Source organism: Polyodon spathula, chromosome 1, assembly GCF_017654505.1.
Source record: "Polyodon spathula isolate WHYD16114869_AA chromosome 1, ASM1765450v1, whole genome shotgun sequence".
NCBI lineage: Eukaryota > Metazoa > Chordata > Actinopteri > Acipenseriformes > Polyodontidae > Polyodon > Polyodon spathula.
In genome coordinates, this window is record NC_054534.1 from 92,054,651 (window position 1) to 92,115,598 (window position 60,948).

Sequence of the window (60,948 nt, forward strand, 5' to 3'; positions counted from 1 at the left end):
AGCGCTGACGCGCACTTTTAGTAAACATAAAACAAAACAGAAATAAACACCTAACTCCATTTTGGAGCTCTGACTATACACCAACAGGAACCTAACTAACACGCAGGACGGTTAAACCGTTTACCTGCTACACAAACACAATACACAACCAAAGGTTTTCACACAACACCTTACTCTGCATACAACTGCTCGCTCACAGGCGTGCTCTCTCTCTCTCACACACACACACACACACACACACACACACACACTGTATATTAGGCTCCCAAGACAAAATATGAGCTTGTCAGCATGGGGTGTTAGGATCCGAGGTACAAATGTCACCCGATCATCTTGGGGTTCATTCTGAATAATTAAAATATGACCTCATATGGCTGGTGTTAAGTTTAGGCTGAGGTTTCTATATACCTTAGACATATAGAAGACTCACCCTACATACCCTAAAAGTGCATATATTTAAACACAAGGGAGTATAGAACAGATGACAAATATCTACTATGAATCAAAACATTTCAGACAAACAAGAACAACAGCATACAATCTGTGTCATGTGATATATGGGTCTGATCTGTCCCTTCAAAGTTTCCCAGTATTTAGAATTGTGATTTTATAGCTCATCAGTAGCCTTAATATACATTTACTGACCCCCCATAACACACACTCATTATCCTTACACCCAACTGATTTAAGATGACTTTCCTATTAAATATATGCTTCCCCCCCCCAAAAAAAAAATACTATATATACAGTATTAGCTGATTATTTGCTCTTAACCATGATGCAAAATTATAAAATAAATAAATATATTACACATATGTTGGACAGTTGATTAATTGATCAGAAATGGAATGGTAGGTTTTATGTACTCAGTTGCCATTTTCACTGCCTTTTCTCTAGATGCACACACTTATCTAATACTTCATCTGACTTGTTTCAGTCTCACTGACTGCTTTAACACATACGTTCTGGCCAGTGCCCAGACTATTCTCACATCCTTTCTGAGAGATACTTCATGTCAGAATACACATATGCATTGTGCATATAATTCAGCAAAGTGGTAACACATTTTTACAGGAAATTAAATCTCTTACGTACTTCCTTCAAAGCTTTTTGTTGGGCAGCCAACAGTGTGTCATCTAATTACAACACTACAGTGGATGACTGCAAAAAAAAGTATTTATAATAAATTATACAAAAAATGTGTCTAACCAAAGATGGCTTTCTTAGTTTACATATTCTTCAAAACATTCATAACACCGTGTAACAATTTTCAGGAATGCCATCACTGCAGCCTCTTGATGCCATCTCAGAAAAATGCAGATATGTATCCACTTAGGCAGCTGGAACTAAACTGAACTGGTGGGCTTAAGGCCCCTGTATTTATACTACTATTTATATTACTGGAAAGTTCTGGAAAGTTCTAGAAGTTACTTCAAGTTTACTCAGCACTGAATCTATCTAGAATGTTCTGGAAAATAGGTAAATTTCAAAATATCACTGTCCTGGTCACAAAAGCAAAGTTTGTGGGGAATAATAGCCATTTGCTATACTTTTGAGGCATAAGCAATTAGGAAATAACACTTACTACCCAGGAACAAAAATTGTGTTACATAGTGTAATAAATCAACATCCTTGTGTTTTTTTTTTTTTTTTTTTTTTTTAAAGATCTTTATACTATTATGTAAACTAGTGTACTTACAGGTCAAAAGAGTAATTGTTGATGTGCTTGCATATAATCAAGAAATGCATACTCCTGTTTTACTGATGATTGCAAAATGAAACGACCGACATGGGCACAGGGAAGCTGAGGTGTCTGAAAGAATATGCCTCAGCTCACTCACAGCAACTTGCAGACTTGAATCAGACACCTCTGTTAAAAGAGGTAAGCAGAATGCTGGCTGCTAGTAAGAGAAAGAACTAGAGAGAGACTTTCAGTTTTTAGTCTTCTCATATTTTTAGTCACACCTATTGGACTTAAAAATGAGGAAAAATACTATTAACCGCCACACTTGAATTTTCAGTAATTACTTTGTTAATATAAAAGAATTTTAATATAAAATCTGCAATTACATTGTTGTTACTGTTTAGTTTTAACTATAGCAGCATGCAACCAAAGGGTTCTTTACTTCTGTGTATGTCTGTAACAGGACAAAGTTACATATGTGAGTCGTAACTGACTAATACTGAGGCAGACACAGAGCATTGGGTGTTGACACACCGCACAAGCACGCAGATTTAATAAATACTGGTGTTGCCACTAGGGTACCAGCAATGGTAGCCCTAGTGTCACATTTAATAAAGAAAACCAGACAAAACAAAGTTAAAAGTAAAAGATTGCCACACAAGGTGAGTGCTAGTCCCACTCAAAGAAACATCCTGCTCCAGGAAACTACACTACGCAAACACTCTCTATACTGTTTAGGATCAGCATCCCCTAAACTGGCTTACTTCTGGGCTCCCAGAGTCCCAGCATCCTCACAGCCTTTTCAAATGGCTTCGAGTGGGCAATGCCTTCACAAGCTTCATCTTGCGGCTGAAGGGTTCCGTAGTAATTATCCTGCGGAACAGACACTGTCTTCCTTGATGTACAAAGTAAGCTTTGTGTAGCATTACGGTACAATCGCCTCGAGCTGTGCTTAGCCTTCCTGAGCATGCCCCCCACCCAATCTGGACCTCACAATCAGCTTCACGCAGGGCAAGCCTAACTGCTCAATTGGCTACCTAGCAACGCATCTTCTCTTCCACGTCTTCCAATCTGCGGTTGGCACGTCGCTTCCCTTCTGGGGCAATGACTTGGTGTACCATAGCTCCACCCGCTTTCTAGATGGCCAACTTACACTTTTTCTTTGGAATGAATTGTCAGACCATCCAGTCTGGGGCGCTATGTTCCCTTTACGCAGCGCCCTCACAGGTCAGGAGGGAGATTTATAACCAAGATTCATTCTTTCTCACAGCACATGATCAAGTATACCTGGAAGTTGAATTTTTGGTGAACAAAAACAAAGCATAACAGTGCTTTAAAGATAAGTGTAAAAAGTTGTCAGGATATTAACAATGAAATTAAAAATTAAAGGTATGTTATTTAAACAGTTGTAGCAACATGTGGGGACCTGTAACACTATTTTCGGAACCCTGCTACTTTTTAAGATGCATAGAATACAGCTGTGTATCAAATATTAAGAGATTAACTCGGCATGCTGTCTCTACACAGGACACTTTGTTATGTCATATTAGGTCAGAGGTCAATAAATGGCTTTCAATACATTTGGAGTGCAATGTTTATATAAAATATGAAGTGACTTCCTGAAATGGTATTTGCAGCATCAGGCTGTGGCAGAAATACAATAATTCTTGGTTTTAAATCTCTCAGTTCTTTCCTAGGGTCGGGAAGCTGGTCAGTCTGGAAGGCGGCGAGACTCTGTTGCAAGACAGTGTGCTGCCTTCCGGGAGCCTCGGTCAAGCACATCACTGAAAACGTGGACAGGATCCTAGAACGAACAGGAGACGACCCGGTAGTAGTCGTCCACATCGGTACAAACAACATTGGAAGAGACAGACCAAAATCCCTGCAAAACAAATTCAGAGAGCTAGGAAGGAAATTAAAAGAGAAAACCAAAACTGTGGTATTTTCTGGTATACTTCCCACACCTTGCAAAGGACCATATGGACAGCTGGAAATAATTAATCAAAACGAATGGCTGAAGACGTGGTGCACACGGGAAGGCTTCACCTATCTTGATCATTGGACCACATTCTACAACGAGGACTATCTGTATAGACGGGATGGACTGCATTTAAATAACAATGGAACTAGTCTACTCGGAGAAAAGATCCTCGAGCAGGTTCGGAAGCATTTAAACTAGAAAGGAAGGGGGGAGAAATCAACAAAAAAAACAGAAGGGAGACCACATCAAAACAAGAACAACAATTCAGGTAAGACAACCATTAAATGTATTTATCTAAATGCTAGAAGTATCAGAAACAAAATTCTAGAACTTGAAGCTACTGCACTAACAGGTAACTATGATGTGATAGGTGTTACAGAAACGTGGTTATCTGAGAGTGATGGGGACGAATATAATATTTGTGGGTATACACTGTATAGGAAAGACAGGCAGGACAGAAGAGGAGGAGGGGTAGCGCTATACATAAGAAACAGTCTTGAAGCCCAGGTGTTAAACCTGGACAAAGAAAAATAAAACCGAATCAATATGGGTCAGAATAACAGACAAAAATTCAAAGGGCATAATAATAGGAGCATGCTATAGACCGCCAGATTCAGACGGTGAGCACAATAATCTGTTATACAATGACATTAGAAATGTGTGTAGCAAAGGAGAAGCCATACTAATGGGGGATTTCAACTTCCCCCAAATAAAATGGGAAAACCCGGTGGGTAGCACGAAGGATGAAATAGAAATGGTGGAAATGACAAATGACTGCTTCCTAACACAATTTGTCAAGGCACCCACTAGAGGGGAGGCATGCCTTGATTTAGTCTTTTCAAATAACGAAGATAGAATAACTAAAACAGAGGTCAGAGAACCACTGGCAAACTCAGACCACAACATGGTCTCATTTGAAGTGTTTTTTAAATCCCCAAAAGTAATGACTAAAGCTAAGGTTTACAATTTTAGAAAAGCAAACTATGAAGGTATGAAACAGAGACTAACAGAAGTAGATTGGAGTAAAATAGAGAAAACACCCACAGAAGAAGGATGGTTGTTCTTCAAAAATGTAGTACTAGAGGCGCAAAACAATTATATCCCTAAAGTAGACAAATCTAAATGTAAAACTAAATTGCCAAAATGGTTTAATAGATCAATTAAAAAAAATATTCAGCGAAAAAAGGCACTTTACAGAGCATTAAAAAAGGACCAAAAAGAAAGTACGCAGAAAGAGTACACAGAACTGCAAACGCAAGTCAAAAAGGAAGTTAGAAAGGCCAAGAGAGAAATAGAAATAAACATTGCTAAGGGAGCTAAAACCAATTCCAAAATGTTTTTCCAATATTACAACAGCAAGAGAACATTCAAAGAGGAGATTAAATGTTTAAGAGATACAAATGGCAAAATCGTAGATGAAGAAAAAAAAATAGCAAATATATTAAATGATTACTTTTCACAAGTTTTTACAAAGGAAGATACTGACAACATGCCCCACATGTCATCCAGTTCCTGTCCAGTTTTAAATAACTTCAGCATAACTGAGGCAGAAGTGTTAAAGGGACTAGGAGCTCTTAAAATAAACAAATCCCCTGGGCCGGATGAGATCCTCCCAATAGTACTCAAATAAATAAAAGAAGTAATTTACAAACCGCTAACCAAAATCATGCAGCAGTCTCTTGACACAGGGGTGGTACCAACAGACTGGAAAATTGCAAACGTAATACCGATCCACAAAAAGGGAAACAAAACTGAACCAGGTAACTACAGACCAGTAAGCCTGACTTCTATTATATGCAAACTTATGGAAACTATAATAAGATCCAAAATGGAAAATTACCTATATGGTAACAGGGTACTGGGAGACAGTCAACATGGTTTTAGGAAAGGGAGATCGTGCCTAACTAACTTGCTTGATTTTTTTGAGGATGCAACATCCATAATGGATAATTGCAAAGCATATGACATGGTTTATTTAGATTTCCAGAAAGCTTTTGACAAAGTCCCGCACAAAAGATTAATTCTCAAACTGAACGCAGTTGGGATTCAAGGAAACACATGTACATGGATTAGGGAGTGGTTAACATGTAGAAAACAGAAAGTACTTATTAGAGGAAAAACCTCAGAATGGAGTGTGGTAACCAGTGGTGTACCACAGGGATCAGTATTAGGTCCTCTGCTATTCCTAATCTACATTAATGATTTAGATTCTGGTATAGTAAGCAAACTTGTTAAATTTGCAGACGACACAAAAGTAGGAGGAGTGGCAAACACTGTTGCAGCAGCAAAGGTCATTCAAAATGATCTAGACAAGATTCAGAACTGGGCAGACACATGGAAAATGACATTTAATAGAGAAAAGTGTAAGGTACTGCACGCAGGAAATAAAAATGTACATTATAAATATCATATGGGAGATATTGAAATTGGAGAAGGAATCTATGAAAAAGACCTAGGAGTTTTTGTTGACTCAGAAATGTCTTCATCTAGACAATGTGGGGAAGCTATAAAAAAGGCTAACAAGATGCTCGGATACATTGTGAAAAGTGTTGAATTTAAATCAAGGGAAGTAATGTTAAAACTGTACAATGCACTAGTAAGACCTCATCTTGAATATTGTGTTCAGTTCTGGTCACCTCGCTATAAAAAAGATATTGCTGCTCTAGAAAGAGTGCAAAGAAGAGCGACCAGAATTATTCCGGGCTTAAAAGGCATGTCATATGCAGACAGGCTAAAAGAATTGAATCTGTTCAGTCTTGAACAAAGAAGACTACGTGGCGACCTAATTCAAGCATTCAAAATTCTAAAAGGTATTGACAGTGTCGACCCAAGGGACTTTTTCAGCCTGAAAAAAGAAACAAGGACCAGGGGTCACAAATGGAGTTTAGAAAAAGGGGCATTCAGAACAGAAAATAGGAGACACTTTTTTACACAGAGAATTGTGAGGGTCTGGAATCAACTCCCCAGTAATGTTGTTGAAGCTGACACCCTGGGATCCTTCAAGAAGCTGCTTGATGAGATTTTGGGATCAATAAGCGACTAACAACCAAACGAGCAAGATGGGCCGAATGGCCTCCTCTCGTTTGTAAACTTTCTTATGTTCTTATGTTCTTATGTTCTTAGTCGTCCACCTTGGTACAAACAACATTGGAAGAGACAGACCAAAATCCCTGCAAAACAAATTCAGAGAGCTAGGAAGGAAATTAAAAGAGAAAACCAAAACTGTGGTATTTTCTGGTATACTACCGGCACCTTGCAAAGGACCATATGGACAGCTGGAAATAATTAATCAAAACGCATGGCTGAAGATGTGGTGCGCACAGGAAGGCTTCACCTGTCTTGATCATTGGACCACATTCTACAACAAGGACTATCTGTATAGACGGGATGGACTGCACTTAAATAAGAAGGGAACCAGTCTACTTGGAGAAAAGATCCTCGAGCAGGTTCAGAAGCATTTAAATTAGAAAGGAAGGGGAGAGAAATCAACAAAAAAACAGAAGGGAGATGGCATCAAAACAAGAACAACAACTCAGGTAAGACAACCATTAAATGTATTTATCTAAATGCTAGAAGGATCCACCCCTTCTGCTTATACTGACCGCTAGAATTGATTCTTCCCTTCTCGCTCACGTGTTGAACCTCGTTTCTAGGACATGGCAATGCTCTTAGTAACGAACAAATTTAATCTTTCCTTCCCCTAATCTAGTTCGTAACTTCTGTCGTCCCTCTACCGTAGGTTTGTTCTAGGTGTTGACAGTCAGTGGGGTATCTGAGAGTAAATGGATTACGATGCTAGAAGTGTTAAAATTCTAGAACTTGAAGCTACTGCACTAACAGGTAACTATGATGTGATAGGTGTTACAGAAACGTGGTTATCTGAGAGTGATGGGGACTGTGGCAAAGTGGCTAGTGGAGGGGAACAGGTATAACGGTGATGCGATGCAGGAGTGACAGGCAGACAACAGTTTCCAGTGAAAAGGTGCTTTTATTTATAATCCAGGTCTGGTGACCGTTAAATAATAAATCCCCGGCTATACACAACAATGTGTAAAGCACGGGGATAGCAATAACACAGACACAGTCCCGAACAAAACGAACACACGGTCACCAGTCCTGGGTGAGTGCAGACGTGCTTGTGGTGGGTGAAGACACTGTATTTCGTGACGGTTCCGTGCAGTGGTGATCCGGATTGTGCTGACCCTGGTCGACAGCTCCGGATAGGTGAGTTAACTGTCTGGTGGTGCAAAACGCAGACAATTACAAACAAACACAACAAAACACAACACGTAATTCTCTGTAACAACGAGAGCTCCTCTCTCGCTCCTTCTCTCTCCGAACATTTACCCAAACGAAGGAAAAGATCAGCGTTACCCTGGCCCCTATATGTAATCCTGCATGATATCTAGGTAAACGGTTGCAGCTGCTTTATTACTTGCAGCTGCCTCTCGTTTACCTTTCAAATCAATACGGTCTTACAACAGAGTCGCGCTTCCCTCCAGGCTGACCCACTTCCCTGACCCGGAAACGAACTGTCAGGCCAGCCCTTCCAGATGCTTCTCCTCCCGTTCTTTAGCGCCCTCACAGGTTGGGAGGAAGATTCATCACCAGAACTCATCTTTCCGTCACATATCCCACCGCTCAGAGTGGAGCCGAAGGAACACTCGGCTAAATCTACCTTCCCCATTACTCCCCCCTCCCGGGAAAAATAATCCGCATTTTGGTGGTCTTTCCCCGCACGGTGTACCATGTGGTACATGAAGGGCTGCAATGCCAGATACCACCGAGTTATCCGGGCATTGCTGTCCTTCATTGTGCTTAACCACTTGAGTGGGGCGTGGTCTGTGACAAGATCAAATGAGTGTCCCAGCAGGTAGTATCGTAAAGAGTGAGTAGCCCATTTAATGGCCAAACACTCTTTTTCGACTACGGAGTAGTTGCGTTCCCGAGGTAACATTTTTTTACTGAGGTATAATATCGGGTGCTCTACTCCAGCTACTTTTTGGGACAAGACTGCACCCAAACCTACATCCGATGCGTCGGTGTGGAGGATGAATCTCTTGGTGAAATCTGGAGTAATAAGAGTGGGGGCCTGGCAAAGTGTACGCTTAATAGTATCAAACGCTCCCTGACACTCAGCTGACCATTTAATTAAATTTGGAGCACTCTTTTTGGTGAGGTCGACTAACGGGTTAACCACTGTGGCGTACTCGGGGATGAAGCGGCGGTAATAACCGGCTAAGCCCAGTAGTGACCTCACCTGAGTCTTGGTTTTGGGGATCGCTGCATCAACCAAAGCCTGGATTTTGGTGACTACAGGTCTCACCCTTCCATTCCCCATTAAAAATCCCAAATATTGAGTCTCTGTTTTGGCAAACGCACATTTCCTCAAGTTAGCTGTCAGCCGGGCTGCCCTTAGAGACTGAAGAACGGCTGCAACCCTAGCCAAATGCTCTCGCCAGGTGGAGCTGTATATCACCACGTCATCAATATACGCTGCTGCATATTCATGATGTGGGCGTAAAACCTGGTCCATCAGTCTCTGAAAGGCAGCGGGCGCACCATGTAGCCCAAACGGCATGGTTTTAAAGTGGAACAGCCCTTCTGGTGTTGAAAATGCGGTTTTCTCTCTGGAGCTGCGGGTTAAAGGGATTTGCCAATATCCCTTCGTCAGGTCCAGAGTGGAAATAAACCTCGCTTTTCCCAGTCTGTCTAAAAGTTCGTCGACCCGAGGCATGGGATATGCATCGAACTTAGCAATAGCGTTCACCTTTCTGAAATCCACACAGAAGCGGTTGGTGCCGTCTTTCTTAGCCACTATGACGATCGGACTGCACCACTCGCTCCTGGAAGGCTCAATCACCCCAAGCTCGAGCATATCCCATACCTCTTTGCGAACGCCACTTCGTCGACTTTCCGGGATCCGGTACGGTCTCTCTCGCACTGTGACACCTGGTGGAGAGATAATGTCATATTCAACTAAGTTTGTCCTGCCGGGCACGTCAGAAAAAACATCGCTGAACTCCTCAATAAGCTTACGCAGCTCTCTTTGCTGATCCGGAACCAATTGTTCCCCCATAGAAATCGCTCTTGTGCTCGGGGTCTCTGAACAGGGACCTAAATCATCCTCCATATTGCCTGGGGCTATAAATAAGACCTCCCTTGCCTGCCAGGGCTTTAATAAATTGACATGATAAATTTCACGTTCATTTCGGCGATCGGGCTGTCTAATTTCATAATTTACTTTCCCTATAGCCCGAATCACCTCATACGGCCCCTGCCATTTAGCACACAGTTTCGATTCAGATGAGGGAAGTAGCAGCATTACCTTGTCCCCTGGTCGAAAGGTTCGAATCCGTGCATTTTTGTTGTAATGCTGCTGTTGTCGGTGCTGAGCCGATCTGAGGTTGTCTTGGGCCAAACGACCGACCAAATCCAGCCGATCTCGTAGTAGGAGCACATACTTCACTACATTTTTAGACGAGCCTTTGTGCTCCTCCCACCCCTCCCTCAGCAGGTCGAGAATGCCGCGAGGCTGCCGGCCGTACAGGAGCTCAAAGGGGGAGAACCCCGTTGAACTCTGCGGCACTTCTCTCACCGCAAAAAGGAGGTAGGGAAGAAGCGATGCCCAATGTTTCTGCTCCTGTGTTACAAATCGCCTCAGCATCGACTTTAAGGTCTGATTAAAACGTTCAACCAAACCGTCCGATTGTGGATGATAAACGGACGTCCTGATGGGACGTATTTTTAATATTTTGTACACCTGCTGTAACGTATTGGACAAAAAATTGGTTCCGTGATCCGTCAAAATCTCCTTGGGGATCCCTACTCTAGCCATAATCTGCGCTAACTCGGTGGCTATTGCAGCTGCACTAGTGGACCTCAATGGAACTGCCTCTGGGTATCGCGTTGCATAATCCACCACTACTAATATATGCGTATACCCAGAGTCAGAAGGTAGCAACGGGCCCATTATGTCCATTGCAATGCGCTCAAAAGGAGTGGAAATAATCGGCAGTGGGACCAAAGGAGCGGGGCGCACTCGACCTGGCGCTACTCGCTGGCAGTCTGGGCATGTGGCTACATATTTCGACACATCAGTATGAAGACCGAGCCAATAGAATCGAGCCAATATTCGCTCCCTCGTCTTCTCGGCTCCGAGGTGCCCCGCAAAAGGGATATCATGCGCCAGCCTCATGACCTCGGTCCGACAAGACGGGGGAACCAATAATTGTGTTACAGGCTGTCCTGTGCCCGCGGCTAGGTTTACCCTATATAGTAATTGCCCCTTTATACTGAAATGTGGATATACTAGCGGCCCAGCGCCATCAACATCCTTACCTTCAATGGACCGGACCTGCCCCCAAGCGTGCACCAGTGACGGGTCGTTCTTTTGGCCCCACACTAGGTCCGCGCTTGAGTACCACGGGTCCGGTATATTGAGAGGGGCTGGAATAACCTCTGCCCTAGTCGGCCCAGTAACCTCGCTCTCTCGGTCACACTGCGTTCCCACTCCCTTCGACTGGCGTTTGTTACCATTACAGCACTCTCCCACCAGACCCCAGCCTTGTCTCAAAGACGCTCCCTCCCATTTCGCGGTCCGTCTCTCCTTATTTGTTTTTCTAGGACGGAACAGAGGGGAAAACATTTCAGGATGAAAAGGAAACACATCACCAATCCGTTCCTTTTTCCCTTTTTCTGCCACGTTTACGTGTGTGGCTGAGACTGCCATTATTTGCACCAATTCTTTGAATTTTGGCCAGTCTCGGCCCAGAATAACTGGGTGCGGCAACCTTTCCGCCACCCCGACTACAAGGTGACGTTTTATCGGTCCTACCGATAAATATACTTTTAGGGTGGGGTATGCCGCCGTGTCTCCATGGATACAGGAGATGGCCACCTGACCTTGTGGCCGCCACGACATACCGCCCAAGAGAGCTGTCCTGATCAAGGTCTGCTCACACCCTGTGTCCACTAACGCGTGGGTTTTCACATTCCCTAAAACCACGTCAATCAGACAGGGCCCCTCCCAACCGTTTTCCCCCTGCTTACCCGTTCCAGGTGTCCAGTTGCATGCAGCCACGTCACACTCCATAGCAGCGGGGCATGACCTGGCCCTATGTCCTGGCTGGTTACACCTAAAACAGAGTGGAGGGACAGAGGGGGCATAGGTTAAATATCTGTCCCGCTGCTGGTAGGGCAACGGGGCAGGGGCAACACCTCTACCCCAGCTGGGGGCCATCCTCGGTCTCCATGGGGGGGAGGCAAGGGGGCCCAACGGGGTCGGCGGTCTGGGAGGTCTGGGTGCCGGGACCGAGGGTGATGGTGGTGGTGTTGGAGGAGAGGGAGGGAGAGGTTGGTTCCTGAGCAGGGCAGGGGCTGACAGGATCCCGACCCGGGCTGACGTCAAAGAGTCCTCAAAATCTTCGGCCAATTTGACCGCCTCCTCCAGGGTGTCAGGGTTGTGGCGCCGTACCCACGCCTGAGTTTCGGCGCCGACCACATGGCAGAATTGTTCCACCACAATGGCTTCCCCCATTTGTTGAGCGGTCTTCTTCTCTGGGGTCAGCCAATGGACCATGTGGTCGCACAACCGCTGTGCCACCACCCTGGGGCGTGTCTCCGGGGCTCTCCGGTACTCGCGGAACCGCGTCCGGTGGGTCTCCGCGGTGATGTTGAGACGACGGAGGATAGCCTGCTTGACTAGGTCATAGTCAGTGGCGTACTGGTCGCTCAGGGCTTGGTAAGCTGCCTGCGCTTCCCCGATCAGGCAAGGTCCTAGCTGGCTTGCCCAGAACTCCCGAGGCCATCCCGCCGCGGTTGCCAGCCGCTCGAACGCCACCAAAAATGCCTCCGGATCATCCTCCGCCGTCATTTTCATGGCCCGTGCCTTCGGGGCCGACATCAATGATGTTCCGGTAGGGGTCGCTCCTGCAGCAACGATCAGCCCTACCCGTTCAATGAGCGCCGTATAGCGCTCCTCCCTCCGTCTCTCCTCTGCATCCCGTCTGGTCTCCAGTGCCTGCAGCAACTCCGCCAGCGCGTTGCGGTCCATAGTCCCGTGTTCTGACACCACGTGTGGCAAAGTGGCTAGTGGAGGGGAACAGGTATAACGGTGATGCGATGCAGGAGTGACAGGCAGACAACAGTTTCCAGTGAAAAGGTGCTTTTATTTATAATCCAGGTCTGGTGACCGTTAAATAATAAATCCCCGGCTATACACAACAATGTGTAAAGCACGGGGATAGCAATAACACAGACACAGTCCCGAACAAAACGAACACACGGTCACCAGTCCTGGGTGAGTGCAGACGTGCTTGTGGTGGGTGAAGACACTGTATTTCGTGACGGTTCCGTGCAGTGGTGATCCGGATTGTGCTGACCCTGGTCGACAGCTCCGGATAGGTGAGTTAACTGTCTGGTGGTGCAAAACGCAGACAATTACAAACAAACACAACAAAACACAACACGTAATTCTCTGTAACAACGAGAGCTCCTCTCTCGCTCCTTCTCTCTCCGAACATTTACCCAAACGAAGGAGAAGACCAGCGTTACCCTGGCCCCTATATGTAATCCCGCATGATATCGAGATAAACGGTTGCAGCTGCCCCTCGTTTATCTCTCAAATCAATACGGTCTTACAACAGAGTCGCGCTTCCCTCCAGGCTGACCCACTTCCCTGACCCGGAAACGAACTGTCAGGCCAGCCCTTCCAGATGCTTCTCCTCCCGTTCTTTAGCGCCCTCACAGGTTGGGAGGAAGATTCATCACCAGAACTCATCTTTCCGTCACAGGGACGAATATAATATTTGTGGGTATACACTGTATAGGAAAGACAGGCAGGACAGAAGAGGAGGAGGGGTAGCGCTATACATAAGAAACAGTCTTGAAGCCCAGGTGTTAAACCTGGACAAAGAAAATAAAACCGAATCAATATGGGTCAGAATAACAGACAAAAATTCAAAAGGCATAATAATAGGAGCATGCTATAGACCGCCAGATTCAGACGGTGAGCACAATAATCTGTTATACAATGACATTAGAAATGTGTGTGGCAAAGGAGAAGCCATACTAATGGGGGATTTCAACTTCCCCCAAATAAAATGGGAAAACCCGGTGGGTAGCGCGAAGGATGAAATAGAAATGGTGGAAATGACAAATGACTGCTTCCTAACACAATTTGTGAAGGCACCCACTAGAGGGGAGGCATGCCTTGATTTAGTCTTTTCAAATAACGAAGATAGAATAACTAAAACAGAGGTCAGAGAACCACTGGCAAACTCAGACCACAACATGGTCTCATTTGAAGTGTTTTTTAAATCCCCAAAAGTAATGACTAAAGCTAAGGTTTACAATTTTAGAAAAGCAAACTATGAAGGTATGAAACAGAGACTAACAGAAGTAGATTGGAGTAAAATAGTAGTTTCAAAAATGTAGTACTAGAGGCGCAAAACAATTACATCCCTAAAGTAGACAAATCTAAATGTAAAACTAAATTGCCAAAATGGTTTAATAGATCAATTAAAAAAAAATATTAAGTGAAAAAAGGCACTTTACAGAGCATTAAAAAGGGACCAAAAAGAAAGTACGCAGAAAGAGTACACAGAACTGCAAACGCAAGTCAAAAAGGAAGTTAGAAAGGCCAAGAGAGAAATAGAAATGAACATTGCTAAGGGAGCTAAAACCAATTCCAAAATGTTTTTCCAATATTACAACAGCAAGCGAACATTCAAAGAGGAGATTAAATGTTTAAGAGATACAAATGGCAAAATCGTAGATGAAGAAAAAAAATAGCAAATATATTAAATGATTACTTTTCACAAGTTTTTACAAAGGAAGATACTGACAACATGCCCCACATGTCATCCAGTTCCTATCCAGTTTTAAATAACTTTAGCATAACTGAGGCAGAAGTGTTAAAGGGACTAGGAGTTCTTAAAATAAACAAACCCCCTGGGCTGGATGAGATCATCCCAGTAGTACTCAAAGAAATGAAAGAGGTAACTTACAAACCGCTAACCAAGATCATGCAGCAGTCTCTTGACACAGGGGTGGTACCGACAGACTGGAAAATTGCAAACATAATACCAATCCACAAAAAGGGAAACAAAACTGAACCAGGTAACAACAGATCAGTAAGCCTGACTTCTATTATATGCAAACTTATGGAAACTATAATAAGATCCAAAATGGAAAATTACCTATATGGTAACAGGGTCCTGGGAGACAGTCAACATGGTTTTAGGAAAGGGAGATCGTGTCTAACTAACTTGCTTGATTTTTTTGAGGATGCAACATCGATAATGGATAATTGCAAAGCATATGACATGGTTTATTTAGAGTTCCAGAAAGCTTTTGACAAAGTCCCGCACAAAAGATTAATTCTCAAATTGAACGCAGTTGGGATTCAAGGAAACACATGTACATGGATTAGGGAGTGGTTAACATGTAGAAAACAGAAAGTACTGATTAGAGGAAAAACCTCAGAATGGAGTGTGGTAACCAGCGGTGTACCACAGGGATCAGTATTAGGTCCTCTGCTATTCCTAATCTACATTAATGATTTAGATTCTGGTATAGTAAGCAAACTTGTTAAATTTGCAGACGACACAAAAGTAGGAGGAGTGGCAAACACTGTTGCAGCAGCAAAAGGTCATTCAAAATGATCTAGACATGATTCAGAACTGGGCAGACACATGGCAAATGACATTTAATAGAGAAAAGTGTAAGGTACTGCACGCAGGAAATAAAAATGTACATTATAAATATCATATGGGAGATACTGAAATTGGAGAAGGAATCTATGAAAAAGACCTAGGAGTTTTTGTTGACTCAGAAATGTCTTCATCTAGACAATGTGGGGAAGCTATAAAAAAGGCTAACAAGATGCTCGGATACATTGTGAAAAGTGTTGAATTTAAATCAAGGGAAGTAATGTTAAAACTGTACAATGCACTAGTAAGACCTCATCTTGAATATTGTGTGCAGTTCTGGTCACCTCGCTATAAAAAAGATATTGCTGCTGTAAAAAGAGTGCAGAGAAGAGCGACCAGAATTATTCCGGGCTTAAAAGGCATGTCATATGCAGACAGGCTAAAAGAATTGAATCTGTTCAGTCTTGAGCAAAGAAGACTACGTGGCGACCTAATTCAAGCATTCAAAACTCTAAATGGTATTGACAGTGTCGACCCAAGGGACTTTTTCAGCCTGAAAAAAGAAACAAGGACCAGGGGTCACAAATGGAGATTAGACAAAGGGGCATTCAGAACAGAAAATAGGAGGCACTTTTTTACACAGAGAATTGTGAGGGTCTGGAATCAACTCCCCAGTAATGTTGTTGAAGCTGATACCCTGGGATCCTTCAAGAAGCTGCTTGATGAGATTCTGGGATCAATAAGCTACTAACAACCAAACGAGCAAGATGGGTCGAATGGCCTCCTCTCGTTTGTAAACTTTCTTATGTTCTTATAAGGAGACGTGTATATTTATGGTAAATCGTGAGACACAGGTGCTTAACAGATGGACTACCAAAAGTGCAGTAATATGAATCTATGTCTTAGTATAACTTTCTGTTGCATGAAATTGCACATATTCAATGGCATAATAGTCTTTTGCAAAGGAGGAAGGGGTGATGGGCTGGCATCAGCATTTATAGTAACATGGATAGGGGGAATGAAACTGTGTTTACATGGGCGAGTGGAATGTGCTGTGTCATGTCAGTTTCAAAGGGCAGCACCAATAACATAGATCAACCAGGAATTTTTCAGTGTCATACTGGATGAGCAACACTCTTAAACTCAGGGGAGATGTTTAAGGAAGACAGAGAGGTTTTGGACTCCTGTAGTGGATTGTTCATGCACTGGGCTTGCAACGTATCCAGACAACTTTTAATAATCAAGAAAACCACACAGACTAATTTAATTTGAGGTTTTAATGAATCAGAGCACTAATAGTGCTCCTAATGTTTATTAAATGCTTAATAATGGATTGAGTGGTTGCAAGCCACTTTGGATCCCTGCTAATAGGCAACCTGGGCATTTCCAGTGCCTTTACAGGTTTAAGAGTATTAATACTTCAGCACAATAATACAGGTACGGTTATCACATACTCAGTCCTTAGGCTAGAGATGCAAATCGCTAAGGCACCCACTGCTAAATCCTAAAACATCCAATATATCACTCTCCAAAGCTGAAATCTAATTCCTATACCTTATAGCAATGCATCAATATACATGAGATATCAATTCAGAATTGTTTTTGCCTTCCACTATATGGAAGTGTAGTTGTAGAATACAACGTAAAATCATGAGCTGACTTCAAAGGCAGGCTTCTGAATATGACCAAACAGCAACCAGCTTTTCAGATCTTCAGAGCATGGACCACACAACTTGTTTTTCCATTTAATACCTTAGAAGACCCAATTGAATCTAATTATTTGTTCTGTTTTGACAGCTCTTATCTTTGTGTGAATAATGTATTTCAAAAAGTACCAATGACCGCCTTTTCAAAATTATTTTAATGTGAGCTCATAGATCACTATCTTCCACCCCTCCTTTCCCTGAATATTAGGTGAACAGGAATTCACAGGATCCTTGCTACCAAGTACAATTATATATAAACACACACACACACACACACACACATAGTGCCTATAGAAAGTCTACACCCCCTTTCAACATTTTTACCTTTAGTTGCCTTATAGCCTGGAATTAAAATGCATTAAAATAGTTGGTGTTTTTTTCATTTCGTTTTTATTTATCTACACATCAACTTCCAAGTGAAAAAAAAAATTATTGAAATTTGTGGAAAATTAATTAAAAATAAAAACTGAAATAGCTTGGTTGGCTAAGTGTCCACCCCCCTTGTAATAGCAATCCTAAAATTAACTCAGGTGTAACCAATCACCTGAAAATCACACACCAAGTTAAGTGGCCTCCACCTGTGTTAACTTGTAGTGATTTACATGATTTCAGGACAAATTCAGCAGTTCCTGTAGGTTCCCTCTGCTGGGTAGTGCATTTCAAAGCAAAGACTCAACCATGAACACCAAGGCGCTTTCAAAAGGACTCTGGGACAAAGTTGTCAGGGGATGGGTATAAAAAAATATCAAAGGCCTTAAATATCCCTTGGAGCAGAGTCAAGATGATTATTAAGAAGCGGAAGGTATATGGTACCACCAAGACCCTACCCAGATCAGGCCGTCCCTCCAAACTTGATGACCGAGCAAGAAGGAGACTGATCAGAGAGGCTACCAAGAGGCCAATGGCAACTTTGCAAGAGGTACATGCTTTTACGGCCAAGACTGGTCACAGTGTGCATGTGACAACAATATCTCAAACACTCCACAAATCTGGCCTGTATGGTAGGGGGCAAGAAGGAAGCCATTACTCAAGAAATCCCACCTTGAATCCTGTTTGAAGTATGCAAAAAAAAAAAATCTGTAGCTATGTGGCAAAAAGTTTAGTGTTCTGACAAAACTTAAATTTAACTTTTTGGCCTAAATGCAAAGCGTTATGTTTGGCGCAAACCCAACACAGTGCATCACCCAAAGAACACCATACCTACTGTGAAGCATGGTGGTGGCAGCAACATGCTATGGGGATGTTTCTCATCAGCAGGGACTGGGGCACATGTCAGGATAGAAGGGAAAGTGAATGGCGCAAAGTACAGAGAAGTCCTTGAGGAAAACCTGCTGCCCTCTGCATGAAAGCTGAAACTGGGATGGAAGTTCACCTTTCAACATGACAATGACCCAAAGCACACAGCCAAAGCTACACTAGAGTGGCTAAGGAACAAAAAGGTCCTTGAGTGGCCCAGTCAGAGCCCCAACCTAAATCCAATCGAAAATTTGTGGCATGACTTGTAGATTGCTGCCCATCAACACTTGTCAAGGAATTTGACAGAGCTTGAACAATTTTGTAAAGAAGAATGGTCAAATATTGCCAAATCTAGCTGTGCAAAGTTGGTAGAGACCTATCCCAACAGACTCACAGCTGTAATTGCTTCCAAAGGTGCTTCCACCAAATATTAACTCGGGGTGGGGGGGGGGGGGGGGGGGATTATGATCTTTCAGTTTTGTATTTTTAATGTAGAATTTTTTTCTCAATAAAAACTTTTTTCCCCCTTAAAAGTGTGGAGTATGGTGTGTAGATAAGTGGAAAAAACATCCTCATTTAAATGCATGAAACCGAGGCACTGACACAACAAAATGTTAGTAGTCTTAAATAACAAACAGTTTTACTAAACAAACACAACACAACACAAGACAAGACTTATGTTTTATCACTGGTTTCCCCTTCTAGGTTGTTCTAACCATTTACAAAGAACCAGATCACGTTTACTATGTCCCCTATTTATACCCTCCCTCATGACCCCTTGGCTAACATGCGCATCCACTCCTCCAATCCACGGATGCCACGCCGTTTCCCATCCTGGTCATTGAGTTTGGATACCATAGCCCGCCTTTTTTCTAGATGGCTGACTTCCACCTGACCCTGGGAATAAATTACTCCTTAGCATGACATCTTTCATGAGGTGAAATAACAATTATTTGCAAGTTTTTATGTAGGAGCTATGAACAATGATATTATGTAACCTACTGTACAATGTAAAGTGAATATGAATGCTTATTTTTCATGTTCATAAGTAGAGATAGCTAATCAACGAGACATGGTTTACATTACTTACATATTAGTGTTTTGTGCTTTTAAAGGGATGCAAGTGTGCGGTTTATTAATTTTTTTCTTTTAAGAAATTTTAACCTTCCAGCTGCTTATCCGGCGATTTTGACATGCTGCACAGGCTAGTCACAATTTGTGCAGTACTCACTGTTGTCTTTTCCATGACAAAAATGCTAATGTTTTCACGGCCAAAATAATTCAGTGTAATTCATGTGTTAAAAGAACACAACTGTCTCTTGGCGGTTTCGGCAGTACAATGTCATCATGGAAAAAAATACAGTGCATCATGGGATCGTATACAGCACTGTCTATTATTTCAATGCATTTTGCATTGAGAAAGCAACAAGTTTGGAATCAGAATAAAGGAAATGATTATGTAATACAGTTCACGTTCAAGTTGCATTTTCCGAATCATATTATTATGTACAGTATTACAGCACTGTATGTTAAAATATTGCCATTAATGCACAAAACTAACTAAATACAGCCTGTATTTGACATTTTATTTGTTGTGTTCTCTGGAACATGGGCAATCATTTATCGAGGAAAAAATTAATGCAGTACCTGAAAGCAGATATACGCGTTTATCTTGTTTCCCACACAGCACTACTTGTGGTCTGCTCTATTTATATTGCGATTTAGACAGACACCGAATGTTTTCAATAAGCAGTAAACTTAACACACGCCGAGACACTTAAAGTTAGCACCTTCAAGTAAATATAGTTTTGATATCAAGTCCCTCCCTCGCGATATTAGGGGACAGGATTTGAATACATTTCCATGGATTACCATTATTAATTATATGTAAATGACTTGCACGCAGTATCTTTTTCCATGCTAGTCATTTTGCATGCAAAGTCATTTGCCGCTCATTAGTGAATATAGCAGGTGTACAAAGCATGTAGTAACAGGCTTACTGTGTGATAAACTGGTTACTGCTGTTTACTGCATGAGGCCCTATGTTGGCAGGTAGCACACACATGTGTTCTGTAAATATCTATCTTTAGCAGTGCAAATGGATGTCTCTTGTGTTATCTGCAGAGTTGTATGTTGTTCATTTTAACAGATGATGGCTGTCTTTGGTTGTTTATGTTGACTTGCCCTTTCCTATGACTATGTAATTACTTCAAAAAACGTTATATATATATATATATATATATATATATATATAGTGCCTTGCAAAAGTATTCAGACCCCTGACAAATTCTCTCATAATACTGAATTACAAATGGTACATTGAAATTTCGTTCTGTTTGATATTTTATTTTAAAACACTTAAACTCAAAATCAATTATTGTAAGGTGACATTGGTTTTATGTTGGGAAATATTTTTAAGAAAAATAAAAAACTGAAATATCTTCCTTGCATAAGTATTCAACCCCTGTGCTGTGGAAGCTCACAGTTTGCGCCGATGAAAGAAATTGCCCTAACCAGGACACAATTACCTTACCATTGGCCTCCACCTGTGAACCATTAAAGTTGCTGTCACATTTTCTGGATACAAACCCTACTGTTGAAGGATCATTGGTAAGGCTGTGAATCTGAAGGAAAATGAAGACCAAAAAGCATTCTACAGAAGTTAGAGATAAAGTAATACAAATGCATAGATTAGGGAAAGGGTACAAAATAATATTTTGGATATATATATATATATATATATATATATATATATATATATATATATATAGTATTTGGATATCCCAGTGAGCACAGTTGGATCAATAATCAGGAAGTGGAAGCTGCATCACACCACCCAGGCACTGCCAAGAAAAGGCCGTTCCCTCAAAACTCAGTGCTCAAACAAGAGGGAGACTTGTGAGAGAAGCCACAGAGAGGCCAACAATCACTTTGAAGGAGCTACAGAGTTCAGTGGCTGGGAGTGGAGTAATGGTGCACCAGTCAACCATATCAAGAGCTCTGCATAACACTGGCCTGTATGGGAGGGTGGCAAGAAAGAAGCCATTACTCAAAAAGTACCATCTGAAAACACGTCTGGAGTTTGCCAGAAAACATGAGAGTGAACCAGCTGCGATGTGGGAAAAGGTTTTGTGGTCAGGTGAGACCAAGATAGAGCTTTTTGTCTAAAACTCAAAGCGCTATGTGTGGCGCAAACCTAACACTGCCCATGCCTCAAGACACACCATCCCTACAGTGAAGTATGGTGGTGGCAGCATCATGCTGTGGGGATGCTTCTCATCAGCGGGGACTGGGCATCTTGTTACAGTTGAAGCAAGAATGGATGGAGCAAAATACAGGAAAATACTGTAAGAGAATATGCTTCAGTCTGCTAAAAAACTGAAGCTTGGGAGGAAATGAACCTTTCAGCAGGACAATGATCCCAAGCACAAGGCCAAAGCAACATTGGAGTGGCTCAAGAACAAAAAAGTGAATGTCCTACAGTGGCCCAGTCAAAGTCCTGATCTCAATCCCATTGAGAATCTTTGGCACTATTTGAAAATTGCGGTACACAAGTGTCGTCCAACCAACCTGAACAACCTGGAGCAAATCTGCCAAGAAGAATGGGCCAAAATCACTCCGACACTGTGTGCAAAGCTGGTACATACTTACCCCAAAAGACTTAAAGCTGTTATTGCAGCGAAAGGTGGCTCTACCAAATATTAATGTGTGGGGGTTGAATACTTATGCAAGCAAGATATTTCAGTTTTTTATTTTTCTTAAATATTTCCCAACATAAAACCAATGTCACCTTACAATAATTGATTTTGAGTTTAAGTGTTTTAAAATAAAATATCGAACAGAACGAAATTTCAATGTACCATTTGTAATTCAGTAATATGAGAGAATTTGTCAGGAGTCTGAATACTTTTGCAAAGCACTGATATATATATATATATATATATATATATATATATATATATATATATATATATATATATATACAATATATCGCTGCACAGTTATGTCATAGCCCTTGCCTTGTTCAGGAGTTTTTCCTATGTTGCAGACTGGAGGAACTGGCCCAGATGTGTGCTAAGTACGAAATTCCGCTCATCGTCAACAATTACTATGGAGTTCAGTCCTCTAAATGCATGCACTTAATTTAGCAAAAATCAGTATTTTTTCCCCCCTAATTTATGTAAATATTTCGGACAAAAATCACGAATCCCGAAAAATATCGAACAGAACGAAATTTCAGTGTACCATTTGTAATTCAGTAATATGAGAGAATTTGTCAGGGGTCTGAATACTTTTGCAAGGCACTGTGTGTATATATATATATATATATATATATATATATATATATAGATAGAGAGAGAGAGAGAGAGAGAGAGAGAGAGAGAGAGAGAGAGAGAGAGAGAGAGAGAGAGAGAGAGAGAGAGAGAGAGAGTGCTTGGAAATTCTGGTTGGTTAGAATCTCATAAGTATTCGTTATAGAGGGAGACTGTCCCTCTGACCAAGTGTAGTTCACAGTCGTCGGCTTCCGAAGTTGAAGGTGCCCACTTGAAAACCCCAGAGATGTACTCTACTTAACTCAATCCAGATGGTTGTCATGCTGATGCGCTGGGGAGACCACACTGTGGTTGATCCCCGGAGCCAGTATCACAGCCGTTGTGTGTGCTGATGCGCTTGGGAGGTAAAATGAGCTGATCCCTGGAGCCAGCATTACACTTCAGCAATCAACACCAGACAGAAGGATATCTCCATCATCAGATGGAAAGAAGCACAAATGGATCGCATTAGTTTACTGTAAAGCTACGTCTTAGTTGGTGCTTATCTTGCCGAGAGCCAAGTTCAAATCAGCATGAAGTTTTAACATCTACTCTCATGTAATGGAAATTAAAAGAAAGAAAGAAACTTGTGATATGACTTTTTATTTCTGTTATTTACTTATGCTGTATCAGCTATATTTACATTTTTTTTTATATATATGCGAAAACATACTAAAAGGCTTGCAAATATTTATGGCTTTCCAGTATATAGTCATATTTACTATCCAGCCTTGCCTCTTATTTTGACGTATTCATATATTAAATATGTACTGCAGACTCAGCTCATAGTGGAAAATGAAATGCTCCTTGGGAAAACTATTGTTACCTGTGGCTTCAGGCAGTGTAGCTCCCTGTCAGTGACAATAGTCTTCCCTCAGGGCAATAATTTCCCACTATAGCCCTCCTCTGTAGTCCATATTTATTATATATACACACCCTATAGAATAAACTAATGTTGCTTCATAAAGTCGAATGAAACCTGCTGAATAATGTTACATTAACATATTGAAACTTTATGAATTGAATGAATATATATATATATAATATATATATATATATATATATATATATATATATATATATATATATATATATATATATATATATATATATAGTAAACGCACTCACACCGTTCGTTGCCCCTTTAAGACCAGACCCAGGACACGGAAATTGATTTTGAAGCGCTTACGCGCTATTTTTAATAAACACAAATGTATGCAAACAAAAGAAACAAAACAGAAACAAACACCTAGCTCTCTCTTGGAGCTCTAACTAACATTAACGGGAACCTAACTAAACATTCAGGACGGCTAAGCCGTTTACCTGACACCAACAACAAACCACAACAAGGCCGGGCTTCACTCAGTACTTCACCTTCGATACGACTGCACGCCACACACCGCACACACACACACACACACACACACACACACACACACACACACACACACACACACACACACACACACACACACACACACACACACAGTCGGGCTCTTCACTCAGCAGCCCCGATCAGTCTGGCTGCCTCTCTTAAATACCCTGCACCTGGCTCCAATTTACAATTAGCACCAGGTGCAGGGGATTAACTAAACAATAAAAACAATTAACACAATTAGCCCGTTCTCCCAACAGTGCATTTTCACATGTTTTTAGCAAGGAGGAATTTTAACCCCCTCCCTGCTATCTCACAATATATATATATATATATATATATATATATATATATATATATATATATATATATATATATATATATATATATATATATATATATATACAGTGCCATGAAAAAGTATTTTCCCTGTCTGATTTTCTGCATTTTTGCATATTTTTGACACTGAATGTTATCAGATCTTCAACCAAAATCTAATATTAGATAAAAGGGACCCTGAGTGAACAAATAACACAAAATGTTGATACTTATTTAATTTATTTATTAAAGAAAGTTACGCAACACCCAATGCCCTGTGTGAAAAAGTAATCGCCCCCTTAGACTCAATAACTGGTTACTCCACCTTTAGCAGCAATAACTGCAACCAAACACTTCCTGTAGTTATTGATAGGTGTCTCACAGCGCTGTGGAGGAATTTTGGCCCACTCCTTTATGTAGAACTGCTTCAACTCAGTGGGTTTTCAAGCATAAACTGCTCGTTTCAGGTCCTGCAACAACATCTCAAAGGGGTTTAGGTCTGGACTTTGACTATACCATTCCAAAACTTTAAATTTCTTGTTCTTCACCCATTCTGATGTAGACTTGCTTGTGTGTGTTTCGGATCACTGTCTTACTGCATGACCCAGCTGCACTTCAGCTCACGGACGGATGGCCTGACATTCTCCTGTAGAATTCTCTTATACAGAGCAGAATTCATGGTTCCTTCAATGATGGCATGTCGTCCAGGTCCAGATGCAGCAAAGCATCCCCATATCATGACACGACCACCACCATGATTGACCATTGGTATGAGGTTCTTACTGTGGAATGTAGTGTTTGGTGTTCGCCAGACACAACAGGGCCCCTGCTGGCCAAAACGTTCCACTTTTGACTCATCTGTCCATAGAACATTGTTCCAGAGCTCTTGCGGATCATCCAGGTGCTTTTTGGCAAACTTGAGATGAGCATTCATGTTCTTCTTAGTGAGCAGTGATTTCCGTCTTGCTACTCTGCCATGAATCCCATTTTTGCCCAGGGTCTTTCTGATGGTGAAGTCATGAGCACCTTAGCCGAGGCAAGAGAGGCCTGCAGACCTCCGAGTGTTGTTCTAGAATTCTTTATGACTTCCTGGACAATTTTACGCATTGCTCTTGGAGAGATTTTGGGAGGGCGTCGACTCCTGAGAAGATTCACTACTGTCCCAAACTTTCTCCATTTAGACAATATGGCTCTGACTGTGGTCTGGTGGAGCCCCAGTGCCTTAGAAATGGTTTTGTAACCCTTTCCAGCCTGATAGGCATCAACAACTTTTTTTCTGGGGGCCTTCAGGAATGTCATTTGATCGTGGCATGATGTGCCTCTAGAACCTGTGTGCTGACAACTTCACTCTGATGATAAGGGCCAAAGTTAGTCAGATTTATGTTGGGCAGGACTGGCCCAAATCAGGCCTGATTGTTAACCAAAGTATTCAAACAGTTGACCCTAACTGTCCCTTTAATTGGGTTGAGTTAACTTGGGGGGTAATAACTTTTTCACACCTGAAGATTGTTTGATTACCTTGCACACCAAACAAATGAAAGAAGCACCAAACTTTGGTGTCATTTTTTCTCTCACACTCCCTCTATATACTACTACAACCCACAAAAAGATCTGACCAAATTCAATGTGAAAAATGTGCCAAAATGCAGAAAATCAGACAGGGGGCAAATACTTTTTTCACAGCACTGTGTGTGTCTGTGTGTGTGTGTGTGTGTATATATATATATATATATATATATATATATATATATATATATATATATATATATATATATATATATTTATGTATATATGTTTGAATGACAGTCAGTAAATATTTAAACAGCATTACCTGCTTTCTTAAAATGACTATGGTCAGGGTGGCATGACACAGCACAAAGCATCAATGGCACACAGTAGCAGTGATAAAAAAAATTTAATTTAAAAAAAAAAACTTTTTTTTTTTTTTTTAATGTTACTTTGTATCTAGTGTCAAGACAAGTCTCCTGAAAATCCCATACATGCATACAATAAATAAATACAAACATTGTACATCCCTATTAGATATCAGACACTGTAAAAATATAATAATATAAATCAGAAATATTACAGTGCAAAATAATTAGATCAGAGACACGAAAGACAATCCCACTTCATAACTAAAAAAAAAAAAAGCTAAACCAGCCTCTTTATTTTCAGACTGAACAGGGCACAATTTAAACACATAAACCATTTATCTAATACACATTTTTCACAATTACCAGTATGTGAATTACATTTATAAGTCTTTAAGAGTCGTTAAAAGAATAACCTGTTTCTACATTTTCCAAACTTGTATTTTTCAGTAACCGACCCCCAGACAGGATGTGTAAAAAGTTTTTCCACTCGCCCACCTTACAGTGTTTGCATTTCAGCAGGAAGCCAATTCACTGTGTTGTGGTCATTGACATTCTTTTGTAAAATAACTGCACATGATCCATGATAAAGGAGTAGAAGCTGAAACATTAATTTAGTAAACCCAACCATGAAAGCAGTACTTCTCACTACATCCATCTTACATTCTTCAATTAGATTCACTACCACTATCTATCTAATTTGCAACTTGCAAACATATGTAGGTGTTAACATTGTTTGTGAACACCTGCTATTGCTAAAATCATTTTTTGGGTTATCCAGCAAGCCAGAATATGTGACTGTTGTACAAATTTACAATAATTATTTTCTCTTAATACAAGTTTTTTTTTTTTTTGTTTGTTTGTTTTGTTTTACAAATTTTTGAGTCAAGTACTATAGGTACAGTCTACTACCACAAGTTGTTAATTACATGCAGTTGTCTTTACACTGACTTTCCAAGATTCTTGAAGATATTTGCAGTGCATAATCTGAAGAAGAAAAAGCAGGCTAGAGATCCAGATCGTCCAAAATTATGACATTTCCACCCTTGTCAGCTCAAAGGTTATGAAGAATCCCCTTCTGCCACTTCATTGATCATATGCAATATCTCGTAAAAAGAGGGTCTTTCGTCTGCTTTCTAAAACAAAAAATAGACTATTTTTTTAAATTAATTTTAACAAATTATCCAAATATATAATCCATCCATAACCTGGTGTGTTATTAGTGCCTTCTGTGGGATGAGAAAACAGATCTTGCTTCTATTAATTACAGCCTTCTATGTAAAGTAAGGTGCTATTTTTTGTTGACATTCTCTAGCTTCTCACATTCCATTTAAATTCATTAAACATTTTTTTTTATTATTATTGTTGCAGCATTTCCTTGAATTTGAATAAACATTTTTAATTCCTGGATGTCATTTTGAGAAGTCGGTTAATGTGTGCCTTTTAACTGCAGGGGGCCCATGCAGTCTTATCAGTTTACAGGGGCATACAGCAAATGTAAATAAAAACGTGGTGAACACTAGTTTATACTGACAGAGGTTTATTACTAAATTTAGTAGTAGTAGTAGTAATAATAATAATAATAATAATAATAATAATAATAATAATAATAATAATAATAATAATACTATGTATTATTATTATTATTATTATTATTATTATTATTATTATTATTAGTAGTAGTAGTAGTAGTATTTGTAGTTGGATGGAAATTACACCTAAACACCTACCTCATGCCAGCATTTTTTCATGATCTCATATACTTTGGGAGGGGCCTGTTTTGGTCGATATAGCCGATGACCTTGGCTAACCATTGTTACTACTTCATGGTTTGGGTTGTGTTCAAAAGGCATTTTACCTTCTGTAAACACTTCCCACATTAAAACACCTACAAATAAAATAAAAGGAATGGTTAACAATGTAACTCGGTATGTACATTGATAAAAAGCCTTTCAAAATTGTTGCTGTTTACCTGACTTTTGAAATATGTCAGAATACAGTTCAGAAATTGTTTTGTTCAAAATAATAATAAAAATAAGGAATGACACAACAGCACTGCATATTGCAAATCTATATTATTCAATATTATTATTCTTTGTTATCAATGTAGTCATATATTTTTTTCTTGTAAGCAGTGTATTATTGGTATTATATTCCAATAACTGTAAATTGAGCAAAACTAGGAAATAATATACAAATCATACTGGGTCAATTGCAGTGAATTAAAATGAGCATACCAACTGGGGATGATCCCATGGTTAGTATTGAGGACGGTACTAAACTAGTTAGTACCAATTGCAACGAACCAAGAAGCTCCACATAGTCCCCAGCTGCGTACTAAAAATGTTCTCAATTGCAACAAACCAAAAATGTACTATCCCAAGAGGATACTAAAACACTGTACTAACTTAGTCCAGCATTGCCTTTAGATTAACTCCTGAAACAAATCTGAAGAATCTCAAAATGTATTGCCAACATTTATGGAACTGAACTATACCAAATATTAAATAAAATAATTTGAAGTCTAAACGTTTGCCAAAGTAATTTCATTTTTATTCAAATTATAGCCTAGGCCTATATTTAAAAATAAATAAATAAATAAATATGGCTTCCATATATTCTTAATCATGTCACAATTCTTGTACTTATACCTTATATCCCTATTTGTATAGGCAACAAACAGTAATTAAATACCATATTGTGGATGGATATTAAAATGAGTGCAAAACTAAACAGGGTGCTGGTCATTCCTTATTCATTGATCATACGATGGCCAATGCATCTTGTGATTGTTGTTCATTGTATCCTCTTAGAAAGTAAATCACAGGAATATTATTGTGCATAACCTCAGTGGTGTTCAATTGTTTTTACCAAGCTGTTCCTCTTATAAAGAGGCCTTCTGCCTTTACCTGCACCTGCTGTGATGATGTGGAGCCACGACGAGAGACTCTCGTATGCTCCATGAGTAGTCTGCCCGAATAATATCCACCTGTTATCAATGCTTGTGATTTCATTTACACCTTTTAATACGGACTACACCTAAACAAATGCATTTGTCTTATGTGTGAATTCATTTTAGTTGCCGCTTTATGAAAATGAGATTGTACATTTGATTTAAGAACATGTGCAGTTCAGCCTATTTACTTTTGTCCATCAATTCATTTCTGGACTTAATTTGCACATGTAACAAAACAAAATCATTAGACTGATGTTGGGTTTCTCTATAAATAAATAATAAAAGTCAATGTTCTTTGAGGAAAAATAACACTCGATAGTAAATAACACGCTACAGTAAAGAGCTTAATCCTGCGCTATGTTTTAAGGTTGTGTATTAGCTGATCCCCAACTTTGTTCCACATCTTTTTTCGTTGCAATTGGTACTACTGAGATAGTACCGCACTAGCCAGTCCACAGTTTAGTACACACCTACAGAGATTAAATAGAACTTAAGAAAAAAATAATTAAATGATCCCTCTCTAGCCCATCTGGCCTGTCAAGTCCTTGGCAACCGTGCAAACCAATATTACTGCTGATTTACATTTAGATCCATAACTACTATATCAACCTTACCTGAAAAATGTGCCCTATTCTATATAATACATTAAATTGGTTTCTTCTGTACCAATTACAAAACATTTCACTGAACTTTGGCAATTGACTCATTTTGTTAAGTTGTATCTAAAAACATTTCCAAATACAGCAGTCTAACACATTAAATGTAATACCTGTGACCACAAGAGGGACCCAAGATGAATAAAATGATTGCCTACCATAGAAATTCTGTATTTACCTGTGTAATAAATAAACAAAACAGAAAGGATATATGGATGTTTAAACTCAGAAGGACTTCATCAACGGTAACTGAGAATTGGATATTTCTGACTTAAATTTCAGCCTACAACGACAACATAACCTAAAAACACAATTTTAAAGATGTTGTAAGAGGTTCGATTTATTCTTTAAAATAATAAACTAATTTTCTTCTTCAGGTAAAGTCAATCAAAAAGAGTTTATTCAGGAATCAAAAATGCAAACAGGGACAAAGCAAATCAAATGTGATACATCAGTGATGTCACACAGAGGCCTCGGTTAGAACATAAGAACATAAGAAAGTTTACAAACGAAAGGAAGTCATTAGGCCCATCTTGCTCGTTTGGTTGTTAGTAGCTGATTGATCCCAGAATCTCATCAAGCAGCTTCTTGAAGGATCCCAGGGTGTCCAGATTCAACAACGTTACTGGGGAGTTGATTCCAGACCCACGATTCTCTGTGTAAAAAAGTGCCTCCTATTTTCTGTTCTGAATGCCCCTTTGTCTAATCTCCATTTCTGACCCCTGGTCCTTGTTTCTTTTTTCAGGTCGAAAAAGTCCCTTGGGTCGACATTGTCAATACCTTTTAGAATTTTGAGTGCTTGAATTAGGTCGCCATGTAGTCTCCTTTGTTCAAGACTGAATAGATTCAATTCTCTTAGCCTGTCTGCAAATGACATGCCTTTTAAACCCAGAATAATTCTGGTCGCTCTTTTTTGCACTCTTTCTAGAGCAGCAATATCCTTTTTGTAGCGAGGTGACTAGAACTGAACACAATATTCAAGATGATTCTTACTAATGCATTGTACAGTTTTAACATTACTTCCCTTGATTTAAATTAAACTATTTTCACAATGTATCCGAGCATCTTGTTGGCCTTTTTTATAGCTTCCCCACATTGTCTAGATGAAGACATTTCTGAGTCAACAAAAACTCCTAGGTCTTTTTCATAGAGTCCTTCTTTAATTTAAGTATCTCCCATATGATATTTATAATGCACATTTTTATTTCCTGCGTGCAGTACCTTACACTTTTCTCTATTAAATGTCATTTGCCATGTGTCTGCCCAGTTCTGAATCTTGTCTAGATTATTTTGAATGACCTTTGCTGCTGCAATAGTGTTTGCCACTCCTCCTATTTTTGTGTCGTCTGCAAACTTAACAAGTTTGCTTACTTTACCAGAATCTAAATCATTAATCTAGATTAAGAATAGCAGAGGACCTAATACTGATCCCTGTGGTACACCGCTGGTTACCACACTCCATTCTGAGGTTTTTCCTCTAATCAGTACTTTCTGTTTTCTACATGTTGACCACTCCCTAATCCATGTACATGTGTTTCCTTGAATCCCTACTGCATTCAGTTTGAGAATTAATCTTTTATGTGGGTGTGGCAGAGCAAAGCTAAATTTAACGATCAATCAGCGCCCAGCCACCCGACATAAAAGGAGGCCTCTGCTTCTCCTTTGGGAGGAGGGAGCTGAGGAAGCAGGTTGGTGGGTTTTTGTGGTTGAAATTCTGTTAAATCCAGTGAAGGCATTGCCCAGCCTGGAAACCTTATTTTTGTAAGTTTTGTTTTGTTATCTTTCTATTTGTGTTTAAAGATCTTTATTTGGTCTTGTGCACTTTATTTTTCTATTTTATTTATAATTAAATTAGGATTTTTTTGAACTGCAGTCTGTCTCTGGGCCTCTATCCACTCACCAGCCTGCCACAGTGGGACTTTGTCAAAAACTTTCTGGAAATCTAAATAAACCATGTCATATGCTTTGCAATTATCCATTGTCGATGTTGCATCCTCAAAAAAATCAAGCAGGTTAGTTAGACACGATCTCCCTTTCCTAAAACCACGTTGACTGTCTCCCAGGATACTGTTACCATATAGGTAAGTTTCCATTTTGGATCTTATGTTTCCATAAGTTTGCATATAATAGAAGTCAGGTTTACTGATCTGTAGTTACCTGGTTCAGTTTTGTTTCCCTTTTTGTGGATCGGTATTACGTTTGCAATTTTCCTGTCTGTCTGTACAACCCCTCTGTCATTTCTTTCTCTCTTGGCCTTTCTAACTTCCTTTTTGACTTGCGTTTGCAGTTCCGTGTACTCTTGTTGTTGATGATGATCTGAGCTGGCATCAGGGTAGATGTTATTTTCTGAGCCAAGCTGAGTTTTCACAGCATCAGAGATGATGGCTTTTTTCTGAGCCGGCATGGCTGAGTATGTTAGTTTCTGAGTTGAGCAATGAAATGACTTCGTACAGCACAGACATATAACTAGCTTACAAAATTTCCTTGACTAAATTTGGTCTTATTTTCCTAAAATGATGCATGGTGTGAGACACAGCACATTAAAAGTTAACATTTGCGTTTCTTCTTCGCTTTACCAATGTCAGCAGAAACCCAGACAACAGGAAATTACATTTAAGCTATGGGTTTTGCTCAATTCTCAGGCAGCAAAGCGCTTTACCCATGCATCACAAGGTCGAACGACAAGGCTGGTGATTGAAAACTGCTGATATATACCAGTTATGTACTGCTTAATTAAGAGTTTATTAACCCAGCGTCGGTTCAGAGTTTACATTAAACACAGGAAAATCACACAATGTTTGCAGACAGTTTCAATGATTTCTCACTTCTTTCACCATTTAAATGAACAGATGGCTGATGAAACAATAAGAGTGTGTGCAATTTAACTTGAAAAACCTAGTGACACATTTGTAAAGTGGGTTATTAGGCATTCTGTGACACTTTACCTTAAGTTATAGCATGTCACTTAACAAAAGTAAATGGCTTTAAAAGCAGTTTTAATTGGTATGATTATGGTTTGTATATAGGCTCAAAACAGCTTATTTTTTCTTATGCCTCTGAGGTCACAGCGGCACTCTGAGCTATGAAAAGCCAGCCTCTCCCCACAAGGCCAGGGCAATACACAGGCAAGAGTTCCATAACCCTTACAATGTCTTCAAAGACATTTGTTTCTCTTGTTAATAACAGAAATATCCCTTCAGCAGTCATTACATTGCCTTCAACTTGTTAACAATAGTTTGTACACAGAGATACTTACCAAATGACCAAACATCTGACTTGCTGCTGTATTTGCAGAAATTGAAGACTTCAGGTGGGGACCACTTAACAGGAAATTTTGCACCAGAAGAGCTAGTGTACTGATCATCAAGAACGTACCTAATGAAGCAACAAAAACCTAGAAATTATTATTACTGTTTTATTAAATGCATGGGCCCTCCACTGTCCTCTGTCTTATCCCTAGTAAGAGCCACTTTGTCCAACTGATGGAATACAGATCTGGTTAATACTGGCTTGTTGTTAAATACTGGTATAGTACCATTTACAAAATACTATGAGACACTTACCTTGTCATTCCAAAATCAGATACTTTGACCACCAGGGAATCATTCACTAAACAGTTCCTGGCTGCCTGTAAACAAATGCATTGCTTATTATTGAATTATAATTTTAACACACACAGTTACTGTCTGTTGGTATTAGACCTCAAAGTAACCTCAGTCAGAAGATGGTCTTATACAAGATATTTGTTCAAATAAAGAAGCTTTATGAAAAAAGAAAAGGAAAAACACTTGATAAAATGTCCACCGAATGCCTTATTTCCTGTCCTTAACTAACCAGCTGCTTTCACTAATGGCTGACATGCTTGGGTTATGCCAGTGACATGACCCAAGACAAGAGATGAGTTGACTTTGGATGTGTAACATAGAACCTTAACCTAGTATGGTACCACAATATCATTTTATAAACCAAGTATACATGTATGTTGCAACATGTGCTTCTTTCAAACCGCATATTTGAGAACTATGCTCACAAGTACCGTACAATTTATGGAATACTTTCATTTATAAACTTTTAATGTGTTTATATGTTGCTTGCTATATATAGGAATAGGACATATATATATATATATATATATATATATATATATATATAATATATAAATATATTTGAAATATATTATTCTCTATACAGTGCTGGGAAAAAAAGTGGTCTAAAACACACCTTGAACCCGGAACATTTGTGGCAGGACGCTAATTTACTCCTACAAAAAAAAGGTGATGATTGTGGTACGAGGGGTGGTCGTCCACACTTAAGGGGAAAAAAGTTTTTATTGAGAAAAACATGACCAACCTTGCACATTTGGCAAGTGATTTCCATTGCATGAGAGTAGATGTTAAACTTCATGCTGATTTGAACTCAGCTCACGCCAAGATAAGCACCAACTAAGACGTAGCTTTACAGTAAACCTATGTGATCCATCTTCATCTCCATCCATTTGTGTTTCTTTCCATCTGATGATGTAGATATCCTTCTGCCTGGTGTTGATGGCTGAAGTGTAATGCTGGCTCCAGGGATCAGCTTCTTTTGCCTCCCGAGCACATCAGCACACACAACGGCTGCAATACTGGCTCCGGGGATCAACCATAGTGCGGTCTCCCCAGCGCATCATCATGTGAACCATCTGGATTGAGCTATGTAGGGTACATCTCTGGGGTCTTCAAATGGGCACCTTCTGTCCTCGGTGTTTCGTTGACTAGCCCACTACACCTCAAGAGGGCTCAACAGTTATTCTGGAGTCCCAGCATCACCCCTCTCCATCCCCCACTCAGCTCAGCACAGCTTACTTACCCGTAAATCAGCGTTGCTTTCTTTCTATTATGCTTGAGATCCCCATCCAGAATCTTTCTGTCTCAACCACAGCCAGTTGCTGCTCCTTTCTGCTGCTTCAGATAAGTTCTTCACTGTGCGACACAACTCTTGGCCACTGAACCAGACATCTCTGAGAAACCGGGTTGTAGAGAGTGCCACAAATCCTCGACGACCCACCTCCACTGGGTAAACTCGGACTCTCCAGCCTCACTGTTCCGCTTCAGCAGCTAGTTGAGCATACCGAAGTTTCTTCCCCTCATACGCCTCATCCACAGCATCTTCCCATGGCACTGTTAACTCTACCAGATGAACAAGACGTGCTGATCCAGACCACAAGACAATGTCTGGTCGAAGGTTAGTGGTGGCAACCTCAGGAGGAAAAATAAGCCATTGACCAACATCTGCCAGCATCTTCCAGTCTCTAGCAGCTTCCAGTTGTCCATGGCAAGGGTTGGTTTTAACATTCTTTACAAAACTGTTCAAGCTCTGTCAAGTTCCTTGGCGAGCGCTGATGGACAGCAATCTTCAAGTCATGCCACAAATTTTCGATTGGATTTAGGTTGGGGCTGACTGGGCCACTCAAGGCCATTTACCTTTTTGTTCCTTAGCCACTCCAGTGTAGCTTTGGCTGTGTGCTTTGGGTCGTTGTCATGCTGAAAGGTGAAACTCCATCCCAGTTTCAGCTTTCTTGCAGAAGGCAGCATGTTTTCTGCAAGGACTTCTCTGTACTTTGCTCCATTCATTTTCCCTTCCATCCTGACAAGTGCCCCAGTCCCTGCCGATGAGAAACATCCCCATTACATGATGCTGCACACCACCATGCTTCACAGAAGGGATGGTGTTCTTTGGGTGATTCGCTGTGTAGGGTTTGTGCCAAACATAATGCTTTGCATTTGGGGCAAAAAGTTCCATTTTAGTTTCGTCAGACCACTAAACTTTTTGCCACATGGCTACAGAATCTCCTGAGTTTTTTTTTTTTGCAAACTTCAAACAGGATTCAAGGTGGGTTTTCTTGAGTAATGGCTTCCTTCTTGCCACCCTACCATACAGGCCAGATTTGGGGCGTTTGGGATATTGTTGGGATATTGTTGCACACTTTGAACAGTATTGGCCATAAAAGCATGTAGTTCTTGTAAAGTTGCCATTGGCCTCTTGGTAGCCTATCTGATCAGTCTCCTTCTTGCTCGGTCATCTAGTTTGGAGGAACGGCCTGATCTAGGCAGGGTCTTGGTGGTGCCATACACCTTCCACATCTTAATAATAGTCTTTACCATGTTCCAAGGGATACTCAAGGCCTTTGATATTTTTTTATACCCATCCCCTGATCTGTGTTTTCAACAAGTTTGTCTCAGAGTTCTTTTGAACGCGCCTTGGTGCTCATGGTTGAGTCTTTGCTTTGAAATACACTACACAGCAGAGTGAAACTATATGAACTGCTGAATTTATCCTGAAATCATGTGTATCACTACAATTTAATACAAGCGGAGGCCACTTAACTTGATGTGTGATTTTGAAGGTGATTGGTTACACCTGAGCTAATTTAGGATTGCTATTACAAGGGGGGGTGGACACTTATGCAACAAAGCTATTTCAGTTTTTTTTTTATTAATATTCTACAAATTTCTAGAATAGTTGTTTCACTTGAAAGTTGTTGGGTAGGATGTGTAGATAAAAGAAAAAAAAACTATTTTAATGCATTTTAATTCCAGGCTATAAGGCAACAAAGGTGAAAATTTTGAAAGGGGAAGTAGACTTTCTATAGGCACTGTATGTATTTACTGTTTTTACATGTTTCTTGATATTCTGCACTGTTTGGCTATCTGACACCCATCTAAGTTTATACCACTGAGATACTGAGAGTTAACAACAGTGACAATTATTAGATTTAATGGCTATTCTGGTATGTTTGTTTACAGTAGAGTTGAATGGAGCACATTCCTGTCAAGCCTCTCAAGGCAATGTACAAAGGAGTGTAGCATATACAGAGATCTGTCCAGCTTCTGTATTCCTTACATACATTACTACATTACAGACATAAAAATAAAAATAAAACATCAAAACTCGCTCACTAAGGTCTGGAGCACTTGCTTTCCAAACACTTTCTTAATTATGGTCAGTTTTGAAACTGAAATAAGAAAGAATGAATAATTACCAAGTCTCTGTGAATAAATCCATTTTGCTCAAGGCACTGCATGCCTTCACTCACATCTTGACAAATGCTTATCAGTGTCCCTTGGCTGAGATTTCCTCGCCTCTGTCTGATGTAGTTCAGCAGGCAGCCATGCTCCATGAACTCTGTCACGATGTATATTGGTTTCTGTTGTGTGCAGACACCGTACAGCTGGACTAATTTTGGATGTGACAATTTCCTGTTAAAACGCAAAAAAGTAATTTTGTGTTTGTGGCAACCTTTAAAACTTCATATTTGAGACCTACATTGTGAAATGAAGTTTACAACAAGCGTAATATATGGCAGAAATAGTATCTACAGATGATATGAACATGACATTAGCTCAAAACAAGCCAGGTTTATTCGCCTTGAATATATTGACAAACTTAATAACAGTCATTTTGTGCTTTTTTTATTAAAGCGTGTGTAAAAGCCACACAAATGGATTGCTCGTCCCTCAGTTCACTTTCTTGTTTTAGTTTAATGTGTCTCTTATTTTTCAGTATGTTCTTTTATTGTCAGTGTGAACATGTACCTCAATGCAGCAGTATTTGCAGTGCTATGCATCCTCTGCATCATCTGACCAACTTCTGCTATTTTTGATTTCTGTATACTTCAAAACATTCGTTTTCTTTTGAACATTCACAAACTGATATACGTTTTCTCCTCATTCCTCATCCACTAAAAATATTATAGCAAGCTAGTAGTTACTATGCCCAGCAATTGCCACAATAATCAGACTTTCATTGGCCAACATATTCAGGTGATGTCTTTGTGAATTGACAGAACCACGTTTGAATGTTATTTGTCCTCTGCCATCTAAACGTCTGCTGTATCCTAGGATACAGTGCAGGACTGCTTATTACAATGTCAGAGTCAAAATGAAACCGCATTTTAATCAAAATATTGTGTATATTTCCTAGAAAACAGTAGTGGGAAAATATTGAATAATAGACAAAAATCAGGTATAAATCAGTAAAAACCAACATCCAGTTTAAAAAAATTCTGTATTTTTTCAGTAAAATCCTGAATAAACCAGAAACGTGGAACACTATGCATTCAGTATGCACCTAAGAGCAATTTTAAACCAGATGCTCAATTTATTTCTTGGCCTTATTTATTGATGCATTTCCAAAATTCTCTTCTCTTAAGGAAACATAGCTATCTCACTGGGATCCTCATTATAATGTCACAGACCCCCAATACAATAGTTATGTATATTTAAAACAATCAATACAGTTAAACATGTCAGAAGGTGTTTATGTGCCAAGCAGCCAAACCACCTAACAGAATGCAAACAGTATTCTATGGAGGCATCACAAAACTTGCAGGCTAGGGCGGAGCAAAAGCCCTGCACATATGAGGAGGCAGAACAAAGCCCTGCTGATTAAATTTGCTGCTTTTTATTGTATTATGATTTCAAATGTATTATGGGGTACTCTATTATTATTTTAAAAGGAGATGTATTGTTTGGGAACTGGTGTTGTCATATGGTTTGAAAAGCCTGCAGCTTTTTCTGTTCTTGGTTGTGTGTTTGGAAGGAGGTGTTTGAGAGAGAGAGCGAGGAAGCATGAAAAAGAAAAAAGGGAGTCTGAAAACAAAAGTAAAACTAGTATTAGAGGATCAGTGAGGCAACTGCCCAGCAAGACCTCAATACTGTTTTGTTTTATGTGTGCAACGACTTGTTTTTTATAAGCTTTCATTTTGCTCTGTTAGCTGTGTTTTTTTTTTTTGTTAAATATTTGATTAATGTTTTAATAAAAATGCAGATGCAGCACACTTTCATACCCCTGTACTGCTTGTTTGTGGATTTATTTCCCTAGTCTGTCACATGTTCTGATTTTATATACAAAATCATGACGGTCTCTGCTACTCACATCATTACTTTGGCCTCCTCAATGAAGTCCTCTTCATACATGGCTCCTTCACGAATGGCTTTGATTGCCACCTTGTGCTGTGCCCTCCATTTCCCTAAGCGTACAACACCATACTGTCCACAGCCCAGCTCCTTCATGAAGGTCAGGTCAGAGGGGTTTATCTCCCATTTATCTGGAAACATTTGTATTCATCATTAGTTGTACTTTATTTGTCAAGCCTGATCATTTGTTTCCAGCATATTAGAGTATATTGTAAATGTTTATACCAGAAATTGATTTAGTAAAAAGTTATAACCTTTGACAACATAAGCTTTGTGAATTCACATGCCTTTTTAAAGTACTTTAAAATCGATAATATAATACCTAAAACTGGCAACTCATAACAGAAACTATAGGACAACGCTTCACAGCTGGAAACAAAAGCCTGTTTTATCCACCTCAGTGTTTAACACAAGAATAGATTCACAGAACAAGGGCCAGTATTGCTTGTACTGTGTGTGGAATTGTGAGATGTGGAAATTGGGACAACCTCTTTTGAGCACTTTTAGGACTGCTTTAAATGAATTAAGTTTCTTGATACTGTACATACATACATAATAGCCATTGTAGTGTGTACAGTAGCAACAGTTCCTTGTTCTGAAAGTCCTTTTCTGTATATAAATCACTTTCATTTGCACAGAATGCATTTCTCCAAAAATCCCTGCATGGCACCATTCCTTTGTTCTCATGTTAAACAAATAGTAGGACAGATTTCAGTGACATTTTTAAAGAAACCACTTTTTTATGGTTTACCTACACCACCCATTTCACAATAAGATCAAAGTGCTTGCAGTGAGACATATGGACATCCGTTTAATATAGTACAGTTATATAGGATGTTATTTTTTTAATGGCTGGCTACAATTCATGCACACATGCCAACAGTCCCTATATGGTCAGGACAGTCTCAATTTCCTAGCAAATGTCCTATGTCCCGATGCATAGGAAAAAAGTCTGAATAGTTATCCATAGAAAAAAATTCCTGCACAGCAGAGTTTGTGATAACCACATGCTGTGCTCATGCTCTTTGTGTGGCTGACACATCTGCTGATCACTAACTTATACAATGGTAAGAACACTTCATTATGTCTATTTTTACTGTCATGATGGTCATGTCGGGTTGAGTTGGGGGTGGGGGTAGGGGGGTACGTCTATTACATGACAATGAGTGTTTTTTGCATATGACTCCTCCCATGTGTATGATGCCCCCCCCCCTCGAGACGAGTATTCCGCTGAACAGTTTCCAAATGTTGACAAGTATGTTCATGCTATTCAAAATTAGCCAAAAACACAGGCATCAACTATCAAATTATAATCTTTCACTTAATAAAATTGAGTATATATGAAAGAATTAGTTATATGCAAAGTTTTTTTTTTTATTTCAGATGCAGTATTAATAATGATGTATTAAAAGCTGCCATTCCAAGACTACATGTTTATATTTGATATAATACAATCCGTAGGTTACACTGTGCGAGCCAATGGCTGGAATTAAAATACCCTGTTCATTACCATAGCTGAATCCTGCTGTTGTTGGTGCAGACATTCCTTTTTTGCCAACTGGGTATCGTAGCCTTGATACAAGACCTGCAAAAAAGAGATTTTATTGTTAAGATTTTATTGGGTTATTGAGGTCAAACAAAATAACGGTGCGTGTTTTGAAACTGTAGCAATGTCCAAAGAAATGATCTCCATGTAGCTCCACCAGAATGCATGTTGTCTGGATATACTCAACATATTGTATAACGTATTAGTGATGTATGCACATGCACAGTTTGATGATAATTACCTGCCCTTTAGCAGCTGTAGTACGAAGCTCATGGCAAAGTTCAACAAAATAAATATTTGTAGTAGGTGATTTCATCACTGCTTCTCTTGTTTTTATAGCTAATCTCTGCTGTTCTATTAGACAACTACTGTGGTATTTTGCCTCAGCAGCAATTAGGTCACATATCCCTGCAATGTGCACATTCAATTTGTAATCGAGAGTTGCAAGGCCATTTTGTAAATTGAAAGTGGAGTGTTGGCTTAAGGCTCAGTGTTTCAGGTAATGGAAGGAAAAGCTTACCCTAAAGGTATGAGGATCCACAAAGTGACATACCAGGCACTGTGGCGTACCCTGCTTCCATGTCTCTTACATTGGCCAGCAGGACCAGGAGCTTGTGCAATATCTTTCAAATACTTCTGAAAACATCGAGGCATTGCTTTCTACAGGCACCACCCAGCACTACCTTCGTGAGTTTGTGGACATTGAGTCTCAAGAGAATGTGAACTTTGCATTCTGGTGGCGCTACATGGAGATGATTTCTTTGGACATTGCTACAGTTTCAAAACAGGCACCATTGCTTTGTTTGACCTCAATAACCCAATAAAAAGTTTTGAAATTTCTTGTTTAGAAAAATAAATGTCATTCCTACGCATACAAAACATATTCTATTGAATGTCTAGATGTCAATAACCCCATAAAAAGCTTTGCAATTTCAACTCTAACTGATGTAGAACGAGAGAAATGGTTTGCCTCTTGCATTGATTTATAGGCCCTTTTTAGAAAATTCTGCCTGGATATATGTGCAATCATTTGTTTCTGAAGTCCTGGGTTTGTCAATTACAGATGATGTTTCTCTGTACGTGTTGATTATGCTTTGGATACCACACCTTGAAAATCAAGTGGTATCGTGCAAGCTATTTCGCTCAATGTTATTCCTTCTTTGAATGTCTCCTTCTTTATGCAAGTCAAGGTTGTTAATAGTAGAAAACACTAGTTTTTTTACACTTTGTGTAAACTGTTGATGCTCATAATGCATCAGAGTAGAAAAATGCAACATGTCTAAGACTTTTGCACATATATGTGTATATGTGTATATATATATAATATATATATAATATATATATATATATATATATATATATATATATATATATACAGTGCCTTGAAAAAGTATTCAGACCCCTGACCAATTCTCTCATATTACTGAATTACAAATGGTACATTGAAATTTCGTTCTGTTTGATATTTTATTTTTAAACACTGAAACTCAGAATCAATTATTGTAAGGTGACATTGGTTTTATGTTGGGAAATATTTTTAAGAAAAATAAAAAACTGAAATATCTTGCTTGCATAAGTATTCAACCCCCACACATTAATATTTGGTAGAGCCACCTTTTGCTGCAATAACAGCTTTAAGTCTTTTGGGGTAAGTATGTACCAGCTTTGCACACAGTGTCGGAGTGATTTTGGCTCATTCTTCTTGGCAGATTTGCTCCAGGTTGGTTTGGTTGGACGACGCTTGTGGACCGCAATTTTCAAATAGTGCCACAGATTCTCAATGGGATTGAGATCAGGACTTTGACTGGGCCACTGTAGGACATTCACCTTTTTGTTCTTGAGCCACTCCAATGTTGCTTTGGCCTTGTGCTTGGGATCATTGTCCTGCTGAAAGGTGAATTTCCTCCCAAGCTTCAGTTTTTTAGCGGACTGAAGCAGATTCTCTTGCAGTATTTTCCTGTATTTTGCTCCATCCATTCTTCCTTCAATTGTAACAAGATGCCCAGTCCCTGCTGATGAGAAGCATCCCCACAGCATGATGCTGCCACCACCATACTTCACTGTAGGGATGGTGTGTCTTGAGGCATGGGCAGTGTTAGGTTTGCGCCACACATAGCGCTTTGAGTTTTGGCCAAAAAGCTCTATCTTGGTCTCATCTGACCACAAAACCTTTTCCCACATCGCAGCTGGGTCACTCTCATGCTTTCTGGCAAACTCCAGACGTGCTTTCAGATGGTACTTTTTGAGTAACGGCTTCTTTCTTGCCACCCTCCCATACAGGCCAGTGTTATGCAGAGCTCTTGATATGGTTGACTGGTGCACCATTACTCCACTCCCAGCCACTGAACTCTGTAGCTCCTTCAAAGTGATTGTTGGCCTCTCTGTGGCTTCTCTCACAAGTCTCCTTCATGTTTGAGCGCTGAGTTTTGAGGGACGGCCTTTTCTTGGCAGTGCCTGGGTGGTGTGATGCAGCTTCCACTTCCTGATTATTGATCCAACTGTGCTCACTGGGATATCCAAACACTTGGATATTATTTTGTACCCTTTCCCTAATCTATGCATTTGTATTACTTTATCTCTAACTTCTGTAGAATGCTCTTTGGTCTTCATTTTCCTTCAGATTCACAGCCTTACCAATGATCCTTCAACAGTGGGGTTTTTATCCAGAAAATGTGACAGCAACTTTAATGGTTCACAGGTGGAGGCCAATGGTAAGGTAACTGTGTCCTCGTTAGGGCAATTTCTTTCATCGGTGCAAACTGGGAGCTTCCACAGCACAGGGGTTGAATACTTATGCAAGCAAGATATTTCAGTTTTTTATTTTTCTTAAAATATTTCCCAACATAAAACCAATGTCACCTTACAATAATTGATTCTGAGTTTCAGTGTTTAAAAATAAAATATCAAACAGAACGAAATTTCAATGTACCATTTGTAATTCAGTAATATGAGAGAATTGGTCAGGGGTCTGAATACTTTTGCAAGGCACTGTGTATGTATGTATGTATGTGTGTGTGTATATATATATATATATATATATATATATATATATATATATATATATATATATATACATACAATGATATGCTATTTAGCAATGAGTAAGACCTTTATGGAGAAGGTTAATTACTTTTTATAATGCAAAGATGCTATATGAAACTCATGCCCTGTCATTGTTGCTGTTTTAAGATGCCATGGTTCAAAAGAGTGTTCTAGTTAGTAGACATTTACCAAGAGACAGTACATGGAATACCTGCTGCATTGTGCTGGTGGTATTGAATGAGTTCTGGGATAGAGTTGAAGTGATGTTTTTCTGCCAAGTAAAACTGCTTGGGGAATGTTTGGGTTTCTTTTATATGGTAATGTCGCACTTGAGATGTGCCCTCACTGGAAAAAAAAAAGAATTTCATCTGAAAGACTTGCTACAACTTTATAATAATATAATTCTAAATATGATTAATAGAATGATGCTCAATGCACTTCAGCAGTGTTTCTGTACTTATGCCAAGGTTTTTGTCACAACTTGCTGAATTCTAGGAATGTTCTGAAAACTAACCAGAATCTTGTTAATACACCCCATTGTACTTAGGATAAAATACAAAAACCCATTATAAACTGTCATGTACTGTATAAGCATTAAGACTTGTGGACCATGACTCGCAAGAAAACAGAATGTGCAGGAATGTATGCAAATTCACACAAACTAATGATAAGGCTTTGTCAGTCATAGACAGTAATAAGTTACGTTGACAGATGACATGACAGATGTGCTGTGTGTCACAAACATTTTGAGTACCAACAGAATCATACACGCTTTACAACAGCAATGGGTAAAACATGTTTTGATCTGGAAAATCCTGGTAAACTAAGTGCAGACTAAACAAACTAAAAACTGTACAGAGTATTGTGCATCGCTGCTACTCACCTTCCAGACTTAGTGTAAAGGGACACTGTATATGTTCCAGGTTGGCTTGAATTCCTCACCATGAAACCTCCTTCTTTGTCCTGGAATACAAATGTGATGATTAGATGACCGGTGTGCGTGCTGTTGTGTATGCAAAGTATTCTTCTTCTTGTTTAGATTCACATATTCATCACATCCTGGTGCCCTAGCGAACTCTGTGGCCTCGATAGAACTCTCAGAGTCATGCTTAAATGTGGTACACAAGAGTGTAACTATGAGCCTGCCCCCCTGCAAATCTATTTAGAAAATAATGTGGCATTTCTTACATCCACTAGGGGTAGAGTGTTGCAGGGAGTTACTCATTAAGGGAAATATTTTCCTGTTAAAACATTGTGGCAAAGTGGGGTATTCTTTGACACACTTCAGGACTTCACTGAGGTTTTTTTTAATTCCTCAGGAAAAGGCATCTTGAGCCGCATGCATCTGACATTAATGCTTAAATATTTGCCCAATCCACAATCATTCAAAGCACGAATACACAGCAAAAACACCTACCTCAGTTTTGAGCTGCTGTTCTGCTTTATTTCGGTTTAAAATTTTGCAATACCATCTAAAAATAATAAAAGAACAGGTTGAAAATATATGCTTTGTTCACTTCTTTTAAATGTAGGTCATTTGCTCAGTTTGGTACAAAACTGTGGCCAGCCTTCATGGCCTTAAAGAACCATGACCTCAAAAACAAACACCTACCACTGTTCAAGCTATAATTATGCAGCTGTCTACTGCTGTTCAACCACAAATATGTGCAAGTTTAAGAATTTCTTTAGCATTAACCCTCTATGGTACATATTTGAATGTGTATATTTATGCTCCTTAGATCAAGGTCAATAAGCAAGAACTGTGAGTCATACTTACGGATACTGATCAAGGTTATTTGATTTCTTCTCTGTTACGTAATTGCTAGGAATGTATCCTTCCTGTCTAAATACAAAAATGTAAAAAATATATAATAATTACATACTTCATACTTGTATTTTTAACGACAGGGAATGAACAATTTCTGAAAGGAATGATTAAACATTGTGACTGTTTATTACAGCCACACTATATGTCAGCTCTTTAAGTGAACTATTCTGAGATGCGGAATAAAGCCTTGTTCAATATCTGTAAATAACAGTATTTCAAAGAGGAAGCCACTTGATGGTGAAACACTTCCTGCTATGTCGTCTGTTAGAATTAAATTTGTAAAAATAAAAATAGCAAAACACAACATTAATAATGGAAACTGGTGGTTTGGGGCAGTGTTAGCATCGAATACCTTCTGTTATCACATCCATTTACACATTAATGACTTTTTAAGTGCTAATGACTGACACAGAGGTCTCTAACTGGCAGATAATGAACTACAGGCTGTTGAACGGAAGGAATGAGAGCACAGAGAGTACTAGTGTGTGGGCATGTTTTGTACTTGCGGCAGCATGTAACCTTGACATTTGCATTATTTCTTACACAGTACCTGAGTCTACTGTACTTAGTTGTGTAATTTTCAAATAGATTGGCAGAGTTTTTTTTTTTTTTTAATTAAACAAAATGGTGTTTCATTCAGTTTTCAGAGCAGTTTTCTTTTCTTTAAAGAATATATATGAAATGTTCCTTTTTTCATCTTAAATATGATCCCATTCAAAGGACTTGTTGCATAACATTTTAAAATGACTGATACTATCAGTGGTATAATTAATTAATAAATATATTATAAGGAGGCTGTGTGGTTTCATAGTGGACCACCATCACAAAGCGCTTTACAAGATGCGCTTTGTGATGGTGGTCCACTATAAAATGCGCAATATAAAGATTATTTATTTATTAGGGCTGACTTTCGGTTTTAACTGATAAAAACCAATTAAACACCCCTGATACAAAAAAATGAAATCAGTGTATAGCTAATAAACACAGGAAAAACACTGGAAATGGTAAATCAATTCACGTTGACTTGCCCCCTTTCCCTCTGGGATAAAAAACAAAACAAAAAATGTTCACAGTGCAGTTGAGCAATATCCCTCCTTCCTGACTTGTATCTCATACTGCTTCCTTCTGAACATTTAAAACACAGCCCAGCTACTGAGTGGCAGCAGATTCCTACATTTCTATTGGTGAATTGTAACACACTTGCAAGCAGCGATCCACATAAGCTGCCTACCTGACGTTTTTACCCATTAAAAAATCCTAAATACTCGCTAAATTTAAATTTAATGTGGAAAAATACCCATAGCAATTTTACTGCACAGCTTGTCTGTTTCCCTTAAAACTTCCACTAACTACATCTCCCAGAATACAATGTCTTCAGTTACTAGACAGACAAGCTGTGCACCACAATTGCTATGCATAATTTTATGCATTACATTTAAATTTAGTAAGTATTTTGGATTTTTTAATATGTAAAATGGCAAGTATGCAGCTTATCTGGATCGCTGCTGCCAATAACTGTACTGTACCATTCAAATTTTCTACAATATTGTAAGAAAAGTCAGTCGCATACCACCCATGTCTGCCCGGGTGTGGACTATCGGTATCAAACGGTAGAAATGCCCAGCTGTGCCGTGCCGCTCATGTGTGTCCCAGGCTTAAAGAGTGAGCAATCACAGAGTGACAAATCCCCCACAAGTATTAATTCTGTTAATTACCCTGACTGTTGGAGTAAACAACAATTTCTGGAATACAAGGTGAAATATAAACAGCTGAGAGGTATTTTATGTTCTGTCATCAAGACAGTACCAATGGTGTAAAGGTGTTACACAAGCCCCCCCCCCCCCCCCCCCCCCCTTCCCATTTGGAAGCACCCCAAAACTTCAACAGCATAAAAAACATTTTAAATATTTAATCTATATAGACCTTTTATGATGTGTAATCTAAAAATAATTGACAGTAAAACTGTGTTATGTTTTCATTGTACAAATCACTAATGTAGATGGCATGTAGAAACTTCACACAATCCCTAGCTCTGGCTGAATGTGGAAAAACTATTATTGGGGGATTTTAGATATTCACTGAGGCGGAGAGGTGCTTCTGTAGAAAAAGATGTCTCTGGCCTATTAAACAACACATACTACTCATGAAAACAAAAATGCTCGTGGAGCATGTCTTTGCCAAAAAAAATCTTAAAAACAAATGTTTTTCAAGGAAACAGACAATAGCTTGCACATGCCAAGTAATTTAAAAGCTGAGGTATTAGTTATTTTACAGGCACATAGCTTATTAGGTGTTGTCTGGGTGTACTATTGTACATGATTACATGATACACTGGATATCAAATAAAACAACAAAGAAAATGAAGAAAAAAATGACAAAAGTTTCTTTGAAAGGGTTATATTTTTCTAAATTTTGGTTTAACTAAAACAAGGAAAGGACAATTGGCACAAGAAAAAAACAAACATCACAAGCAGCTCAAAATATATCTTAAATTTGTTATGATAAAAAGCCCTGCCATTTTACAGGACGATACACTATTGCTTTTCTCGAGCTGACAAGTTGTGATTGGCCGATTCGGCAGTTGCGGGTACAGGAATGGACTACAGATAAACTGGTTGCGGTATTTGTGTGGATTGTTTTTAAATTTGATTCACAGTTGATGCTGTGATGTACTGGTGGGCATCTATTGTCTGATAGAAGCCTGCTAGAGCTGTAAGCTGATTGGCTGATGGAACTGAATCCTTTTCTAATAAAATATAATCCTTGGAAAACCCAGCTGTACCTCAGTACCGTGCAACATACACTGGTATTTAGATAGATGTACAGATAACTTACCCATATTTATCCCGTGCTTTGTACCAGTGTACATCACATTTGAGAATGATTAGATATTCTTCACCCTGAACCAAGTTTAAGTCATGAGTTTCCACAGCCTCAAAGTCATACATGGCTATGACAACTTTCTCCTTTTCTTCTTCACTGTCCTCTGTATGATCTTCTGTGGGAGGTGGAGGTGGAGGCAGCCGGCGGGGCTGGAGAAACAACATTCTTGTTTCAAAACCAAAAGCTATAGTGACAGGTTATATCGACTATAACATAGCAATCCTAAATAATGTATGGCTAGGATTATTTTTATTTATTTTTTTTAATGTAGGATTTTTTAATGTAATTATGAATAATACACGGTGTTTGTATTTCTGGCATATTTTAAAAATGTGTTCTTGCACAGTGCATAGTTTTCAATAGAATTTTAGTTCTTGACAGTTGTCGTCCTGGGTGCCCATGTGGGAGGAGCCATAGATCAGACAGCCAGAGCAACAGGAGCTACCGTGCCTCTCTCAACCGTTTGTTAGGGAGGTGCTGTCAGAGCCAGAATGACTGAGCCTCCCTGATTGGCTGGAGGGTGTCTTCTGAGGAGCTTCTGACCATAAGATGACACTGAAATTCAAGAACCACCTCTTCCGCATTTGGCCTGCTGCCACTGGACAAATGTAAACAAACCAAGAATGGAGCGTGGATACTTTGACTCTGGGAAGAGCAGCTCAACAAAACAAAGTAAGCCTATTTCACCCTGATAGTGTTGCAACTGGGGATGGTTAAACAGTGTAGAGCTAGGGATAGTTTAGGGGATCGCTCCCAAATCAATTTACAGAGGGTGTGCTTGTGTAGAGTTCCTGGTGCGGAACCCTCCTACATAGCGAAGGTAGCGCACGACCGTAATATGGTCAACTTTATTTTTTTAGCTGTATTTTGTAAAGTATTTTGTTTTGCATTTTTGTTTTGTTTCTCTGGAAACCACTGTGTGTGTTATCTGCAAATCACAAACCACTGCAACTGCGTCTTTGTAAATAATAAAGCCTGGACGCCAGTGCAGTGTTTCAGTGTCAAACCCTCAGTGTCGCTCTCGTTCTCTCAGTGGATACCCACACATGACAGTACACCTTGCTACAGATGCATATCTCAGAAACAGTACTTGAATAATTGCAATAAGAACCACTCACATATATTGCAATCATAGAAAAGTTAGGGGTAAGTACAAATAAATCTCAGAAAATTACATTTTAAGCTTCTTACTCTCCAAGAGTCATTAATTCACTTTTAGAGACTTTGATTGTCTTACCCTTGGTATAGAAAGGGCCCTGTTTTAGTATCTAAATAATAGTAGTATTTGTACCCACCACTAATTAGGTCAAATATATGGTGCCAAGCAACAGTATGAAAACTTGCAGCAGGTAAAATTCAAGATTACCTTTTCTAAAGTCTCAGAATTCGGTGTTGGAGGAAGAGGCTTTCTTGAAACTGAAAAAAATAAATACATTTTAAAATAAAAAGACATATATTGGGGTAATTATTATACTGTAGATTCAACCACTGAACCACATAGACGGAAAAGTTATGAAAGCCCTTCAAGAAACAAATAAACATCTTGGAAAAATATACTTACTGTCCCCGAACAGGTTGTACTCTTCACAGCCGGGTGCTAGTTTTTCTGCTTGTCTACAGCAGAGCCAGACTCCTTCATTCCAGAACTGGGGGTGGAATTTGGCAACTATAATGGAATTATTCCTTATTTCTGCAAAAATGAATTGTAAAATTATTTATTAAATAGGAACTGACAAAATCCTGGGCTTCATCTAAGGGGAAGGGCAGCTATCCTGCCCCCTGCCCATGGCTTCCCTACAGTCAGGCTTTCCACTATCAGAAAACTAAATTACGGAGTACCTTGAAAGGTCACGCCCAAGGCTAAAGATGTAATGAAAATATGTATAATGTAGTGTTTGTTGACTAAGCTTTAATAAATATTGTTCTTTACCGCACAAGTTTTCCTGACTGAACTGCTATTACTACAGATCTGGCCATTTACAAGACCAGGAAGCACAAGATCGCCGGGGAGGGTCTCAGGACCCTGGTCCGATCACGTATTAATTTGGACAAACCCATGCAGAGTTCACTAGTGAAATCCTGACCTTTATTGACGAGTGGGCTCTGAATGGAGTGCTATGCACTATTTCTGTTGCTTCAATTATACACATGAACATTTAACTTGTAGTCCATTTTAAACTGGTTTGTCATATTTAATTAAATATATGACCTTGTTAGCACCCTCTGTGTAAGGGTGTAAAACAGAATCTTTTTTTCAGCTGTCACTTGATGGCTGGTCTAGTCCATCACAACAGATGTTTAAATAGGACTACTACTGCTACTACTACTACTAATAATAATAATAATAATAATAATAATAATAATAATAATAATAATAATAATAATAATAATAATAAATAACCTTCTATAGTGCAGTTATATATTTAACAGACTTCTCCATTATCATTTCTAAAAATTGCAGGATGTCAATGCAATTAAAGTAAAACATTAGTGATGTTTGAAATAAAAAAACAAATCTTCAATATACTGAAACAACATTTACAATCCAAAACAACAATATAAAATGGTATGAGCATGTACCTTCTTTGAGATTCTGGACCCATGCACTTCTGCTGTCATTATTTGGGGCAAAAATATATAAGGTATTGGCATCATACACAACCTAGAAGAGAAAAGTTATTCATGAGGGAGCAATATCAAACTGTAAATTGGCCTAAAGGTATTTCTTGAATGTTTCTAAAATGTTTTCTAAACCGCTGGTAGATATATTTTACAAATTGATAAAATCAGTCAATGTCCCAGCTGAATGCAAATGTGGTACTGACACAATATGTATAAATTCACTCAACACTTACTTGAAATGGATATTTGTTTTGACATGGAATAATCCCCCCATCGTTCTTCACAATCTCAGCACACTTGATTTTTTGTATATCAACAGATCCCTTTTTGGACTTCTTCTGTAGAAAAAAAATATACGATACAATAGTAGAAGATACTGTAGAGTAATATTGGACCTCAATGTGTGATAGAGGCCAAACAATAGCGTGTGGTTGCACGGCATCGACATTTGGTGGCTCTTGATAGTAACCATGTTATATTAAGCCTCATTGTCTTCTACTGTAGGTGTGTTAAAAACATTAAAGAACCCCCAGATTCATGCAAACTGCATAGGGAACTACACTATTGAAAACTAAATATTGCATAATTACTTAAAAATATTAAGAAAAGATTAATAATAATAACTTAATGTGTCCTTTCATTGGCTGACAAATGTGTTTATGTCCAAGAATGTTTACAATCCAAATCACAAAACAAAGAAAAAAACATGTATCACAACGCTACCTATATTTTTTATAATAATACACTACCAGCTCAAAATAGGTTTTTGCTATAGTTAATTTCTCTTTCAGTTCAAACACGTAACCTGAAAATAAAATAGGGCTACTCATTCTTTTAAGTGAATTGTATGTGAATTTTAAAACACAGCTGAACATAGAAAAAACACAGAAATAACCACAGTTCAAATTTCCCCAGAAATTGTTCCTCTTGTCTTCCACGTTTCACTTTTGATTCCCCTGTGCTTCACTTCATTGCTGGTTTAACCAGCATGATGACAATTTAAAACATGCAACCATCTCAGGCGTAAAGCCTGTTGAATTGACAAGCCTGAGTGATACGTGTTGGGCGTGCAGGTGGAGAAATGTCAGTGCATGCAACCTGCAGTTATTAATTCATGTCACACACAAGGCACTACAGTCTGAAAAGGCCTCGCTCTCCACAGCAGCTAATGTAGTTACTAGAACGGCCACGAACTTTGGAAAATATGAAAAATGAAAACATATGGAATGGCGTCTGGGTAGATATCCTGCAATATACTGAACATGTAAGAATAATGATTGAGGGGGGACAAGATGAACCCTTTCAACAACCAAGGAAGACCTTAACACTAGAACAGCCGCTTTTAAAGGCATACCTAGAAAAACCATGACCAGTCCATTTGACCGGCTGTGACAGAGAGCAAATTAATCCAAGTCAATAATCTCCTTCCCGAACCTGTGAGGGCACGGTATAACAGGAGCTGTATGGTTTGGCAGATCATTCTAGGGTCAGTCCAGGCAAGGGGTGGAGTCACAATGCCAGAAATCATCACCCTAATGTGGTACCCGATGTGTCAGTCATGGATTGGAAGATACATGATTGAACTAGCTATTGCAGGGGGCATGACTAAAGGTATTGCAGGGGATGTGGCCAAGCAATCTGTTCCTTTTTGTTATGGTTGCACGCGAACGGACCAAAAATGTATAAACGTGAGTGATGTATTTTGATGTGTGTTTATTTATAATTGTTTGACAGCTAAACACCTGGGAGCTGTCGTTGTCAAGCCAGCATTAACCCTGGATTACAACTACTGCACCAGTCACTGTACACTGTGTATTCACCACCAGGTGAGCACCGTGAAGGACGTGGAGCCGTGCCTGGACATTGCCTTTGTTTATTATTATTTTGGGACTGAAACCCTGTATTATTTCTCTGAGCAAACTACACATTGGTGTGTAGTTGCCAACTGAAATAATGTAAATAAGTATCAAAAAAATGTAAACAAATGGGTTTACATTGTCTACATAACAAAGCGCATATATGCAACTGAACTATACATTTATACACAGACATACTATACTTGAAATGACATGAACAAATAAACATTTGAACAGAATGGGCTTCATTTACAATTGTTTACAAAGTCTAAATGCTGGCACAAATCACACAGATCCTGCGCTTTTCAAAATATGCAGTGCACTTACTGTCTTTGCACATTTGGCACAGCTATCAACAGTAACCCAGGCTTCTGGCACCAAATGCTCCACAGCCATATACTAGTGCAATGAAAGCTTCTAATTCCTTCAAGGGCATTGACCAGGGATCATCTCATAGTTGTCACTGAGCTTCTGCTTCAGTGTAACATTGTATGTGGTGAAGTGTATGCATGTCAGTCAATAGGCAAAGAGCACACAATGCACTGTCAGCAATGTTGCATTTTGCATATGCCGTGGGCTCTGGAACTTCCCTCAAAATATTACGTTCACCGCTTCTACCTGCAGCTTCAACACCAGGATTTATACAGTGCAATCATTACCAGCCTCTTGAGTGGGAGGTGGTGCTGGCGCTACCGCTGGAGAAGCAGCTGCCTCTGGTGAAGTAGTGGCTAGATCAGGTGCAGGGGCTGATGCAGGTGAAGTGGCTGGCATCCTTGCAGGGGCTGCCACAGGATTGCTTCTTCTCCCATGGGATCGCCTGAGCCGTCTGTGTCATGGCTGCTGGAAGATTCATCTTCGCAAACCCAGTCTGCTTCAGAGTCAGATTCCTCATTGTCCATCTCTGCTGCATCAGAATTGCGGTTTGGTAAAATTTGCAGTAATTTCAAACCTGCATCTCCTCAATGAGCCTCATTAATTTCCACGCAAACGCTACAATATTATTATATATACTTTGTTCTTGTTGTTATTGATGAAACAGTATATCAGTAGTCCATACGAGTTCAACAATTATCTGTGCTGTCCGCTGCAATTTTTTTTTTTTTCTTTTTCATGTTTTCACATTTTTAAAACAAATCTTGCTCAATGAATTTGCTCAAGCCTAGTGTTGTCGGTAGACAGTAGCAGTGGTACAGCTACGCTAATTTAATACATATTTTGGTACAAATTTGAGTTTTTTATTCTTCAGCGGTACAGCTGCTTAAACACTAGAATTGCCACAGCAGTCATTTTGACGGTTTGAGGTTTTCAAATTTAAATTACTCTGCGTTTCTGAAAGTTATGCGTTGTTCGTTTATGATTTTTCCTAAATATGTGTATTAAATACCCTGATGCTGTTTGAACGGCAGGATCGCGAAAATAAGAAAGCTATAATCCCGCCCACCTAGAACGGCCAAAGCAGTTATTTTGACTGCCTTTTACAATACATGTTTTTTTTTTATTATTTTGAATATAACCTAATAGAATCCTATCAATTCCTCGGAGAACTGGCTGTCTACATGACCATATATAGTCTGCCGTCATATAGCATTACTATTTTACACTGACAGGCACTAGGTTGCAACTCAAAATGGCTCAAAGAAGACGCATGACCACTGAAGAAGCGATTGATATGTTTACCGTTTTGTCCAAAGATGATTCTGATGCAAGGAATGTGAGTGATCACGACAGCGATGAATCCTGGATTTGTAATACAGGCAGTTCCACCAGTGAAAGCGAAGAAGGTGCCACTGAAGTGTTATGACCACAAAGAGGGCTCCCCAGGTGCAGAAGAGGTCGTGGCAGAAGCAGCAGTCCTGGGGAATCCTCTGCAGTGCCAGCCGCTTTGCCTGTATCATCTCCTGCAGCAGCTACAAGAGTGCCAGCCATGCCAACCGCTTCACCTGCAGCTGTATCAAGTTCAGCGACTCCAGCTGCATCGCCAACACGAATAGGCATTCAGGAGACTGGGAAGGATGGCACCATTTGGGAAATTATAAATCGTGGTGTTGAAGCTGTGGGAAGGTGGGCTGTAGACAATGTTTTGACTGAAACTTCAGGCCCTAGCCTTACGCAAAACGCAACATTGATAGCACTCTCTGTGCTTTTCATTTATTAATCGATATGTGAATGCTACACCACATTCAACACTGTGCTTTAGCAGGGGTACATAGGATACAAAATGCTGACTGGCAAAAGAGTGGAAGAAAAAAAAAAACATCTGCGCAAAACTGGCATCCACAGCTCTACTACAGTACAATTTTGAAACACAACTACAGTGCTAAGTTAACTGTTTACAAGTGCAAGCCAAGAAAGAGTGTAATTATTCTCAGCTCCATTCATACGTCAAAGAAAAAAAATGGAGACTGTGGATTTCTACAATGACACAATGTACGAAGTGGGCATTTTAAACCAGATGGCAGGTCAGTGCACAGTGAAAGCCGGTTCTCGCCGGTGGCCAGTTGTTGTATTTTACAATGTGCTGAACCTGGCAGCCATCAATTCCTTCGTTTTGTGCAAGGAATGCACTGGGGAAAATATCAGTAGGAGAGATTTCATCTTGAAGCTAGCCACAGAGCTTCGGCAGAAACATTTTGATCGGAAAACTGCAAAGCAGCAGACTGCTACACCTCAACCTGGATTCAGTGCTGCACCGAGTGACACATGCAGAAGAAAAGAATGCCAGGTAGCTAAATAAAATAAAAAATAAAACCTCTGATATCTGTGCCCAGTGTGAAAGTGCAGTATGTGGTAAATGCACAAGAAAAGCTGAGAAGCGTTACTCTGTGGATTGTGCTACTTAGGGTTCTACTTGAAGTCTTTTTCTCTGAAGGCACATTCACGTTACACAATGAAAATTGAGTTATTTTCTTTTTTTATGTTACTTTTAGTGTGAAAAGATGATTTGCCCATCCCTTAAAGTAATACAATGTTTTAGACACACGCTTTGTATAGCGCATGGAATGTGTATGGTATGTGTGTGCTACGTCACATAAACATTGAATGTGGACAGTATCGGCTTTCTAAGCTGCATGGAAACCCAGTCAGTGAGACACTTAGAAGCAGGCTCCATTAAGTAATAACATTTTCATTGATCTTTTATCTTGCTCTTCATTTCATGAATCTTGTTACTACCATGGATCTTTTGTTTGTGACACTGCAATGGTACCTAAAATAAATAACATTGGCAAATCTGCATGGTTCATTACACAGTTGTTTTTTGCCTTATATTAGTGTATGAATTTACACTTGCCAGGCCCTATATTCGATTAACCATGGGTCAGTTCATGTAAAAAGAACACTGCTATATCACTTCCCTTCTGATAAAACTGTAACCCGACAACACAGTTTGACCCAACCATGTGATAAACAATGGAAAATAAGGGTGTGGTTCCATTAAATTTCATTATTTAACCTTCGTAGTGGTGTTCATGCATTTTTTTCCAAGTATGAACAATTTACTTTGTGTGAAAAGGTTTTTGTGCTGTGTATCTTTTGTTTTCCCATATCAGGAGATAATGCTGGACGAACTCACACATGCATACCCTTTCAAAACCATTTAAATATACGTTATTATGCAAACACAGCTCTACTAGCTACAGAAAGACCAATAATACAATGAACAATGCAGTAGGCAAATATGCTATTATAAAACATAACAATGAAGATAACACAAGGGAATCTGATAATAAAATAACATGCTGGAAACATTCCAGGTAGACGTGATTATTTGCAATTTTCCAACTGCCTCTTGCCGTAGTATATAAGCCGAGTTATGGTATAGCATAGCTACTCATACTGCATTTCTAGCATTACAAAAAAATTAAAGCAAATCAAAGTCAACAACACTGTATGTATGTAGAATTGTAATTTCTATCATGAGCTGCCACAGACAACATGCTGAGTTGCTGCTTCTGTTTCAAGGGAAAGGACCAGATTTTTTTCTTTCATTGATGGGCAGAGACAAAGTCGCAGCATGGTAATTTGAAGAAACATGTGGGTCTGAGGTCTCTTAGTAGTGCTGCCTCAGGGGTTTGCATTTGGGGTTCTTCCTGGTGCTACATAACTATGCAGAGTACCATAGGTTTGCTCTTGGGGTTATTTTATGAACATGAAAGTCTGCACCTGGTGGAAGGAACTTCCAGGGGGAATATACAGTTAGTGGACCATGTCTGCAGGCAGCTTTAGGGGGTTGAAGATATTGTTTGTCAAATAACAGCAGTAGGGCACACTGTTTACTGTGTATCAGGGTTAACATAAAAAAAAATTAAAAAAAATCATATAAATACAGAAACACCTCTTCACAAGTGATGCATATTACAAAAAAAAGTGAATGTAAGAAGTACCTATTGTCTATAACAAAGGACCTGTGTTTGCTTTATTACCATCCTTATTTGTATGATACCCTGTGAACAGGCTGACTATAGGGGTGACATCAGGCCAGGAAATGAAGACACACAGCTTGGGCAAAACTGCTGATGAAACTGAGGCGCAATGGCCCTCAGCTCTTTTATTAAATAAAATAAAAAGGTTAACCTCTCTCTTCCATTCCTTCTACCTAAACACCCAACCCAGAATGAGTGACTTGTGCGTCTATATATACAGCTGTGCCGGGATTCAATTACTAATTAATTATTCACTTGAATCCCAGCACGTGAACTAATTTGTGCAATTCCCATGCTCACATACTATTACATATTTTATCTGCACGTGAAGTTACTGTCCAATCCCTGTGCCTAAATACAACTATATATTTTAAAATCACACATGCTACACAGACCCAGTTATATCCCACGCACCACTATATCCACATATAATAGACAACATGAAACACAAAGATACGCACAGGGGCAGTGCACACTGTCACTCACCCTCACGCACAGGGTCTTACACAAGCCGTTGATAACCCATTAAGATAATATAACTGGGGTTCACATACATGATAACCTTTTATCTGGCTAAATCAGGAACACATTGTGCAACAGTGGTTTCCAGATACTATACCATCAAAATAGCACACAGAGTCAGAGAAAAATAATACATTGTATGAACAAATGCATGCTTAAGAGTTTGATATTCATGTTGTTGTTGACAACAGTCTGGAACAGTTTCATGAATAGCATTAATATCCAACATTCAGAAGAACAATTTCAGATATTATCCCTATTATGAAATACAAGTATGTTTAAACCAATAAAGTTCGGTTTAAACCAATAAAACATCCCGATACTAAAAATAATTAAATTGGTGTATAGTCAATAAACACTGGAAAAATAGTAGAAATAGTTACTCAAGTCACATTGCCCACCCCTTTCCCATTAAAATAAAAAAAAAAAAACCTTTTCCCAGTGCAGCTGGGCAATGTCCCTCCTTCCTGACTTGTATCTATCATTGATTCGTTCTGACTACTTTAATCCCGCTCCAACTATTGAGTGGGACTACAATCCTATTGGAGGCTCTGCTTGCGAGATTTAAAACAAGATTACAATTAGGAATGGAGGCTTGTTTGCAGGATTTAAAGCTGTATTACAGTTAACATACAGATGATTTAAAACAGAATTGCAAACTGTGGCAAAATGTAAAAAAAAAAAAAATTTATTTTGTACCGAATATAAAAAATGCTTTCTTATAACTGGAGTTTTTGTTTTTGTTGTTTTTTTAAAGTAACAGCATTAGGAAATGGGCCCCAGTTTGTTACTCTTAATTGTTGGTGGGTTGTCCCTGTTTTTGTGTTTAGCCTCTAGTGCAGTAACATCTATCTCCCAAAAGTATCATTTATACAAGCTATAATGGTTCAGTTTACCAATGTTAAAAACAGAATGCAAGAATTATGCTGTATTGTTGTGGCAGTTTGGATAACTGAGAGGGAGTGAATCAAGGGCAAAGGGCAGTCGGTATTGCTAAAAGACTAATCCTAAAAGACAAAGGACTGGATGTTCTATGATAAAACGTTTCTTTCTGTCATGGGCAATAGCGATAGTTTGTTTAGCAATGCATACACTTAAATGATAAGAATTAGATGAATACAGTTGCTTGCAAGAGTGATCCAGTATCCAATACATTTATCATTTATTGAACCCAGTTCTTGTGGTACAGTATATAGCAATGTCACTGCATAACCTTTACAAGAAACCATCCTTATATTTAGCTCTCTTGTACATAATGCTTGTATCACCACTATGGAACCAATGCTGCTCTCTCTACTCTGTAACAAAGTTCACTGTGAAATACACAACGTTTAAAAGGTAAACACTAACTTACATATTATAAAACATATAAACAAATAACAAATGCCAATTCCATCTGGAGGATCAGATCAGGATTCAGGATTCATAAAAAGATGTTGAAAATTTAACAGCAGTTCTTAAATGTCCGGTAAGCACAAGAAAGCACATGGTCTGCTATGATGCTACAGTATGTATTCAACATAAACTATTCAGAAAGAATTTAACATTGAAGTTCAAATATAATACAAAACTTGTGTCTGGCTGTTAAAAAGGGGGGGGGGTTTGTTCGCTTCTCTGGCAGCACCAACAGATCCCTTTCAGACCTACTTCTATGGACATTTGCAGATGTCAATATCTTACAATATGATCCCCAAACTCCACACCATTTCCTGGTTTCAAATCATTTGTGACAGGAAATGAAAGCTGAATGCAGTTCACTGAAAAACCAAATAGATAAAAATGCAAGACCACCAGAATGGAACCACAGCACAATGACTATTGTAAGTTTTATGTTGAACAGCAGAAATGTTTAACATGTACACCGTTGAAAAACTGTAAAAGATGTATTTGCAATAAATGTCTTTACAGTTACATAAAACAATGCATATTTTCTTAATGTAACTTTTTAAAAGTTACAATGCTACATTCCCCAAAATGTTACTTTTAACGACAGCTGTTTACCTCTGCTCTGCCTTCGTAGTATGTTAACCTCGTCTTGGTCAACACAAACAGCCTCTCCTTGTAATTGAGTGGAGAGGTTTTTTTCTTTTGCTGTGAGCGCTTTATCAAAGTCTCTTCTAGGATCGGATCGTTATTCATCTCGTCCTCCTGCGCACTGTCCCGCCTGCCATTGAACATCCAGTCAGGAAAACTAGGAACAGGCAAGAATAAAAAAAAAACTGCGCCAATTATTATGTTTCAAGAAGAAGAAGAAGAAGAAGAAGAAGAAGAAGAAGAAGAAGAAGAAGAAGAAGAAGAAGAAGAGACTTATTTCTTCTTGGACCTCAACCAGCAAGTCTTATGAACCAGAACAACTAGCTGAACCAGCGCTTACCAACACATACATACATCGCTAGAATTGCCTGTCAAATTAAAGAAAATATCTGTTTATTTCCTACAATAAATACGGTAAATTATATTTGTTTCACCCCAGCACGAGAAATAGAATAGTCTACTTTTACTTTCGACGCTCTACAGTACACATTTTACAGCACGTACTTCACACTGTTTCATACAGATAATGTAAGCTTTTTTACAAGGTGAGAAAAATATGTACATATGTAGACACATAAGTTTCTCAAAAACGTTGTCTGTGTTGTCCCAAATAGGTTACATTATATTATATTGTAAAAGCAAAAACGTCCAGTCAACCAAAAAGGGCGCACACACCTGCCAATTGAAACTAATCTGCGGCTGCGATTCCAGTTCATACTCCCGAAATTATATTTTGCTTTTCATAAATACATTTTCTCCAGCAGGAAAGAAAGAAAGGCATGTTTTTTTAGTCGTTGGAACGTATCCCATATGAAACACCGAGTTAATAGTTTCCTTCAAAGAAGTTAACCATTAACAAGTGCGTGGTTTATTTTTTTACCTGCGGTTTGTTTTATTCCTTGTTTCCCTGGCAGGGGCAAGCCTGGAGTGGAGTCTCGAGTCAAAGAACACTTCCTTTTTTTCACTCTGTGATGTATGCTGCTGACTTTCTCACTTGTCGTGATACGGAAACACCAGTCAATATTAACAACTGGTGCAGTCGCTAAAAACGAACATACACACGCACACACACAAGTTTGAGGAAGTTAAGCTATAACACTACTGCTGTCTGTGAAATTTCCTGTTGCAGAATATGCTTATATGTTTTGCTTGTTCAAAAAGAAATCGATTTTTACCCCTTGTGGGCGATTTATTTTCTCTCTCAGTCTGCAGTATAATAACGTATTCTTTGTGATGTTATTGACTCGGTTATTTCAGTCGTACAAATCTCGTAGCCTATATTTAAAGTAAAGTTTAAGCGTATGTTGGCCTCCTTTGTTTTAAGCTGTTAAAAATAAATAAATAAATACATAAAAAAAACAGCCTTGTATTGACAGTGCCAGGCAGATACTGCTTTTCTTTTCTTTTCTTTTCTTTTTTTTTTCTAACATTCTGTCATGGTTTATTGGCCAGACAATGTACTAGATTGTAGATTAAAAGATTTG

General features: G+C 39.2%; 1 protein-coding gene across 4 annotated transcripts; it reads right to left on the reverse strand.

The window, feature by feature from the left end:
- Window positions 1–13,043: 13,043 nt before the first annotated feature.
- On the reverse strand, window positions 13,044–60,530 carry LOC121324252 (tyrosine-protein kinase Tec-like). Of its 4 annotated transcripts, none has more exons than XM_041265941.1 (18): window positions 60,345–60,530; window positions 59,432–59,621; window positions 50,865–50,969; window positions 50,590–50,671; window positions 49,571–49,699; window positions 49,376–49,425; window positions 47,962–48,158; window positions 45,076–45,141; window positions 44,716–44,770; window positions 44,182–44,261; window positions 43,510–43,643; window positions 40,221–40,295; window positions 38,670–38,841; window positions 36,775–36,991; window positions 33,317–33,381; window positions 33,010–33,128; window positions 27,872–28,029; window positions 26,071–27,277 (listed from the first exon to the last, which is right to left on the reverse strand). In XM_041265941.1, the coding sequence occupies exons 2-18, from the start codon at window positions 59,606–59,608 to the stop codon at window positions 27,203–27,205; spliced, it is 1,956 nt and encodes a 651-aa protein (XP_041121875.1). In that variant the 5' UTR covers window positions 59,609–59,621; window positions 60,345–60,530; the 3' UTR covers window positions 26,071–27,202. The 4 variants fall into 4 exon arrangements, with proteins under 4 accessions (XP_041121890.1, XP_041121875.1, XP_041121882.1 ...); XM_041265948.1 differs by having other exon boundaries at window positions 59,432–59,649; XM_041265931.1 differs by lacking the exon at window positions 60,345–60,530 and adding an exon at window positions 60,140–60,269.
- Window positions 60,531–60,948: the final 418 nt, after the last annotated feature.

What these genes read in the sequence shown, in the direction of transcription:
- LOC121324252 (XM_041265931.1), bottom strand. Translation starts at nt 60,180, where the DNA reads ATGAACTGGAATCGCAGCCGCAGATTAGTTTCAATTGGCAG. An exon ending in AGATTAGTTTCAATTGGCAG is followed by an intron (nt 59,622 to 60,139) that starts GTGTGTGCGCCC and finishes GCCTGTTCCTAG; the next exon opens with TTTTCCTGACTGGATGTTCA. An exon ending in AATAACCTTGATCAGTATCC is followed by an intron (nt 44,771 to 45,075) that starts GTAAGTATGACT and finishes TATTATTTTTAG; the next exon opens with ATGGTATTGCAAAATTTTAA.